At 42.2% G+C, this 72,089-nt stretch overlaps 1 protein-coding gene across 1 annotated transcript; it reads left to right on the top strand.

The window, feature by feature from the left end:
• Positions 1-28,990: 28,990 nt before the first annotated feature.
• Positions 28,991-53,842, top strand: LOC126278982 (uncharacterized). The gene is made up of 5 exons (XM_049979285.1): positions 28,991-29,105; positions 35,724-35,876; positions 40,458-40,589; positions 46,696-46,848; positions 53,297-53,842. The coding sequence occupies exons 1-5, from the start codon at positions 29,091-29,093 to the stop codon at positions 53,834-53,836; spliced, it is 993 nt and encodes a 330-aa protein (XP_049835242.1). The 5' UTR covers positions 28,991-29,090; the 3' UTR covers positions 53,837-53,842.
• The last annotated feature ends 18,247 nt before the right edge of the window (positions 53,843-72,089 follow it).

Raw genomic sequence — 72,089 nt, 5'->3', positions numbered from 1 at the left:
GGAGAAAGACTGAGTTATGCAATAAATTTTCTGCTAGTAATGCGAATATTGTCCTTTAGACTCATAACAGGAGGAGGTAAACTTGTAAAAGGCCAGGAGATACAAGAAGAAACCAGCTGGATTACATCATCGTCAGGCAGAGATTCTGGAATCAGATATTGGATTGTAAGACTTATCCAGGACAGATTTAGATTCAAATCGCAATTAAGTAATGATGGAGAGTTGGTTGAAGTATAAGAGACCATTCAAGAAGAACCAGTGCACCAGGTAGTGTGTTACGGAAGTATTAAGGAATGAAGAGATAGGCTTGATGTTCTCAGAGGCTGTAGATACTGCGATAATAAATTGTTCAGTAGGCAGTTCAGCTGAAGAGGAATGGACGTCTCTAAAAATGGAAATCTTAGGCGTTGGGAAGAAAAACATAGGTACAAGAAAGGTAACTGCCTGCGAAGAAACTATGGGTAACAGAAGAAATACTTCATCTGATCGACTAAGGAAGGAAGTTCAAAACTGTTCAGGCAAATTCAGGAATACAGAAAAACAACTCACTTAGGAACAAAATTAATAGAAAATGTGGGGAAGCAAAGGCGAAATGACTACATGAAAAATGTGAAGAAATCGGAAAAGAAATTATTGTTGAAACGGCTGACTCACCATATAGATAAGTAAAAACAGCCTTCCGTGAAATTCAAAGCAAGGGCGGTAACATTAAGAACGTAATGGAAATTCCAGTGCTAAGTGAAGGGGGGAGTTCGGATAGGTGGAAAGAGTACATTGAAGGCTTCTGTGAGGGGGGAGACTTGCGTCATGTCGTTATGGAGAAGAAAACTGGAGTCGACAGGGAAGGGGAGGTAAATCCAGTATTAGAGTCAGAATTTAAGAGCCTTGGATGATTTATGGTCACATAATTCAGAAGGGATAAATAACATCTCGCCAAACAAAACGACTAGTCACGCTGGTGTGTAGAATAAATGAGACTAGCGTTATGCAATGAGGCTTTCGGAAAAACATCATCCTCACAATTCTGAAGATGGCAAGAATCGACAAGAGTGAGAACTGTCACACAATCAGCTTAACAACTCATGCTTACAAGTCACTGACAAGCATATGGAAAGAAAAGTGGAAGGGAAAGTTAAGGATACGTTAGATGAGGAACAGTTTGGATTTTCGAAAAGTAAAGGTACCAGAGGGGCAGTTATGACATTGCGGTTGGTAATAGAAGCAAGGCTAAAGAAAAATCATGTCGACCAGGAAATGTAAAATGGCGCAAAATATTAGAAATTCCATCAAAAGTAGGGGTACGCTATAGGAAAAGTCGGATAATATACGTTATGGACAAGAACATGGAGAGAACAATAAGACTGTAAGATGAAGTAAATGTTCGGATTATATATGGTGTAAGACAGAGATGTAGTCTTTCGCTCCTAACTTTCAAACTATACATCGAAGAAGCAATGACGAAAATAGAGGAAAGTTTCAAGAGTGGGATTAAAATTCAAGGTGAAAAGATGCCAATGATAAGATTGGCTGGTAACATTGCTACCCTCAGTGAAAGTCAAGAAGAACAACAGGATGTGTCGAATAAATGAAATGCCTAATGAGTACAGAATAGTATTGTGAGTAAATTGAACAAAGACGGAAGCGATGAGAAGTAGCAGAAATGAGAACAGCGAGAAACTTAATATCAGAATTGTGGGAACACGATGTAAACTATGGAAAGTAATTCTGCGTACCTAGTACAGCAAGAAACTGAAGACATGAGTTGCAAGTGGACCCATATCCCCGAAAACATAGGGCTCTACTATAAACAAAGCCGACAGTACACAGTACACAGTTACCTTTGCAGTATGAACCGTTATCGGTCGATGCGTGAGCGGATTTTCTGTGGTGTATTCGGGGCGGCAACCCTGTATATTCGGTCACCACATTTATGTATATGCTTCGCGGTCCAGTTACGGTCCCTGCGTCACCTCGGAGGTTGGTTGTCAATTGAATAGTCATTGAGCTGCATACCGCCAAGCCTCCTGTAGCCGCCTCAGCATCAGAGGGCGTGCATGTCGCGGTATACGAGTACAGGCGCTGCAGTCGCAGGCAGCTGTTAACGTCTGCGCGGTCACGTGTTCACGTGACACCGCGCAAGTGGTCTTCTGCAGACGCATCGTGCATCATAGATAGCGCGACCGCCCTTAGAAAGTTGGTTACGCTCCGGGCTCCGACCGACCACCAGCCACCACGAGTCACCGTTTTCCACCCTATACGGGCCGCGGCTGCTGCCCATCGCACTGTCTCCGCTCACCCTCGCTGTGGTCTCCGTCAGCCAGTCCTGAGGGCACCGCATCGCAGGACCTACATGTGACTGCCCACGGGCACACCACCCAGTCCTAATGGAGCCATGTCGTCACAGCGCCTACCCTCGACCTCGCAGCCTCCTGACTGTGTCGTTCCTCCCTGTTTCTCGCCATTTCGCCCTCAGAAGCAGTACTTCGTCAATTTCATGTTACTAAACAAACTTGTTGTCGCAATGTGTGTATTTGGATGCTGTCAGTTACACTACACAGCTATGGCGCCTTTATTTCTCGTTGACCATACTATGCAGTTCTATGTATCGGTATCCATGAGCAAGCATAAAAACGAGATTTTCCGGTACTCATACCTCGGATTCTGTTGGTAATAGCGCAATGGACCATTCGTATGTCCAACTGAAGGATCGTCTTAGTGTCACTATGCTACAGTATACAGTCAAAGTATTTCCTCCCTCTTGGACAAATGGAGGAAATCGGTCGGTTCTTTTTGCATTTCCTGTGGTCTGCTTTGAGGTTGATGGTACTCATGGAGGCACATTGGTTTCCTTGGAAAAATAGCTTTTTATAATGTTTTCGCCCTCACCAGAGGACAAAAATGCAGCCGATGTTTCTGAGACGGCTTCGCACAGAAAATAGCTGTAAATTTACGGTGTATTCCTACGACCCCGGTTCTCGAAGAGGATTGAGAATTTATAATATCTTTATCCGTTTCGAAAATTCAGTCGTTCAAAATTACGCTACTTTTACATGTAAAATACTGAGTAATGGTACTGCGCAACGCTGGAGAAATTACGCCATATAAGTAAGGCGAAACCTCCTGGAAAACTGCTACAAATGGTGGTGCTACGCACGTCCCCACTTCGAAACTGCCGAAACGTTTAAGTTACGCCGACTCAAGTAGGAGATACTCGAGCATCCGATCTATAGTCCTGACTTCGTCCCACGCGATTACCAAGCCATCGCTCCATTAAAATAAGACCTTGAAAAGTCAACGATTTCTGTCGGACGGCGACGTGTAGCAGCTAGTTAAGGACATTTTCAAGCAACAGGACATGTTTTAGCTAACAATTGTCTTCAACTTGTTGCGTCGGTGTGACGATTTCCTCAATGCTCGCGGCGCCTTTGCTTGATCGGCATACCGATTCTGGACTGTACGGCCTTCGAATGATCGTCCTTTATAAAATTAGATAACAGACATGCATATTTCATTCAACTGAAGGCTACATTTTACATGATCACGATCTTCCTTTTTAGATACTGCCATCTACTTAGTGTTTGTTTAGGTTATCCATATTAAAAACCCACATTTTCTCCACCGCAAAGTTTCTACATCTCATATTACTCGCAGCATTAGGAAGAAGAACATGCAACAGACTGAATCATTAATTTATTGTGTGACAAATATTGCAGTGGACAGCTTTCATCTGGACTTGCGTGAGGCTTTAGTGTCCGCTAATGTCCCATAGAACGTGCTAAATAATACCAGTTTTTACGGGCTTCCTGCAATATACCAGGTAAGCAAACTTTGCGCAAAAATTATTCGAAACAGATGTGTGAAAAGGCTGTTGCTGGTATTAATATAGAAATTTGTGACCACTGTGTTTGGCTGTCAGTCGACGAGACTGCTGGCATCTAAGGCTGAATATTTTTGTAGAAAATTCTCAGCCCGTAAAAATATTTCAAGAGACATTAGAGAAAGTTTCATATTACGCAGCTTAGAAATGTAGTTCACAGTGACTGCAACATCAAAAGTGATATGATGGTAGTGTCAGGCACGGAGTATGGTCATATTCAGGTAGGCATCTCAAATGTGTGTTTTTATGTGAGTCTAGTATGGAAGGAAGATTTTCCGTAAAAGACGTCCCATTACGTTATTATGAAAGGAGAAAATACTTGTAGCGACGATAAACATTTCAACTGTTTGCGAAGTTTTGAAGTTTCGGTATAGGAAATAATAAGTTGTTCATTTTCCGCAAAGAACTAGAGTCACAGTGTCAAAAATATAATAAAAATTTTCTGTTTTATTATTGGAGTTCATTATGTTTGTCATTAAAGGACTCCAAAAAGGCTAAAATATTTTCCAGAGAGATAAAGTGCTAAAATAAATTTTACAATAACTTAGCAATGATCGCTGCTTAGCATCGGCCCCAAGCCAGGTTCACAACGAAAATATCACGCGACGTGACGCTACCGTTGCTTAGCAATAGTCTGCTTCAGGAGCTGAAGTTATACGGACGTGTATCGGCGTTCTTCGAAAGGAATATAGTGATAAAAAAGTTTGCTGCAGAGCTTTGCAAATAGGAGTGAAATAAGACTTTGAAAGAAGGTTCATTACTGAAGAAAAGCAGACTTGTGAGGTAGAAGACTTTAACGCGAATGGAGGTAAGTGGCCAATAGACACCCATACTCAGTCATCATTATACGTCCGCGCTGAAATCGTATACGGTGGGCAACAACTTCAAAAGCTGCTACTGTTGAATGCTGAATGTCCTAATCACAATACGATACAGCGTGAATCTGAGCAACACCAAAAACATTTCGAAGGTTTTTTTTACGGATATTTTCTGACTATTTTGGCGTGGGAGGCTCACGTGAATCCTGCATCACTCTGCGTCGACAGCTATGCTCCGCAAGCCACTTAAAGGTGTATGGCGGGGAATACTTCAGCATTGCCGCCTTTCCTCTTGTATACGCACATGGTCGTGGGAAGGCGTCCTGTAAACAAACCATCGCAACGACTCTAATTGTTCTGATTTACGAGTCATTAGCGTTGCGTGAGACCTCTATCGCAGCAAGCAACGTGTTGCCCGACTCTTCGGCACGTACGCTCTTGGAATTTCTACAGCAACCTCGAGATGATCCACAACGGCCTCTTGTGGCGTCTGCGACAGGATTGGGTATGTTGAACATACCCGTAACGTTCTCATGTCAACCCAACGATCCTTTGACGAAACGTACCGACATTCGTTGAAATTTTTCTGTCCCCTCTGTTACTCGAACGGACAAATTCCCCGGACTGATTAGCAGTCCTTAAGAATCTGTGGAACAAGCCACTTTTTTCGTGGATGAATTAGATTTCCGAAACTCTCATCCAGTGAATAACAGCCTGGCACCTGCTTTTCTTAGAATTTGTTGTACGAGATCAATTCGCTTTATACCGATTCTGACAATTAATCCTAGGTGTTTCAGGGATTTTTTCCCAATAGCCTAATCGAACAGTAATGGATTTCTTCGCATATTTTTACGCAGTGTGCTATAATTCACTTAGTTTTTAAGGTGGTGCGAGTCTCTGTACTACTAATCGACTCTCCCCAGATATTTCTGCGTTTCGCTCACTGTCTTTTGACGTTGCGTACGTACTACAGCCAGAAGGGTAATTTCTAAGAATGATTGCCTATCGAAGTCGCAAACGATGCAAATCGAACGTGCGATTGTAAATCGATCATGCGACTCTGGTGGCGGGCGTTATGAGTATGTTTACGGTGGACCCTACAGCAACGAAGAAGAACGTTACAAAAATACTTGTCATTACAAAGGAGACGACTTAGTTACTCGTCGTCGGTGTTGTCGTCATGTGAAAGTCCATGTGATGTGTACGCTACGGGAACAGTTCCCTTTTTGCCATAGCCTGGGTGAACTCTGTGCCAATATCAGGCAAGAATATGGGTAGACTGCAACTTGCAAAACTTTTCCCTGCAATCGCAACGCGTGGAAATAGAGGTACTGAAACAAGTATAGTTCTTCTCTTGGTCCTGGACGCCCTTCTCTTTTAATGAAAGACTTCACAGATGTCCATGGCCGCTCGATGTTCTTCGTGTGCACACTAGGGACATCCGAAGAAACGAACTTCACAGAGTGGATCAGGAACTCGTGGTCGAATCCTTCTGCTTTGAGCGTTTTGCAGGACTGAAACCCATATGTAATGACTTTACTCCCAGGCAGTAGAAGTGCTTTATCATACGCACTAAAGTGACCTTGTCTGTGGACAATACTGTGATAATGAAATACTTCTGGGACTCGTTCTATTCCTTAGAATACCCAAATATGATCGATTTCACTCTTTGAAGGTCATCCTCTCTGCTTCTTCCTTCTTGCTATGTGAGATTCGTCCACTGCAACAACTTTACTCGGTCCAGCAATAGGTACCCTGTCGTTCGTCACTACCACATAACACACTTCTCTGCAAAACTCGAAATAGTCGCACATGGTAGTAGCAGATGAGTCAATTTCCGATGCTGTTACTTCCAAGGTACAGTCTCGAATCCAGCAAGATAGAAGAATTACTTTGCTCTGAATGGATAATTTGGAAGAGTCGAACCATGTATTCTTCCTGGTCGTTTTCCGCACTGTCCACAATGAAATTGTAACGGTATTTTAGGATCGAAACTCTTCTTACAAAGTTTTACACACCACCACAGTCTAAGCGGTCTCTCCTTTCCTCGTCCTGTAGCACTCTATATTTGCGACAAAAGTGAAACAATTTTCTACCCTGGATAAGGGTGGAATTAGATTTTTCCATGTGAGAGCATCCGCCGAAGAAACGTCCAGAACACCGTACATCCCACTCACTACCGACATAAATCGTCTGGGTTTCCGTAGCGACTCACAAATAATTCGTGGAAGTATGTAACTTACAGCAACTAAGGGAACGACGAAAAACAGATAAAAATGACGATCACAAATAACTGATCATAACGCCCGACACCAGTCACATGATCGATTTACAATTGCACGTTCGATATGTATCGTTTGGACCCCGCGACTTCGATAGGCAATCATTCTTGGAAATTACCGCCAGAAAGTCTCGTATGCATGTAGGATTACTGAGCTTCTGATGTTATCCATCTTTGTTTGTAGAAGACTCTTCTGTAATTTTTTAATCCTAAAACGTAGTAATGTGTGAGCTTAAAACACGTTCCACAGTTCGGGTCTAGTGAAGCATGGGATACAACCCGTCAGCTTTGAACAATGACGTCATACATTACTCACAGATAATGTCTTCACTGTGAGCCATAGATAATAAAACAGTTCTGTGTTCCGGATAAACGCTGTCATTGTACATTAAAGTAACTGAATGTCATTTTAAAAGAGATTGCAACATATTGCTCAAAATATTCTTCTTGTGTATTTGTGTAACTAACTGGTTGTTTGCAATCCATTCGGTATTTAATTTCACGCTTAGTTATATTGAGGTAATTTGGACTATTAGTTTGTTATTTTAGGACAATTTTTAGTATCTCATTTTAATTTGTAGGTATGGATTTATCTGTTCCGATGAACCTGGATGATTTGAGAGAGGCTATGGGAGTAGACATGTTGGCCACGATTTCTTTTTTACATGGTCTCGTTGCCGAGTATGTTCGATGTCGTGAGTGCGGCGAACATATGCGCCTCACAAGTTTATCTCGACTTACTCGTATGGCGCTGCAGCAAAGATCGGTTGTGGCGGTCCATTAGACGAGGGACGTAGTTCGAAAAATCTGAGCTCGCCTCGAGAGATATTATGAAAATCACGTACAGTTGGTGTTTGAGATCCTATGTGGCTGTGTGTCCGTGAGTGTCGTGTGGGTAAAAAATGGTTCAAATGGCTCTGAGCACTATGCGACTTAACTTCTGAGGTCATCAGTCGCCTAGAACTTAGAACTAATTAAACCTAACTAACCTAAGGACATCACACACATCCATGCCCGAGGCAGGATTCGAACCTGCGACCGTAGCGGTCACTCGCTTCCAGACTCCAGCACCTAGAACCGCACGGCTACTCCGGCCGGCTCGTGTGAGTAAGAGTACAGTTGTGGATTGGTAGTCTTTTTGTAGGGAAGTTTGTGGGGAATACATGAAATATAGGGGGCCGTTAGGGGGGGGGGGGGCTGTAGTTTCAGGTCAAGAGTGTGACGATGTAGTGTTTAAAGTAGTACCCAATCGAGGGAACGAAGTTTTGGTCAGCTTAATTGAAATCACGTTGCAGAGGGTTCCATTGTAGTTGAAGATGGTTTTTCTTCATATAGGGATTTAGGGGAAAGGGGTTATCAGCATCTCGTAGTTTATCACAATACTGAGTTCAGATCATTATTCGCAGGATCTTGCACAAATAGCATAGCGGGTTATTGGTCAGCTGTGAAATCTCTTATAGAAAAGGGGAAACGCCGGATTTCCACACTTCAAAGTCACTTAGACGAATATTCTTCGAGGTGTAGTATTCCCCAAACATATTGCCCGTTTAAATGTTTTGTCAAACGTGTTGGGTAAATGTACCGTCCGAAATATGTTAGCTAATTTCACATTAGGGAGGGGGTGAATGTGAGTCTGTGTCTGTGCGTGTGCGTGCGCGCGCTAGCGCGTATATATATATATATATATATATATATATATATATATATATATATATATATATATATATATATGTGTGTGTGTGTGTGTGTGTGTGTTTGTGAGTGTGTGAGTGAGTGTTTTCGTAATGTTTTGTTTCTTGTGTATGTGGTTTTTGTTGACGTCTTTCTAGGCGAGCTTCGGTTCTTTCAAGAAGTTCCCGTGTGGTAAGTTCAGATTTTCATTTTTTCCTTTACTGCATTTATTTCATTGTTGTATTACGCCATTACATATTTTTTTGGGTGCTCCAGTACGTAATAGAAATTTCGCAGCTGTCGTTCTTCTTTAGTTTCCCAGCACTAGTACCAGTACGATTTATTCGAATCTGTACTAGCAATATTAAAGGCGAAACGCCCACCGCAACTAAAATTTGTATCCCGTCCTTCAGTTGTCCTTTACACTGGCACTACCTATTCGAGAAGAACGACATATGTAACATTGATGAGACTTACCTATATATGTCAACTGGAGAGTGGGATACAAATGTTGGGCATAGCTATGTAGCTCAACTAAAACATGGGCTACTATTGTCACTGCTGTGATCAGAAACATAACTTTCAGTCGATACTATTAGCATCGAAGGCGAAAAAAAAACTGTACCCCATAGTGAAGTACGGGATACAAATTGTATATGTGTCGTCTTATTGCCTCTTCGCGTAGTTCAGCTGAGGTATAAGTTGCAAATGTAACGTACGTCCATTTGCACGTTTTCGTTAGCCGTGTACATATAAATAGGTCAACGGAAATATGGGATACAAATATTATGTACGTAGCTCCTTCTGCTATCGGTACTACTACTATCTACGTAAGAACAGACTTTTAGTGGTAGCGGAGGCGAAAGAGACACATGTAAAATTTGTATCCCGTACTTCAGTTGACCTACACTCCTGGAAATGGAAAAAAGAACACATTGACACCGGTGTGTCAGACCCACCATACTTGCTCCGGACACTGCTAGAGGGCTGTACAAGCAATGATCACACGCACGGCACAGCGGACACATCAGGAACCGCAGTGTTGGCCGTCGAATGGCGCTAGCTGCGCAGCATTTGTGCACCGTCGCCGTCAGTGTCAGCCAGTTTGCCGTGGCATACGGAGCTCCATCGCAGTCTTTAACACTGGTAGCATGCCGCGACAGCGTGGACGTGAACCGTATGTGCAGTTGACGGACTTTGAGCGAAGGCGTATAGTGGGCATGCGGGAGGCCGGATGGACGTACCGCCGAATTGCTCAACACGTGGGGCGTGAGGTCTCCACAGTACATCGATGTTGTCGCCAGTGGTCGGCGGAAGGTACACGTGCCCGTCGACCTGGGACCGGACCGCAGCGACGCACGGATGCACGCCAAGACCGTAGGATCCTATGCAGTGCCGTAGGGGACCGCACCGCCACTTCCCAGCAAATTAGGGACACTGTTGCTCCTGGGGTATCGGCGAGGACCATTCGCAACCGTCTCCATGAAGCCGGGCTGCGGTCCCGCACACCGTTAGGCCGTCTTCCGCTCACGCCCCAACATCGTGCAGCCCGCCTCCAGTGGTGTCGCGACAGGCGTGAATGGAGGGACGAATGGAGACGTGTCGTCTTCAGCGATGAGAGTCGCTTCTGCCTTGGTGCCAATGATGGTCGTATGCGTGTTTGGCGCCGTGCAGGTGAGCGCCACAATCAGGACTGCATACGACCGAGGCACACAGGGCCAACACCCGGCATCATGGTGTGGGGAGCGATCTCCTACACTGGCCGTACACCTCTGGTGATCGTCTAGGGGACACTGAATAGTGCACGGTACATCCAAACCGTCATCGAACCCATCGTTCTACCATTCCTAGACCGGCAAGGGAACTTGCTGTTCCAACAGGACAATGCACGTCCGCATGTATCCCGTGCCACCCAACGTGCTCTAGAAGTTGTAAGTCAACTACCCTGGCCAGCAAGATCTCCGGATCTGTCCCCCATTGAGCATGTTTGGGACTGGATGAAGCGTCGTCTCACGCGGTCTGCACGTCCAGCAAGAAACGCTGGTCCAACTGAGGCGCCAGGTGGAAATGGCATGGCAAGCCGTTCCACAGGACTACATCCAGCATCTCTACGATCGTCTCCATGGGAGAATAGCAGCCTGCATTGCTGCGAAAGGTGGATATACACTGTACTAGTGCCGACATTGTGCATGCTCTGTTGCCTGTGTCTATGTGCCTGTGGTTCTGACAGTGTGATCATGTGATGTATCTGACCCCAGGAATGTGTCAATAAAATTTCCCCTTCCTGGGACAATGGATTCACGGTGTTCTTATTTCAATTTCCAGGAGTGTATATAGTGCAACTGAACAATAGGGTACTAATGCTGACGAAAACGAAGAAATCGACGTACGTTAAACTTATATCTCGTACTGCAGTTAATCAATACAGTTCGAATGAGATTCGAGACACAACTAATATATACGTGACGTGAGGTATTCTATGCTGCCAATATTTCCATCCATTTTTTCACCTTCATTTTTCACAGAAATAATACGATACAAACACGCGATATCCTTAACGTGAAAATACTACTTGCCTTGATATATGTCAACTATATTTTTCCGCTGCGGTCGCAGGTTAGAATCCTGCCTCAAGCATGGATGTGTGTGATGTCCGCAGGTTAGTTAGGTTTAAGTAGTTCTAAGTTCTAGGGGACTGATGACCACAGCAGTTAAGTCCCATAGTGCTCAGAGCCACTTGAAACTATATTTTTCGTCTCTCGTATTCATTTGTTTCTGAACAGTATTGTCAGCTCTTTCATCTGTGTAATAAATGCTCCCTGGCCAATTCTGACGTCATTGGCCAAAGCCGACGGGTTGTATCGCCTGCTTCACTAGACCCCAAAGTTCTACAACAGACTGACGTCAGTAATACAGGTGTATAATTATGTTCATCTATCTAACGACCCCTCTTGAATACGGGAATGACCTGCGCTTCTTTTCCAATCGTTTGATACCCTCAATTGCTCAAGCGACGTTCGATAAACTGGCACTTGAAGGGGTGTGAGTAATCTGCGTAGAATGTCGCACTATCAGCCACGATGTGTTTCCTCTGATGAGCGATTTCAGTTGATTATATACTTCGTGATCACTTGTCTCAAAACTGGATTTTCGATATTTGTGCAATGACTGAAAGGAGCAAGAGTTATACGAAATTTCGTGGTGAAACTTTTTCGGAAAAAGCAGGTAGAGCAATACCGTCTTATCGTTATCGTCTTCGATTTCTGGGCCAGTGCGGCTAACGCAGCGACTGATTAGAAGATTACTATTATTTGAAGGAATTTGCAATGAACTCACACATCTTCACTGGAGTAACACTTACGGTGGTCTCAGCATGAGTCTTTTGAGTTCCACCAAACTGACAAAACGAGCATAGGATAACGCTGCGCTGTGGAACTAGTTTCACCAGTCCACAGTGCAGATGCAGTAATCCTGGAACGTACGCCGTTAAATTTTAACTCCATTCAAGTTGTGTGCATGTTTCTCCAAACAGCAGTAAATATACATCCGGAGGAAATAGGTCTGTTAAATGGTTCATTCGTTACTCTCCGACCTACCGCCTTTGTGGATAAATCATTATCCATGTGTGCTACGGAAACATTATATCCATTGTCAACAAAGTTAATTGTTTTGAGAATGTTACATATGTTTTTAGGGCGTTAGAAGCTCAAGATTCTGCCCCGTACATGTCCAAACTGTGTCGTCGTCGGCTGTACGTTATAATCATCCGCCCTATCGTAGCATTTTGTATCCAAGTACGAGAAATAAGATGACAATTTATATTTTAAAAATTTCTTTCCGTGTTCCTGAAACCACGATCTTGAGTGTTCTTATCTGGACACACATCAGTCACAGAAAAATATGTAATGTGAATATAATTAAATGTTCTTAAGTCCGATGTGCATATAAATTGCAAGATCTACTCTTAAAGTTCACAGAATTTCCTCATTCTGCCGTGGCTGATAACTATTTATAGTAAACGCAATTAGCAGTTATTTTGCGAATCTCAAATGTTTGATCACGATCTGTTTAACGTTGGATTATTTAAGACTAATTTATTGAAGGACACTGTTTAGTGTTGTTCATCATAGGATTCGTTCATTACTTCAGGGAGACAACCTAAACACAGAAAGACGGATGGATTTGGATGCTAACCGTGGCCGATTTATTCTATGAGGCATTGCTAATACTCTCCACACTTCATCTCTAAATAAAATAATGTATGATTTTAGTAAGCCCCAGGAAGGAGGTAAGATGATGCAAATCTAATCACTAGGAAGCAAACTATCGATTAAAGATCCAAAAATCTACCACCTGATTAAAAGAATTTCTAGAGCTTTGTTGGAGCTTCAGCCAACGCCATAAAGTTTTCAGGTTAACCATTTCGACATTTGCTTTAAGTGGCATCACTGAATGGCGATGTGAGTAGCTTTAGACGTATGAAACTCTAGCACGCTAACCACTCCACCAACACTTCTTGCTCTTCCTTCTCCTAGTGTCCATAACACTAACCCAGCCATTGCTCGTTAAGAAAACGGATCTGGCCTGCTGGGCATTAGATACATTTGCCACACCTCTTATCTTTTTCCTTTGAGGCCGTTAATCTGACGAAAATGCTGTTTGTGCTCTTGTGCCGGGTGATTCAAAAAGGAAAAAAAATACAAATTTAAGTTGTTTGTTACACATTGCGCATGTCACTGGACAGAGGAAGGCTCAAAGTTTTGAGACAGCTGAGCTATTTGGTTTCAGCAACATGACGACTGCACCACCAGAGAAATCATTTTGTGTTGTGGAATTTGTGAGAAGTCAGTCCATCGTTCGCGTGCAACCTGCCTTTCGCCGCTCATACAGCAAGAAGCCGCCTCGGCTCATGGATATTTATGACTGGCATACAGAATTCTTGGAAGTTGATTGGTTATGCACAGGGAAGAGTACTGGTTAGCTACGTACTTTTGATAAAAAGGACGAGCGTACCCGAGATGCGTTCACACGGAGCTCTCGGTAGTCCACAGGCCGGCCAGGACAGGAACTTAAACTTCTTCAAACAACGGTGTGGCGCCTTCTTAAAGGATATCTCATATAATGCCTTGAAAGTTGCAATTACTGCAGCAACTGCGTCCCGTCTACGTAACGGAAGGTACATATTTTACGTTTCATTTCTCCAGTATATAGCAGTGGGCACTTTTTCCGAGTGACTCAGCTCTTCAGAAGAATAGCCATAATATAAGAATTTGGCGTCACAAAATCCTGTCGGCGTCGTCGAACACCGAAATTGAATGTGTTTTGTGCCTTTTCTGTTCAAAGTGTTTATGGACCTTTTCTTAATGCGGAGGAAGCTGTGACAGAAATGGCATAACTGAACATGATGTGAAACTGATGGTTTCTTCGACTTCATGAAGATTCCAATGACTGTTTTTATGCATGGGGCGGCCAACTTTAATTTGACCTTTAGGTTCAGCGTTATTTTAACGACACCGTCCCAAAATGGTTCAAATGACTCTGAGCCCTATGGGACTTAACTTCTGAGGTCATCAGTCCCCTAGACTTAGAACTACTTAAACCTAACTAACCTAAGGACATCACACACCCATGCCCGAGGCAGGGTTCGAAGCTGCGACAGTAGCGGTCACGTGGTTCCAGATTGTAGCGCCTAGAACCGCTCTGTCACCCTGGCCGGCGACACCGTCCCACAACGCTGGATTGGAAGAGGTGGACAATAGGATCTTGTTCATTGTTCTTGGTCTCCCAGGTCTCTGGGGATGCATAAAAAATAATCTTTGTCCCAGCTATGGAAGCTACTCTTCAGTATCTGATAAATTGTTGAAGCTCTCGCTTCAATAAACAGGAATCCGTTGATTCGCGTGTGGTAAGAAATGGGCTACCTTTCGATGTTCCGCGTGCTCACGTTGAGTGTATGGCATAGCGCCTGTGCGAACGTAGAACTTTCACCATTCCTCTATCAATTGACATGTGTTAGGTGTACTATCTTTCATAGTTTGTCTGTAATAAACAACTGAAATGTGTATGTTCAGCTGTCAAATCGAGTTTAATAAGTGCAGAGTAGGCAAAGTGTAACGTGAAGAAGGCAGTAGAAGCACAGGCAACATGGACATTGGGCTTTTATTTTGTTGCACTGTTAGTGGTATTATTGTAATTTAGCTTGGGTTTATTTAGCCATACTGCAAACAGCTTGGCACAAATATAAACTCATATATGCAGAAAAAAACAGAGGATAAATAGTGCGTACAGCGGATTTAAATTATTTAACTGTTACACGTAGATGGAATACATATAGATAAGGAATTTTCACATATCGACTATAGACAGAATATAAAACAGCTTTGTTGAGCCTCCTCGATTCAGAGCTTAGATTTGGGAATGAAAATAATGTTGATCAATGATTTGTTCTGGGATCAAACAAGACTGAAACACTAAATTATAAAAAGTCCCTATGAATCAACTTGGTGTCCTTTACTGGGTCTGCATCTTAAATCAACCTCATTTTTCATTCTAGTAATGACGTTCTTTCACGGGTTACTTTGACGGATTTTATTTGTAAACTGACAACTGAAATACATAAATATATTTACGTAAGTACTATAAAATGTTAGTCAGTTATTATACCTGAAAATAATGTCAGAAAACTGTTTATTACAAGTACTTCAAAAAGTAAGTTACACATTATTATGGCAGGGCAAGTGACTTTTATAATGCGGCCTTACAGTTCCAACTGACACAAGCAAGTGATACTATTTTACAATATAGCCATCAAAACTCTGTGAACAACCCTCGGGACGTTTTACCAGTCGCTCAGTTCCGACTATCGAAATCAGCCCCTTAGTCACGGAGCCATTTCAGAACCGCTATGTAAATTGCTTCATCGTCGCACAATCTTTGATCGTTTTGAATCATTTCCTCGACTGCCTTCACACTGTCGTCTGTGGTCGACTTGGAGGTCGATGGCCCTCCTTGCCGATCAGCATCAGCATCGGCCACATCCGTGTGGCACCACCTCCCTGTGGCTGGACGCGACATTGCCTTTGGCCCACATCCAACCAGAATTCACAGTTAATCTGTGTGCAAATTAGTCGTTTAGCTCACCAGAATCGTACTGCCCTGAGTAATTCACCTTTGGACTTCGTTTCCAGTTGCTGCGCCATTTCACTCTCGCACTGTGAGGCACCCATTATCTGTACCACAGTGCACTGTGTCTTGCAGGACACCCAGAGAGTGTACTGTCCTCTGACAACGCATCATTCTTCTTGCACAATGGTCTTAGCGTGGGTGTGGCCGACCGGTTCTAGGCGCTTCAGTCCGGAACCGCGCTGTTCCTACGGTCTGAGGTTCGAATCCTGCCTCGGGCATGGGTGTGTGTGATGTCCTTATGTTAGTTAGGTTTAAGAGTTCTAAGTCTAGGGGACTGATGACTTCAGATGTTAAGTCCCATAGTGCTTAGAGCCATTTGAACCATCCTTAGGGTGGAACGATATGTGCCTTTCATAGCTCATTCTGCTATTACTTATGGAATTGCAAAAAAAAGTTCATTTTATCTCTGCATCGAAAACATATTTTGTTTTTGTATAGTTAAGGACAACCGACCATTGACCTTCTTCTGTGCTGGATGCACACACATTGCCTGAACTCTTAGGGGACTCGGTAGGATTGTCTGCCGCGAGTAAAGAGTATAATGGGCAGGGGCGCTACGAATGTAGTGTGTCGACATTAAGTTGGGAATGTGGGTCTCACGGGGAGTGTGCAAGGGATAAATCCCTGCAGTCGCACTATCCTCTGTGCCCTCAGTGGCTCAGATGGAAGCCGGCACGATAGCTCAGCGTGTTCGGTCAGAGGGCTGCTCGCCCTCTGTAATAAAAAAGTGAGTAAAGGAATCAGCGATCAACTTGAACGGATGTTTTGTGACGTCCATCCAGACCAAACACAACGAACAATACGGGACAAAATAAAATAAAAGGTGGATAGAGCGTCTGCCATGTAAGTAGGAGATCCCCGGTTCAAGTCCCTGTTGATGTATATCAACCCCTGTCGACAGGTTAGGGTCTTGATTCAATTATAATTTTATTTTGCATTTTGTACACTACACAAATGTGAAATCCATACAACCGAGCAACGTACATCAGAGAAGACTTTCATTTAGTATTTAGCTGCCACACCTCTCGCGTTTTAGTCTGTGTTCTTAAACGGGAGCGAATTATTTAGTCTCACCTGTGTGCTTTAGTAGTTTAGTTTTTGAATCTCTGCTTGTTAATTTAGTTTATTAGACAAAGCTCTTCTGTTTAGGTCAGTGTCTATAGTAGAGTTTTGTAGCGCGTGTTAATAGTCGTTGTTTTGTCCATGCGGTGTAGTTTTCTGCCGTCTTTAGTATGGATAGGGCCTCCGATTTACTGTATGTGAGCGGGTGCTAGCTGAGTTAGCGACACATCGCTTTCAGCTACAGGCTGTGCTGGCTTTGATTGCACAACTTTAAGCTGCAGTGGATGGGCATCAATGTTGTTGATGGGCTGTGTGGATCCAACAGGCGTCCAGAAAGTCTAACGCGTCCTCCGATTAGTTCGCACCAGTGGCCAGACCAATTACTGCTCGTACTGAGGTTGAGCACTCACCCGTAGTGTACTGGAAGATCCTTTCGCAGTGTGACAGGCTGCGAAAGCCTTCCCAGGACCGGCTTATCTGACAAACAGGTTCCAGGTGTTACCTGATGCTGACAATGTCTCTCGGCCAGATGCATTCGTTTGTCCGGCCGGAGACAAACTCAGTCGAAATTTTTGCGAAGAACCCGACGGCGTTCAGAAAGGACGAGCTAAATACAGGGCTATTACGAATGATTGAAGCGATTTCGCAGCTCTACAATAACTTTATTATTTGAGATGTTTTCACAATGCTTTGCACACACATACAAAAACTCAAAAAGTTTTTTTAGGCATTCACAAATGTTTGATATGTGCCCCTTTAGTGATTCAGCAGACATCAAGCCGATAATCAAGTTCCTCCCACACTTGGCGCAGCATGTCTCCATCAATGAGTTCGAAAGCATAGTTGATGCGAGCTCACAGTTCTGGCACGTTTCTTGGTAGAGGAGGTTTAAACACTGAATCTTTCACATAACCCCACAGAAAGAAATCGCTTGGGGTTAAGTCAGGAGAGTGTGGGGGCCATGACATGAAATGCTGATCATGATCTCCACCACGACCGATCCATCGGTTTTCCAATCTCCTGTTTAAGAAATGCCGAACATCATGATGGAAGTGCGGTGGAGCACCATCCTGTTAAAGATGAAGTCGGCGCTGTCGGTCTCCAGTTGTGGCATGAGCCAATTTTCCAGCATGTCCAGATACACGTGTCCTGTAACGTTTTTCCGCAGAAGAAAAAGGGGCCGTAAACTTTAAAGTGTGAGATTGCACAAAACACCTTAACTTTTGGTGAATTGCGAATTTGCTGCATGAATGCGTAAGGATTCTCTACCACCCAGATTAGCACATTGTGTCTGTTCACTTCACCATTAAGAAAAAATTTTGCTTCATCACTTAAAACAAGTTTCGCACTGAACGCATCCTCTTCCATGAGCTGTTGCAACCGCACCGAAAATTCAAAGCGTTCGGGTGTCAGGGCTTGTAGCAATTGTAAACGGCAAGGCTTCTGCTTTAGCCTTTTCCGTAAGATTTTCCAAACCGTCAGCTGTGGTACGTTAAGCTCCCTGCTTGCTTTATTCGTCGACTTCCGCGGGCTACGCGTGAAACTTGCCCGCACGCGTTCAACCGTTTCTTTGCTCACTGCAGGCTGACCCATTGATTTCCCCTTACAGAGGCATCCAGAAGCTTAAAACTGCGCATACCATCGCCGAATGGAGTTAGCAGTTGGTGGATCTTTATTGAACTTCGTCCTGAAGTGTCGTTGCACTGTTATGACTGACTGATGTGAGTGCATTTCAAGCACGACATACGCTTTCTCGACTCCTCTCGCCATTTTGTCTCACTGCGCTCTCGAGCGCTCTGGCGGCAGAATCCTGAAGTGCGGCTTCAGCCGAACAAAACTTTATGAGTTTTTCTACGTATCTTTAGTGTGTCGTGACCATATGTCAATGAATGGAGCTACAGTGAATTTATGAAATCGCTTCAATCATTTGTAATAGCCCTGTACAGTTGGCGATGGCATGTTTATTACTGTTAGAATTAGTTTATCTTGTACCTAAATTGAAATAGATAGTTCTTATGAGTTAGTATGAGTAGCTGTCATTGCTGGAAACCGGAATTGGATCCTTCTACCGTCCTCTCAACTGAGAGAATACAATTCCTAAAAAGTTCAAAAACGTACCCGACTCATACGATTATAGTTGGTGGTGACTTCAATTTACCCTCGTTACGTTGGTTAAAATACGTGTTTTAATCCGGAGGTACGCATAAAAACACCATCCGAAATTGTGCTAAACCCATTCTCTGAAAATCATTTCTAGCAAGTAGTTGATGAGCCCACTCGAATAGTAAATGGCTGTGAAAACACCCTTGACCTCTTTGCAACAAATAATCGTGGGCTAATAACGAGAATCGAAACGGTTACAGGGATCAGTAAACACAGGGTTGTCATAGCGACGCTAAATACCGTAACTCCCAAATCCACTAAAAATAAAAGAAAAATTATATACATTTAAAAAAGCAGATAAAAAGTTCACTTGTCGCCTTCCGGAAAGACAATTTCCATTCCCTCCTAACTGACAATGTAAGTGTAGAACACATGTCGCTTGAATTCAGACAAATAGTATCGGCAGCAGTTTAAAGATTCATACCAAGCAAAATTAACAAACGTCGGAGCTAATCCCCCATGGTGCACAAAACAGGTCAGAATAGTGTTGCATAACTAACGAATGCAAAATCCCCATGATTGGTGATCTTTTACAAAAGTTCGAAATTTAGTGTGGCTTGTAATAGTTTCCTCAACGAAACTTTGCCCCGAAACCTGCTAGAAAATCCAAGGAGATTCTGTTCGTATATAAAGTGCGCTAGCGTCAAGACACAATCGATGCCTTCTCTGCGCGGTAATAGTTGAAATACTATCAACAAGAGTGCTGCTAAATTAGAGTTACTAAACACAGCCTTCCGAAATTCATCCACCAAAGAAGACGAAGTAAATATTCCAGCACTCGAATCAAGAACAGCTACCAATATGAGTAACTTAGCAGTAAATATCCTCAGAGTAGTGAAGAAACATAAATCACTTAATAAAATCAAGTCTTCCAGTCCAAATTATTTACCAATTAGGTTCCTTTCAGAGTATGCTGATGCAATAGCACCACTCTTAACAGTCAAATACAACCGCTATCTCGACGAGAGATCCGTGCCAGAGACTGATAAGTTGCAGAGGTCACACCAATATTCAAGAAAGGCAGCAGGAGTAATCCACTAAATTACAGGCCTATATCATTTGCGTCGACATGCATCACGATTTTGGAACATATACAGGGTTCGAAAATTATGAATTACCTCGAAGAGAACGGTCTGTTGACAAACAATTAACACAGTGTTAGAAAACGTCGTTCTTGTGAAACACAACTAACTCTGTATCAAGTGCTGAGCACTATTGAGAAAGGATTTCAAATTGATTCCGTATTTCTAGATTTCCAGAAGGCTTTTGTCACCGTACTCCTCAAGCAGCTCGTAATAAAATAGCGTGCTTGTAGAATATTGTCTCTCTTATGCGATTGGGTTCATGATTTCCTGTCAGAGGAATCACAGTTCGTAGTAACTGACGGAAGTGTCCTCTTGCGTTTCCCAAGTTAGTGTTATAGGACCTCTGTCGTTCCTTATCTACATTCATGATTTAGGAGAAAATCTGAGAATCCGTCTTAGGTTACTTGCAGAAGATGCTGTCGTTCATCGTCTTGTAAAGTCACCAGAAGGTCAAAACCAATTGCAAAACGATTTAGATAAGATAGTTGTATGAAGGGGAAACGGGCAATTGACCCTAAATAATGAAACATGTGAGGTCATCCACATGAGTGCTAAAAGAAATCCATTAAACTTCGACTACACAATAAATCAATCAATTCTATAGGCCGCAAATTCAACTAAATACCTAGGAACTACAATTAAGAACATTTTAAGTTGGAAAGAACACACAAATAATGTTGTGGGGAAGGCAAACCAAAGAGAGGGTTTTATTGGCGGAACAGTTAGATGATGTAACAGATCTACTAAAGAAACTTCCTACACAACGTTTTTCCGTCTTCTTCTGGAGTAATGCTGCGCGGTGTGCAATCCTTACGAGAGTGGGTTAACGGTGTATGTCGAGAAATTTAAAAAAAATGCAGGGCAGCATGTTTTGTATTGCATAGAAATAGGGGAGAGAGTGTCACGGACATGGTACAGGATATGGGGCGACATCATTAAATCAAAGGCGTTTCTCGTTGCTGTGCGTTTTTTCACGAAATTTCAATCACCAGCGTTTTCCTCCGAATGGGAAAACATCTTTCTGACACCGGCTTACATAGTGAGAAAACATCATCATAAATAAGGGAGATCAGAGCTCGCACAGAATAACGCAGGTGTTCGTTTTCGCCGCGGGCTGCTCGGGAGTGGAATAAAAGAGAATTATTTTGAAGGTGGCCCCTCTGCCAGACACTTAAAGTGTGATTTGTAGAGTGTCCATGTAGATGTAGACGTAAATATAGATCTCAGGTAGATGCATTGCGTGGAACATCCTTGCTGTTGGCGTTGAGGCCGTCTTTGGTGTTATGGAGCGTTTCCTCAGTCGAAATGCATCACCTTTGCCATCATTTCCGCATGTTCTTCTTCGCTCTCTTCTACGTTTTGTATTCTCTATCGGGAATGTAAAAATATGGATTGTTGCCGAATGTAGACTCAGTGCTGCACAATGAAATGTATCGCTGCAATGTTTTGGGAAAATAAATAATTCTTTTCTCTATAGCGTACGGTATATTAGCATTTTAAAGTATGTTCTAAACACATTCTCGTTCAAAATTAATAAAAATAATCTAAATTTGTCCGCAGCTCGTGGTCTCGCGGTAGCGTTCTCGCTTCCCGAGCACGGGGTCCCGGGTTCGATTCCCGGCGGGGTCAGGGATTTTTCACCTGCCTCGTGATGACTGGGTGTTTGTGTCGTCTTCATCATCATCATCAATCATCCCCATTACGGTCGGAGGAAGGCAATGGCAAACCACCTCCACTAGGACCTTGCCTAGTATGGCGGCGCGGGTCTCCCGCGTCGCTCCCCTACGCTCGGTAAACGGAGTATGGGACTCATCATCATCATCATCATCAATCTAAATTTACCTCTATTTCTCAAAACAGTGTTAACACTGCGATAAATATGGTTCTTTAATCAGATGTTGAAACATACTGGGGCTTGCACAAGCCAAATCAAGTGATGAACAGAAAGCATATGGTGTAAAGCACAAGCCACAATCAGGACGGCAAGTTCAGTTAATTTCCTGAGTAGACAAAATTTTCTTTTTGGGATAGCAGACATTCTTCATGAGTACTGAGGAAGATATTTGAGGACCCCTATAAGACGAAACGGGAGCACTTGAGGGAATGGGAACTTTCAATTTCACAAGGTTTTGTAGTAAGGAGTTTTCTGTGTTTCGTAGTAATAGTGAGAAAGCATCAAGTTGTTAACATATCCTTCTACTATCTTCTAACAGTCGCAGAAATAGTTATTCTTGATACCTACCTAATGTTAATGGGTAGGGTGGACTATGGTTAATACGAATTCGTACCGAGGTCGTTATCAGCTTCCTGCTCGTCTGAAATTTTCGGGGCCAGGGAGACTATCTAATTACTGGCTGAATCGTAGTGTCGCACTGGTTTTACGATCACTTGAAATCGGGGGATGGCAGATTGACGTTGAGTACCAAGGAAGATCCACTAGCACTCTTCCCCACCTGTTCGACTTTGTTTTGTAAGCCTATCGTAAATGAGCTGGCCCCACAGAAAGGAGAGTCTCTTACCTCTTCTACATCTACATAAATAATCCGTAAGCCCCCGGACGGCGTGTGGCAGAGGGTACCCTATACTACTACTTGTCATGTTCTTTCCTGTTCCACTCGCAAATAAATCGAGGGAAAAACGACGTTCTGTATGATTCCATATGAACTCTAATTCCTCGTATCTTATCTCTTTGGTCCTTCCACGCAATGTATGTTGACGGCAGTAGAGTCGGTCGGCAGTCAGCTTCAAATGCACGTTCTTTAAACTTTCTCAATAGCGTTTCTTGGAAAGAACGTCACCTCCCCTCTAGGGATTCCCATTTGAGTTCCCGAAGCATCTCTGTAACACCTACGTGTTCTTCGAACCTACACGTAACAAATCTAGCATCCCATCTCTGAATCGCTTCGATATTTTCCTTCAATCAGATCCGGTGCGGATCCCAAACACTCAAGCAGTACTCAAGAATAGGTCGCACCAGCGTCCTACAGGCAGTCTCCTTCAGAGGTGATCCACTCTTTCCTAAAATTCTCCCAATAAACCGAAGTCGACCATTCGCCTTCCTTACCACAATTCTCACATGCTCGTTCCACCTCATATAGCTTCGCAACGTCATGCCCAGATATTTAAACGACTTGACTGTGTCAAGCGGTACACAACTAATGCTGTATCCGAACATTACAAGTTTGATCTTCTTAGTCATCCGCGTTAACTTACATTTCTCCACAATTAGAGCCAGCTGCCATTCATAACACCAACTGGAAATTATGTCTAAGTCGTCTTGTATCTTCCTACAGTCACTCGAACTTGACATCTCACCATACACCACGACATCACAGCGAACAACCACAGACTGCTGCCCACACTGTCAGCCAAATCATTTATGTACGTAACCAACAACGGCGGTCCTATCAAAGTTCCCTGGGGCACTCCTGACGATACCCTTGTCTCTGATGAACATTCGCTGTCGAGGACAAAATAGTGGGTTCTATTACTTAAGAAGTCTTCGAACCACTCACTTATCTATGAACGTATTCCATTTGCCCGTACCTTCATTAACAGCATGCAATGGGGTTCAAATGGCTCTGAACACTACGGGACTTAACATCTATGGTCATCAGTCCCCTAGAACTTAGAACTACTTAAACGTAACTAACCTAAGGACATCACACACATCCATGCCCGTGGCAGGATTCGAACCTGCGACCGTAGCGGTCACGCGCAGTTCCAGACTGAAGCGCCTAGAACCGCACGGCCACACTGGCCGGCAATGCAATGGGGCACCATGTCAAATGCTTTTCGGAAATCTAGAAATATGGAACCTGCCTTTTGTCCTTCATCCATAGTTCTCTGGTGAAAAAAGGGAAAGCTGTGTTTCGCGATGCTTTCTAAAACCATGCTGATTCGTGCACATAAGCTTCTCAGAAAATTTACTTTATTCTAACTGAGAATATGTTCAAGGATTCTGCAGCAAACAGAAGTTGGGGTATTGTACTGTAATTTTGCGGGTCCGTTCTTTTACCTTTCTTATATACTGGAGTCACCTCCTCTTTTTCCCAGTCACTTGGTACTTTGCACTGGGCGAGAGATTCGTGATGAATACAGGCTATGTGATGGGGCAGCGCCGTAGAGTACGTTTGGTAAAATCGAACTGGGATTCCTTCCGGAGCTGCAGATGTATCTGCTTTCAAATCCAGTTAGTTTCTCTACGCCAGGGATACTATGTCGTCCATACGGGAATCTGTCCGATGGTCAAATGACGATATGTTTGTACGAGTGTCCTGTGTGAACGATTTCTTGAACGTGAAATTTAGAACTTCAAATTTCTTTATGCTGTATTCATCTGCCATACCGGACTGGTCAACAAGGTACTGAGTGGAAGCCTTATACCCGCTTAGCGATTTTACATACGGCCAGAATTTTCTCTAGTTCTCTGGCAAATCTTTCGCGCGTAGATCTTTTCACATAAGCACGAATCCCTACTAACCTTTACTTGTCGTCATTTATGGGTTCCCTGTTGAACAGAGAGAGCAACAGTCTGTGCCTACTCCGCATCCGCCGAATTTCGTTATTAAAACATGGTGGGTTTTTCCATTCTTTATCCACTTACTAGACACATAACTCTCCAGAGCACGATTTACAATCTGCTTAAACTTTGCTCATTATTCCTCTACGTCGATTTTGCTGGAACTAAGTGATGCCAATTCACTGTCTAAGAGAGATGTTAATAACTGCTTATCTGCTCTATCTAGCAGAAACACTCTCCTAGCCTTCTTAAGTGATTTATTAACTTTCGTAATCATATATGTTATAATGACACCATGATTGCTAATGCCCCGTTTCTATACTGACACTGTTGATAAGGCCCGGCCTGTTTGTAGCTACAAGGTTTAACAAGTTTAACTGCGTGAGGACTGTCGAGCTAGCTGCTCCAGACAATTTTCAGAAAAGGTATTCAAAAGTATTGCCGTGACTGTCGGTCTGTACAGTCGCAATGAATATGCCTATATTGCAGTCATTCTCGTAAAATTTCCAGTGTTTGAACATTTTACTATTCTATTTAAGATTTTGAATATACTGTAAAAGGCGTTTTGAGTCCGACACTGCAGCAGGTTCTGGAGAGACGCATGAACACCAAATGTGAGAGTCTCGCATATCGTTACCACTTCCGCGGTAAAAAATGAATAACGTGGGGGAGGACGAACTTGGTTGGAATATTTCACCTGCGGGACAAGAACTACACATTGTACGACTGAAGTCTCTCGAAATCGGAAGCTATCTGTATAAGCCTGAACGACGTGCGTCAACAAAGTTTAATGTGAATACTGAAACATGAATTTATTGTGCCAAAACAATTTTTCATGAAACTCTAATAGTGGATGTGGAGGTTTCCCAGCTGATGAGTATAATGGTTCCACTAGTAGAAGGCGAATGCTTCTCATTTCCGATGCAGACCTTAGGTGCGGAAAACTGCCACTCTAGTAGGAGGATGATTAATTTACCATCGGGATGCCGTCTCTTTTGATGAATAAAGTTTCTCTACAAGAAATGATGTCGAAAATACAGTAAAGATTCAACAGGTTCCACTAGTAAGGCATTCGTCAAAGTCGATGGCATTCCTCCCAGGCAACCAGTCGAGGTTTAGCAGCGTTGTGACATAGGAAGCATCCATAACCTATGACTGGGCGGACGAAAAGAATATTTGGATGCTGGGAGTTGAGTACTGAGGCAGACCTCTTGAGGTTCTATGAGTAATTTGTTCTGGGACGTTACACACATAGCATCGTACCTTAGAAAAGTTAGAGCGCCAAACACAAAATCTTTTGCCTGTTGTTGAATGCACAAAAAAGTTCAGAGTGCTAAATGGGAAGACTGTCTAGTGTTCCTTCACCCTTAGCAAATCCAAACTGGGTATCTAAAAGTAACTTCTCGAATTCATAGCAACACTCTAAGCGAGGCTTAATAAAGCTTTCAAGTGCTCTTCTGGCACACAGCGACAACGAGATGTGGATGAAGGACCGTTAGACTTCCAGGAAGTGCTTTAGGTTAGGGTGCTGGAACCATTGTTTGAATTGTTCAGTGAGCAAGCAGAATCTAATCCAGGTGTTGATAAAGGTTCTTGTAAATATCGTCAGTACACGATTTGGCAGTACAAATAACAGAGGATAGTGTATATAATCCATTCCAAGGACTGAGTTCATCGAGGACTTCAGCATTTAATGTTAGGAAACGGAGATCTCGGGAAATGGTCATATATTTGACTACTGGGGAAATGGGGACATAGCGGGACTGCAGGCTAAAAAGAAGCTTAGTTGTCAAGCACAACTTCTAACAAGCTGTCATCCATTTCTCTCTGGTCCGTGTTCCAGTTACGGTTTCTGACCTTCCTTATTGCACTTTACATATCAGATATCTTGATATCACTGATCATCTGTTCACAATCAATTATCCAGTTAAGATATTTTTTTTAAAAAAAAACATTATATTTTGTAACTATCTTCCAGTAGTGCAGGTAAATTCCCGAAGTGTGCATACCATATCCCACCCTACGACGGAGTTTCTAATCCGTCACGAAGCGGCACGTCGCTTTTGATAATAGAAATCTTCTTGACCGTGCGTCCAGTCCACACCGCGTACCTAATAATCCCGCGGCGGTCGTACTATTCTGTTCCACACTGCTGCTGGCTTGCCTGAAATTATCTATCGAATATGCAAGTAGGTTTAGGGGAGCCACTCAGCGTTAAAATACAACACTGTCCGACTATGCACTGTTTACACTCTAAGTCGTAAATGTTTATCCCAATTAACAATCTTGATGATTATCTGTCCACAATATCACTTGGACGAGCGTAACCGACACAACGCGGGTGATTGTTGATGATGCGGAAGCCGAATGATCGCACGAAAGTTCTTACGCTCGTCACGCATACACAGATATTTGGTACCAATCCTCCTTGACACTAGTAATATATTTTAACACTGTTCACAAAGTTAAATTTTCAGTTCGCAGTTCTCAGTTGTACGAGCGCGCGCGTAACCGTCGCGGCGCGGCTGATTGTTGATGATGCGGAAACGCGATGACCGAACGCACGTTCTCACGCTCGCTGCAAGACACTGGCACTTGTTTGCACTCTTTTATGGTAACTAATTTTTGCTGATTCACATTAGTTCATTGTGAGAGACCGAACACGGCTCGGATGATTGATACTGTACGGTACGACACGCAACGAGAGAATACACAAATACGTTATCAGCAGCACTGCTCATTTTTAAATTACTTCTTGACGCACTTGCCTCTGAATCACTGGCATATTTTATCACTTTACTGTAATAACACTTGTAGCAACACTTCACTTCCATGCTAACAATGCCTCTCACATGCAGAGCTACACAATATACAACATAACAGATCCGTGTCCCGCGTTCGACTCTACAGACGCGGCAGCCTGCAAAGATACTCCACAACTAAGCCAGCGATATGACAATACGCTTACAAAATGTAGTAAGATGGGTGCACTGAGCCGGTTTCTGGTAGGCCTATTTCAGCAACCGTATTCTGCATTACCTTTTTGAAAGAGTGCCAATTTGCATCGTTGATGTTCCAGTGATTACTAGAAAAGTATCCCACGTCTCTTGTTGCCGTTTCCATCGTCAGGATAGTAGTGGCATTACCTGATCCTAATTTTTCATGGAATATCGACCGTGTAGAAATATTGGCAGTTTTTGGAGAGCATAATATAAGATTCACAACGAAGCAGTTTTTGTGGCAAACAGACACTTTGATAGGAGAAATGTCGTTGAGACTATGATGTCACTACTTCCATTAAATTAACTAAGCTTTGCCCTGGACCTTCTGTACACTAATTTCCCCAACTACCGCTGTGAGCGCTTCAAATTGGGGCAACAGTCCGTTCCATTCTGCTACACGTATCTCACTTGTGGGGGAGCAACAGCCCACAAACACGAATAACATAGAAAGCAATTTTATTCGTGCTACCGTTATCCGCAGCCCAGTGGTACAGGAGCTGATGTGTACTTCCGAACAGTTAACTTCTTTCCGCAGGACAGCGACACCACCTTTACAGTCTGGTCTGACTGACCTGATAACGAAGAACCCTTTACAATTTATATGCCTGTCTAGTTTGTACCACGTTTCGGAAATGTAAGCGACAGATATTTCTTGCAGGTGAAGTTCTCTTAACGGGCTCTATCTATCGTCTATGGCTGACCGAACGTTCCACTGAAGGTTCCTGAAAACATTGATAGGAAATAATGCTTACAAAATTCATTTCTTTAGTCTCCCTTTTGTAACTCTGCTTTTATAGGGCGCTGTACGTCAGTTGTTAATATGAGACTGCAGATATTCTCTTTGAGTCGGTTGCATCTGCCATTCGTCGTGAACGTCGTAAACACTCCTAGCGTGATTTATTCGCTGTCTCTGTCGTATGACCTGGCAAGATGGACATCCAGTTCACCGGGGATAAATGAAGCAGGAGGATGGCGTGTGAGCCATTGTGTCTCATCGCGCTTCATGTGACGTAACACAGTATTAATTCGAAAACGTCTGCGTATCGGCACTGGTCGACTTTGTACTTCACCATTGTTACAGTGAACGCGGAGAATTGATCGAGGTTTACAACGCGTTACTTTCTTTATGTTTGGAGAAAAATCGTGTAGTACCGCAGATGGTACAGTGTCAAGAGACTTTTCCAACAAATCAAGGTAGGGTCAAGTCCTTGTGGAGAGCTAGTCCAAACAGAATGTCGTCATTGCTGGCTTAATGTATAAGCTCTGGATCAGGCATGTTGTGATTTTGTTTTCTCTAACAGGTGCTACGCAGCATCTTGTGCTGCCTTTGTCTTCCCTGCAGGAAGACACCTACGAAACCAACACCTTATATCGTACGCTTCTCAAGTAAAAATGAGTGTAAGAATCGCCCTGATTCCGGAATAATGGACCTGAACAAGGTAAGCAACGTCAAGGTGTATCAAAAACGCCACAGTGTTGTTAACTAACAGCTATATCCAATTCTATAAGATCATTGCCATAATACCATACTGCGTATCACTGTATGTACTTCTGGGATTAGGAAAAGTGTTTTAACTACTCGTGGTTAAAAGCAATCGTCATGAAAGACGGAGATAATGACCTCCAGCCGCACAAGGCATTGCAGCAGTGCAATGGCGAGAGTCGAAAATTTGTGCCAGTCCGGGAGTCGAACGCAGCTGCTCCGCTTCTATATAATGGTTGCCTTAACCGCCTCGGCCATCCAGACACGGAGATGGCCGACTAAACAGATATCACTCATATCTATGACGCAAGCAGGAAGTTGGGAATTTGGGTCTGATGGAAAGCGTGTCTGGATGGCCGAGGCGTTTGAGCCAACTGACAGAGAATTGAAACAGCTGAGTTCGAATCCCTGTCCAGCACAGATCTTCAACCCTCGCCGTCGCATTGCCGCGGCGTCCTTTTTGTCTGGAAGTCATTATTTCCTTCATATCTCTTTCTCATTGCACCTCCTTTTTATCCCTTTCATACCAATTTTTCATATATCTGTTCCGGCTGCTTCAGCGCGAATAGTGTCTGTTTTGTCAGACATGTCTAACAGAACAAACACCACTCGTATCTATAATTCTATGGGCACGACAGCTGTTTGATGAAAAAGTTTCAGTGTGGATGCACAACCAACGTCCGAAGTCCTACGGGTATCAGAAATCTGCGAGTAGGGATTTGTGGGTGGGCAAGTTTGCTATGCGGCGAGCGGTAGGTTGGGAATTTGGGTCTGACGGAAATTATTTCCGGATGGCCGAGGCGTTTAAAGCAGGCGTTATAGAGAAGCAGAGCTCCGGATTCAAGTCACAGGTCCAGCACAATTTTTCAGCTCTCGCCGTTGCATTGCCGCAATGCCGTGTGTGTCGCTGCAAGTCATTATCTCCTTCCATACTGTTCCCCATCACGTTTCATTTCCATTCATTCCACCTCAGTAATTCACGTAGTAGTACACGATCTTCTATTCAATCTTACACTAAATAAAGACTTCACTGGAGACAAACAAAAATTTCATGGGGAAACAATATGTTGATATGTCAAGATCCATACAGATTATAAAAATAGATGACGTATGTTTGTATGTGTACAGGTATATAATGCACATTTCCTCCTAAACCAATGGACCGGTATCCACTACCTGTGGAAAGAATTACTGTGGGGGGAAAGAACCACCTATCAAATGGGTGGAGGTGGGTACGGAAAAGCGGTGCTGCCTATGGCTCGCGAATACCAGTAATTTGTTCAACCAGTATTTTAAATGAAAGCACTTAGTGATTTACAAAAAACTTTGCACACAATTTCAAACTCTTAGGAAACTTTTTCTCGCTAACAACCCCACCAAACGAAGAAAGGGAAATAGTTTATCGTCACTACAGTTGAGCTATTCATGCAGCATTACGTTTTGATTTATTGCTTCTTTACTACTACTCTATTCCCGATAGATTTTACTGACAGTAATCATATATACCATTGAATGTACCATTAAATACCATTGAATGTACCAGAAAAATTGTATCATTGTACAAAACGTTGTTCAGGAGGTATAACGTCATAAGCTGTTTGATGTAAGAGTAACTGCCACGTCATTTGTGACGTTTAAATTCAATACTTTTTTGCTACTAACTCAGCAACACATTCCGCAGCAGTGTCCACATGTGTCCTCGAATGTATCTCCAAAAATATATGATTGCACGAGACAAAGTTCAGGAGATGTGAAGTCATGACTGAGAAGCTTGGAATATTGTCGCATCGTGCATGACTTTTTAATTTATTACTTCTATGTTCCTAAATCTATTCGCAACACTTTCCGCAAACGGTAACCACATATGCAACCGAATGTACCTAGAAAAAAATGTCACTGTACGTCATATAGTTCACGAGATGCGACGTCTTAAACATTATACTGTGTGAAAATACACATATCAAAAAAAGTTTTGCATACCTCGGTTCCAAGAACCTGTGCAGAAAATTGGAATGGAGATCAACCTAAACATCATTTCCGCCCTATTTATTGCTCATGGAAACCACACATTGCCTGTTCTACCACCATACAGTTAGACCTTCAGTGGTGGTAGTCCAGATTGCAGTACACACCGGTACCTCTAATGCCCAGCAGAAAGTCCTCTTGCATTGATGCATGCCTGTATTCGTCGTGGCATACTATCCACAAGCTCATCAAGGCACTGTTGGTCCAGATTGTCCCACTCCTCAACGGCAATTCGATGTAGATCCCTCAGAGTGGTTGGTGGGTCACCCCGTCCATAAACAGGCCTTTTTAATCTATCCCAGGCATGTTCGATGGGGTTCATGTCTGGAGAATATGCTGGCTATTCTAGTCGAGCGATATCGTTATCCTGAAGGAAGTCATTCACAAGGTGTGCACGATGGGGGCGCGAATTGTCGTCCATGAAGCGAATGTCTCGCCAATATGCTGCCGATATGGTTTCACTATCGGTCGGAGGATGGCATTCATGTATCTTACAACCGTTACGACGCCTTCCATGATCACCAGCGGCGTACGTCGGCCCCACTCCAAAACAGCAGGGAACCTCCACCTTGCTGTACTCGCTGGACAGTGTGTCTAAGGCTTTTAGCCTGACCGCGTTGCGTCCAAACACGTCTTCCACGATTGTCTGGTTGAAGGCATATGCGACATTCATCGGTGAAGAGAATGTGATGCAAATCCTAAGCGGTCCATTCCGCATGTTGTTGGGCCCATCTGTACCGCGCTGCAGGGTGTCGTGGTTACAAAGATGGGTCTCGCCATGGACGTCGGGAGTGAAGTTGTGCATCATGTAGCCTATTGCACACAATTTGAGTCGTTACACGCCGTCCTGTGCATGCACGAAAAGCATTATTGAACACGGTGACGTTGCTGTCAGTGTTCCTCCGAGCCATAATTCGTAGGTAGCGGACATCCACTGTAGTAGTTGCCCTTGGGCGGCCTGAGCGAGACATGTCATCGACAGTTCCTGCCTCTCTCTGTATCTCCTCCATGTCCGAACAACATCGCTTTGCACCGCGGTATTGACCATCTAGCCATGGTTGAACTACAGACAACACGAGCCGTGAGTCTCCTTTCTGGTGGAATGACTGCAACTCATCGGCTGTTGGACCCCCTCCGTCTAATAGGCGCTACTCATTCATGGTTGTTTACATCTTTGGGCGGGTTTAGTGACGTCTCTGAACAGTCAAAGGGACTTTGTCTGTGATGTAATATCCACAGTCAACATCTATCTTCGGGAGTTCTGGGAACCAGGGTGACGCAAAACTTTTTTCGATCTGTGTAAAACATCAGCGTGAAATTTGCTAGAGATACAAGTGAAGTACGAGTAAAAATACCTGTAATTGTGTTAAATATACGTGAAACACGTTTGTCATGGGCGTATGCGGGCAAATCTGCTGTAAAAAATCTCATCCTATACCACTGGAACGTTTTCCGTCAAGTTTGGTACACGTATTAGTTACAATTTACAATCTGGATAGAAACACTGTGGGGTTGGAATTACAAGCCTTCTATTCGGGGGGGGGGGGGGGGGTGATAATGTGGAGAGAGAAGGGAGAGAAGGAAATGGACATACAAAGTGGAGGAAGGGCGAGTTGGACACAGATTGCAGAGTAGAGGAGATGGACGCAAGTAGTGGGAGGAGAAACTGGACAGAGAGATGGGAGAAGAGGAGATGTACAGCGAAAGGAAAGAGCATGAGATGAGTAGCGACAGGAGGGAAGAAGAGAGGGGTGGAGAAAGCAGGAGGAGGAAATGGTAAGAGAGAAAGGGAGGAGGAAATGGGCATAAAAATGGAAGAGGAGGAAATAGAGAGGAAGAAGGAGAGGAGGACATGGATGGAGAAAGGAAAGATGAGGAGATGGACGGAGATAGGAGGACAGCGCAGATGAACAGCGATAGAAGAAGGAGGAAACGGACAGGGAGAGATGGGAGAGGAGATGCACAGACAGAGCGGTGAGGAGGCGATGGATACGAGAGGAGGAGGCGGAGATAGAATGAGAGAGATTGGAGGAGGAAATAGAATTAGAAAGGAGAGAGTAGATGGACAATGTGTGAAGTTGATCAGTAGAGTGGTGACAAGCAGGTGGACAGAGAGAGAGAGAGAGAGAGAGAGAGAGAGAGAGAGAGAGAGAGAAGGAGCAATTGGACGGAGAGGGGTGAGGAGTAGATGGACGGAGAGAGGGATAGGAGAAGATGGAAAGAAAGAGAGGCCCAGAGTGAGGAGTACACAGACCCTAACGAATAATGCGTACAAGAAGATGAGGTCGCAACGAACTTATATCGTAGAAACAAGAAGAGTGCATCTTGCGATTCCGTGTGGTAGGTAACAAGTATGCTACATTATTCCACTCGAAACAGTTATGGAGGGTAATTCTGATAACTGTTACAATAAAAGGCCACGTGACCAGTTGAAACAAGTGTAATCACGTGAATAGATTATTTATATACATGGTTTATATCAACAAGTATAAGAGCTAATGCTAGCGTACGGGAACTGTGTGGGATAAATCGAGAGTAATGTTGCTGCACTTCATTCGAGCGAACTAAAAGTTGTCCACGAGTTTTTGTACAGATTCTGGTCGACATAATGCATGGGTCAAACGCCATTCTACGCCTGGTGTATGTCACTGAAAACACCAAGATTACTGAATTTAACTAAAAGGACCATAATATGAAGACGTCAGTTTCGGATAGCAAACTGTAACCATAAATATGGAATTTGGTTTCTCTGTTCACGACAGCAGTAAGCTGCCTTCGAGGTTGAATTTTTTAATGGACGACTGGAGCAGTGGGTGAATTACCTTCTGGCTCAGGTTGAGCAGAATCTCCGAGATGACCCTGAAATCTCCTGACGGCATTGCTTGCAGCACCAGCTATTTTGAAATTACTCGAGCTGAACTGAACGATAGAATGATGACACAAGGACAGACAAATATCACACAGCGAGTCGCAAATCTCAAGCCCCGAAGTCCGAAGGTAGCGAACCAGCGAAATATAATATTTATAGGCTTATTTCTCTGATGACTGCCTTAGCTATGTCTCAAGGAAGCATTCTGTGTTACCAAAATTCATCATAAGAACTGTAAATACTGCGAATGTGTCAGTAAGCAATAATGATCATGCGAACAATTTCCGTTTTGTCATGATCTATCTAAAGGCGATAGACAGATTATTATATCACAAAAAGGAGACTGTTTCAGGCAACACGTGTCCCCATATCGACTCTGTTATTTGTCTATAACGACATCGTCAACTGGCCAACATACTTAAGGAGATACAGGACGAGTAAAAGCTCAGAGTATAACCATAGACATTACCTTTCGTGCATGGTAGAACACCGATAATTCGAAATCCTATGGAAATCGAAAGTATCACGTAATGACGCTCTCTGGGACCGATCTATTTCCTAATCGTTCCTGGAATATCTATTAGAATGTTCCTTTGGTTCATCAGTAGGGATTATTTGATTGAAAGTATTATCACTTATGAATAGTACTTATAACAGCTGAAACACGGCCACATTATTCGATGGGCAAATATAGCCTTTGTTCCAATGCAGCGGAGGTGTTGAAAATATTAATTCGCAAGAACAATCAACAATGAAAAACAGAGGTTATTAAAAAATTGAAAACCAATTATCCGACTAAAATCTATTCTGTGACTGGCAGATAAATTAACCTTCCTTAGGGAGGCAAGTAGGCGAAAGAATCGCCACGTAACAGAACAAATACTAATAGGAATAACAATGTGCATAGGGAGAAATGGCTCATACACTATAGATGTGAATTTAAAAGAAAGGCAAGAATTAACAACTTTAGAGCAACTACACAATTTCAGAAACTAATGGAGGACAGCATGTGATGAGTATGAACGTATTATATGCGGCTAAATGTATTACAACAAATAATTTATCGTAACACCTGACATATAAATTAACAGTTACATATTACGTATGTTAACTGAATTTGACAGATTATTTACCGTAATTTGGTCAACATAAGTTTATATTTTCGATAGCAAGTATTCATGTTTATAATCGCCTACATAGTTGAATATGTGCTTCCTGTAGATCTCTATGCACATATGTATACTGTTGAAAAGAGCAAACAAAAACTTATCAGAATAGTTATATACAAATCCGGTCATAGATAATGCATTATGATTTTAGAACATAATACTCTTGGCTGGTTTCATTCTTCTCCGTGGGCTAACGTTTGGACCAATACGTTTACCACACACTGCATCAGCAATAAACTGCTTAATATATTCTAACCTCTGCAAGTACACACAATTTTTCCTTTCAAGTGTCATTCCGCTGAGCGTGTTCCATTAAAATCTTACCCCATCTTCTCACTCTTGTACATCTTATTTTTCCACCTTATTTATAACAGTCATCACGTAGCTTATGTGTACTACTTACGTTATGTAAAATCTGTTCAAGCATGATAAGTCATATGTCTACGGTATTCCTATATATATATATGCCATCTTACCTGTGTCAGTAATGGTAAAAACGTATCACCCACAGTTTATGGAGTATGGTCGCTTCAAGGAGGGGAAGGAGCCTGAGTATCCTTCTATCTTTGAGATCTTTCCGTGCCAACCGATTCCAGATCCTGCTACTCGCATCAAGAAGGAAAAGCAGAAAATGGAAGATATGTGGAAGGACGTCTGTGCAGAGGTAAGCTAACATCAGTACTGCCATGTAGAGCAAGCATGAAGAAACGGCAAGACAGGGAGAGAGGGAAGAGAGATCAGTTGCATCTCTTACTGTATGCACTGCAGAGCTATCCACACTCCCAGAAAGCTCTCTTATTTTTACATGTAGGACCAAGTAAGGAACCCAATTTATTGTAATCCATTAATACTAATTAGCACTGGTTACAAAGTCCCAAAGTAAATGTATAAGGGAAAGTGATGATATTATTGTGAAAAGTAAGCTTCCTTTGTAAAATTATCAGGAATTCGGAATATACCACTCGTTTGACACACAAGTTAAAAACGCACGTTAACAGTTGGTTCAGTCTTCCATGATTTCCAGTGGGCATTCGACATGCTGCCCCATGTGTCCAGTACACGATGTACGACCACACGGAGTGTCAGTTTGAATGTTTGCATAAAACTAAGCACTGTTATAAACTTCCGTGTGCATACGCCGTTAGAAATACAAAAGACGAAAGCAGACATCAATTTCTGTGCAGCAGTTTGAGGAGAAAAGTGCACGATGCTAGTGCGACGATATGTAGGTCACAGTTCCAGTATTTGTGACCTTTATTAAGACCGCATGGAGAAGAAGGTTTAGAAATCTAAGGAATCTATACATATAATAAAATTGTAACTAGCTGACGGCCGTACATAGGAGATATTTGAGAAAGCTTAGTATGAAGGGTCTTTATAGCAGCAATAGAATCCAAAACAGTTACTTTTCGAATTTTTGTCTCTCTTTCTGTCCGCGTGTTTGTACGCGCATCACAGAAAAATTACTGCGCGAAATTGGATGCGGTTTTGACAGTTATGTTGTTGAAGTCTTACTTAAAGTAAGGTGTACGTTTTATCTTGATACGCTGCATGCAAGCCTAGTTATATATATATATATATATATATATAGTTTCTTTAACTGGGTCAGTACTGACCGGGAAATCGGAAATGAATAAATTTGTCATTTTTTATGTGGATTGACTGAGTTTCATGTAAAGATCATTTCATTACATTGGAAGAAAATGTCGTGGGAGGAGATCTTTTATAAAACTAAACTAGGATAGAAATTGTATAAAACATAAAAGTAGTATTTTCGACCGTTTTAACATAATAATAATAATAATGTCACAGTTTAACCCCGTTATCCATAGACATTATTGAATTCATTCTTGGAGCGCTGTAACTATGATCGTTATTAAGTTTGTGGAGTAGGCACTAATCATTATCGTGGATAAATTTGTCGAGTTGACACTAAAAATAACTTTCAGACATTTCTTCCGAGGTTTCCATCGTGTCTTACCAATATAAGTGAAGTGATGCAGTTGTTGTGATTTCGTATTAGTGTCATCATTCATTTAACTTCTTTCACTCGTAGTAATTTTGCCAGATAGCCTTTGTCTAATTGTTCCTTCATTCGTTTCCTTTATGGAGATGTATCCCAAATAACACGTCACGAGAATTGCTGTCTTTGTGAACGAACAATTCTAAAGTCTAAAAATGATTAAGTGGCTGCTGTAAAGCAAAGCATATTGGGGGAAAAAATGATGGGTGGTATTTCGGTCCAGAAATACGGTTCTGGACAGGACCGATACTATCACTTGTCAGAGAGAGTTTCTTAACTCAGTTTCTGCGTTCGGACTCCCCGTCTATAACACCGCTCTGAAAGTTGGTATTCCGATAATGCTGCTTCGGAACTTAACCCCTTCGAACCTATGTAATGGAATTCGTCTTAAAGTGGAGTCAATTCGTAGCAGTATTACAGAATCTGAAATTGTTACGGGCTGTGCAGCTGGTGAAACCACACACACTTTCATTCTCCAAAATCTCCATTCCCAGTTCAAACGCTTGCGGTTTCCCGTGTGCATATGCTCTGCCATGACCGCCAACAAGTCGCAGGAACGGGAGGTTCGAGCCGTCGGCGTCGATCTCAGGATAAACTGTTTCTCACATGGACAGCTCTTCGTAGCTTGCTCGGATAATTTGTTTGTAATGCCTCCTATTGGCAAAACGTCAAATGTTGTATATAAAGAAGCTCTTTAATTTGCATAATTTATTTAAATACGGCACTATGTTGTTCCCCTATCCAGGCCTATTGGTACTTCATGCTTCAAATATCTTTTCTTATAGACACCTCAATTCTTTACCGTTGCACCGTTTTGACAGCTTCACCTTCAGCTTTTTACATCGTTTTTCTCACTGACAATAAGCTTCAGTATATTTCAAAATTCATGTGGGTCCGAGATCCACGCGGTCGAAGCCGCGGGTAAAAACTAGTAGTTGGTAGTAGCCGGAACAGAACACGCGAAGATACGACAGAGATTTGTAGGGTGTGGAGACTCTTAAACAAAAAGTGACGATGTTGACGTAGATTCTCTTTGCTTAGTCTTCCACAATCGGAATTCGATGTAGATTGGGTGGCATCAAGGAGCTTTACACGTATATTCACTTGACAATTGGGAGCATCAAGTGAGAGAAATTGGGAAGGAAACAGAGGTATTACAGATATAAATGTAGCATCTCGTTAGCAAATTCTCTTGTTTGCAATTGCCTGAATATTTTCCTATGTTGTTGCTGTACGTATATGTATGCTGTACTGTCGCAATTAGAAAACACAGAAGCATCACAAACGTTACATACGAAACGGATCACAGACAATGCAATATGTTGTTCGAGTCATAAGTCTATTGACTGTTTTCATGTTTCTTCATGTGTTAATCATTTTACATCTTCCTGTGTAATACAAACCGCAAGGGCAATAAACTGCTTTTTAAATACTTCCTTTTCATGCCTTCACATTTTTCCCTTTGAAGTGCGTGGTTCACTATTCCTGGGTACCTTAGCAATAGTCATGTCATCCTAAAACTTATTGTTTTAAGTGTGCCACATAAAAGTATTCAGTAATTTCCAAGAACGATTGCCCATCCAAGTTGGAGGGCTCCAAACGATACATATCGAAATTGCGATAGTAAATCGATTATGGAAGTCTCGTGGCTCGCATTACGAGGATGTTTCAAGTTGTCACTATAGCAACGCCAAAAGAAGAGCGTTAGAGAAACACTTGTAAATTGAAAGGAGACGACTTACCTTACTCATCATCGGTGTTATCGTCTTGTGACAGTCCGCGTGATGTATAAGCTGCAGGGACATTTCCTTTTTTCCTGTACCCAGGGTAAACTCTGCCAATATCGAGCAGGAATATCGGCAGAGTGTCGCGTGCGTCGACTTTCCCCTGCAAACGCAAGTTGTGAAGGTATATAGGTACTTGAACATATAAAGTTCTTCCCTCTGTCCTGGACGCCCTTCTCTTTCTTTGGTAGACTTGACAGACTTCCACAGCCGCTCTATATTCTGGGTATGGACACTGGCGTCATCTGAACAGACAAACTCCACAGAGTGGTTCACGAATTCGTGCTCGAACCCTTTAGCTTTGAGAGTGTGGTACGACTGAAACCCGTCTGTGATGACTTTTGTTCCAGGCAGTATGAAATGTTTTATGAGACCCATTAAAGTCACCTTGTCTCAGGACAATACCCTCACAGCGAAACATTTGCGTGACTCCATTTCTATCCCACCAAAAACCCAAATATGATCCACTTCACTTTTAGAAGGTCGTCTCCTCCGATTCTTTCGTCTAGGAATATGAGACTCATCTACTTCTGCTGTTTTATTCGGTCCACCAATTGGCACACTGTCATTTGTCACTATCACGTAGCACATTTCTCAGCAAAATCCGAAGTAGTCACATACGGTATTTGCCAATAACTCAGTTTCTGATGCTGTGGCTTGCAACGTGTACTCTCGAATCCAGCACGACACAAGAATTATGCTCGTCTTAATTGATAATTTGGAGGACTCGAACCACGTATTTTTCCTGAAGGTGGTTCGCTTTCCGCAAAGTCCGAAATGAAATTGCAACGAAATCGCAGTGTTCACACTCCTCTTATGGAGTTTCACAGACTTCGCAGCACCACAGTCAACACAGTCTCTTCTTTCCTTGTCCGGCAGAAGTCCAGATTTCCGGCAAAAAGTCAAACATTTGTCTATGCTGGATATTCATGGAATTAGAGTTTTCCATGTGAGGCAATCCGCAGAACAAACTTGAGAAGCAGCTCACATTACACTCGCTTTGAACAGAAACTGTGTCGATTTCTCAATGGAATCACAAGCAATTTCGGCGGGAATGTAAGTACTGAAGAAACAACGCAAAACTGTTAAAAATAGCGATCGCAAATAATTTATCGTAACGCGCGCCATGAGATTTCCGTAATTGATTTACTATCGCAACTTCGATATGTATCGTTTGGAGCCCTCCAACTTCGATAGGCAATCATTCTCGGAAATTACCAAGTATTCTCTCGGCTTTTCACTCGTGTGCCTCTCAATTCATATTTTTAATAGACGTCTATAGCACCGGATTTAACATTATTTAATAGCCACAATTATGGACTGGTTAATTAATACACAGTATGTTTAACAAATCTAAGTCCGTTGTCTAAGGTTTTCTATCTGTTAGATACACGCCAGCCTAGCTGAATAATTGATGGTGAAATCAAACCATCCACAGGGCCATGTTGCTGGACGTATCAGTGAGAGAAATGTGTCCGAAGAAACACCACCGACTGAGGTCCACGACAGAAAGCTGACTGTAAAGCGTCGCAATCTCCGCAAGCGGAAAGTGCACGAGTGCCCCGCTGAGGTAAGTCAGTGTCATTACTTCCCCGAAGAGCAAGCTTGGCGTAACGGCCACAGAGGGTGAGAGGGAAGAAAGAGCAACTATTTCTCGAACTATACCCATTGCATATTCAGCCAGTTGCCTATAGAGACTATGTCTATGTCTATAGAGAATTTCTGACACTCCAGACATGCCTCCACAACTCTAAATTCAGTCGTATCACATGTTTATAATAAGGACAATTTCATGGAATCACTTTATTACAATTAAATAATACATTGGTTACAAGAGCATGACATAAATCTTGGGAAATACAGTTTTTTTATTGCTGTGGGATAGTAAGGTCGGATATAAAATAGCCATGTGTTGGGAATATAGCACTTGTATGACACAGTGCAGCCTCAAACAACTTGATATACACAAATTATAGACCTACTTCTGTGCGAATCACAACTGACCAACGACTCCTGCCGGCTGGAGACACATACGCCCAAGACAATTCCAAATTCGAGGGAAGGGTGTAAGATTAGCAAATGACTTCCAGTTTCGATGAAATCATGATCGATGTAGCACGTGTTCGAAGTGTGGAGCGATGGGGAATGAAACTGTCTGACACGTTTTAGACGCAAGTATGACAATAACGGTTTTAAGCGATCTCAATGCGATAGGTCGACGTGAATTTAACAGAGCACGTACTGATTTCGAATAGTTTTCCATACCATTCGCCACTTCGCCTGGCTACAGTTTCTTGTGAAAATACCACCTTTGTTCAGCTTGTCTACACGCAGAGACGAAAAATGTATTGAAGCATCAGACTGCGCGAGAGCTGAACTGCTCAGCAAAGGGTGAGTTTAAGTACCTGTAGTTCCAATGGTGTTACATCTTTATCTATTTCCTAGGAATAAAAGGGAAAGTTAGCTACATGTTAACCATAGACCGAAGTATCATAGACTCGTCGAGTCAGTCCCAAACTGAACAGAAGTATTATTGCGAAGACCTACAAATTACGTTAAATACACGTATATGCAATATTAGCCCAAACTATTAGCGGAACTGTACACTTAAGTAGGTTACACACATACTCCACGACTGCTAGCAATGGACATATTATGAGGTGGTAGGGAATGGATAAAGCAGTCGGAAACAGTTACAACTATCCTAGGATTTATGCCTACAACAAAGTAGCGTCTCATATAATGTAAATGGTAGAAACGGAATGACTATCGTAACATGTCAGAACGTTTGGTAGCGAAATGGGCAAAGTGAGTCTAACCTCATAAACATTCCATCCGTATTAATGATAACAACTGTGACCGAGACAAGGGGCCCACCGAGGAAAAACTTCTGGTTTCTTAAAACAGACCTGATGGAGTAAGAGCATCAGTTATACTCCCATGAGGTCTTTTCTAGTATATTACAATTTCGTTCACAATTCTTCGCGTGACGGGATAAGCGTAACTTTGCAACTAGATAATTTATCGTGACTGTTTGTGTGAATTAGTATTAACAGAAGTCGGTAGATCACACACGATATCAAAGGCACGAGTCGTGAAAAGCGTTACTGCCTCTCACTGAGCGAATCAGGGATGGACTAGGAGCCCTGGTGCAGTGTCTGATAGGCTCACTGCGAAAACCTAACCGGTTATTATCCCAACTGTACATCCAGTTCAGCCTCGATCAGCATCAATACCAAAGTCTTAGAACCTAAAAATAAGAACGAAGAAGAAGAGTATACATAGGCTTAAAAGAGTGTAATATAAATGGCGTGAATGGATCAAAAAGTACTGTGTTAATAACCTCAGAGCAATTATAGAATCTCTCATATTATACTAGAACACAGTGAAACAAGGCAAATGTTGCACTGATTGACTGTTCCGTCGATTTTGGTAGAATATTTTATAGGTTATGAATGACACACACGCGACAGTTGTGTAATATTCTATAATATACTGTAGGATATTCCACCAGTGTTGTGTGTGTTTCGCTCATAATGTAAGTGTAATATTATATGTCAATAAATATTTCCACTGTAAAGAGTAACATATTATTAGGGCAAGTGCCATAAAGATAGTTAATAACGCCACAGGCTCTATCTGTAATTGGACGTCATATATAGCTTTGACTCAAGATTCAGCTTAGTAGTATAAAAATCAATTTACGTTTTCTGTAGCAGGCTCCCTTCATGAGTTTACAACAAAGCCACTGACTACCGTTGAGGATGTCAGAAAGATCTAAACTGGGTGACCTTGCCGATAAACAGATCGCTTCGTATAGGATCATATGTTTTAAATAAAACATTTTGAGCAACGGATAACTTAATGAATTGAGTTTATAAAAATAGTTTGACCCTAGTACATGTGAATCATGGATGTTGTAACTCATATGAACATAACACGATTGGGTACAGACTTGAAGTTACATACTGGTGCACAAAGACAGGAAACTGTTATGTCCGTTATTAACTTAGGTTATAGTGAAATTGAAATATCAGTACCTTGGCAAAGACTGTGTGATGAGGCTGAAATGAATACGGTAGTAGCATAGTGATCACCGAACATTAATCAGATATGAGGAAAAGAACTACAGAAATAATCATGTGTGCACCGAATATCTTGATCGAATACTTGTTACAGTCGCAGATTCAAATCCTGCCTCGGGCATGGATGTGTGTGATGTCCTTAGGCTAGTTAAGTTTAAGTAGTTCTAAGTTCTAGGGGACTGATGACCTCAGAAGTTAAGTCCCATAGTGCTCAGAGCCATTTGAACCATTCGAATGCTTGTTGATACCGTGATTACTAGTAAACACACTTGAATTAAAAATATGGAGGTCCTAATGCCAATCCGAAACCTTTGCATACATCCCATAACTCGATTAGTGTACTCTGCAGTTGCTCACCATACTTAGCGTGACCGACGCCCGAGAGTGGCTATAGTAGTGGAAGCGGCATTCTCCGACATCTGAGGCTGCTCTCTCTCAGAGCGCAGAATCAGAGTGCCTTTACCAACTAATGTGTCCGCTGGCGATTCTCGGATGGAAGTGGTTCTAGGGCGCTCCCAGCATGAAGCAGAAATTTTCTCCATCTTTTTGAGTGTGACGCCTTGTGCATAATTTTGATCACCTTTGACTCTGATGCTTATGAGTGCCAATCAATCAGATCGTTTGTAATAGTGCAACAGTCTCTTTTCTATAGTCAGTTTTAACATAATTAATCAGCAGTGAGAGTCATTATGCTGGAGCTCAGAAACAGGTAGCTTCTGACTCCCACCATCTGTACTGTTTCCCAGTTCAGCCAACCAGGCCTCCTCCATGTACACACGTAAGCGGGTTCTCATCTCCCACTCCATAATATACCTGTATTATCCTACGGGAGCCGCTGGTATTGTTTTTTAGCAGCGTCAACAAAAGTCCACTTAGCTTCGCACCAGCCTCACAATTGCGGGTGCCGTGATCTCAAATACAAAAGATCCAAATGGCCTCTCCTCCCACTTCACGTCAGAGATTTTTAATTTTACGCCTTTACGGGCCTAGCAGTTCCCAGAACGTGGGCTTCCGCAGGGCGCGAGGAGTTGCGATACCATACACCCTGTAGCTGCTAGATAACGAACTGTCTCCAACGTCTCAGTGGACACACCTGGTTAAAACAGCACACACTAGCTTCCCATCGTTTCGGATGCAAATACGGAGAGTGCCTCTCCCGTGGAGCTTAGCTCGCATGTACATTACTGGCCATTAAAATTGCTACACCAAGAAGAATTGCAGGTGGTAAACGGGTATTCTTTGCACAAATATATTATACTATAACTGACATGAGATTACATTTTCACGCAATTTGAGTGCATAGATCCTGAGAAATCAGTACCCAGAATAACCACCTCTGGCCGTAATAACGGCCTTGATATGCCGGGGCATTGAGTCAAACAGAGCTTGGATGGCGTGTACAGGTACAGCTGCCCATGCAGCTTCAACACGATACTACAGTTCATCAAGAGTAGTGACTGGAGTTTTATGACGAGCCAGTTGCTCAGCCACCATTGACCAGACTTTTCAATTGGTGAGATATCTGGAGAATGTGCAGGCCAGGGCAAGAGTCGAACATTTTCTGTGTCCAGAAAGGCCCATACAGGACCTGCAACACGTGGTCGTGCATTATCCTGCTGAAATGTAGGGTTTCATAGGGATCGAATGAAAGAGCCACGGGTCGTAACACAAATGAAATGTAACGTCCACTGTTGAAAGTGCCGTCCATGCGAACAAGAGGTGACCGAGACCTGCAACCAGTGGCACCCCATACCATCACGCTGGGTGATATGACAGTATGACGATGACGAATACAAGCTTTCAATGTGCGTTCTCCGAGATGTTCCCAAACACGGATGCGACCATAATGATGCTGTAAACAGAACCTGGATTCATCCGAAAAAATGACGTTTTGCCATTCGTGCACCCAGGATCGTCGTTGAGTACACCATCGCAGGCGCTCCTGTCTGTGATGCACCGTCAAGGGTAAATGGTCGAGCTGATAGTCCATGCTGCTGCAAACGTCGTCGAACTGTTCGTGCAGATGGTTATTATCTTGCAAACGTCCCCATCTGTTGGCTCAGGGATCGAGACGTGTCTGCACCATCCATTACAGCCATGCGGAGAAGATGCCTGTCATCTCGACTACCAGTGATATGAGGCCGTTGGGGTCGAGCACGGCGTTCCGTATTACCCTCCTGAACCCACCGTTTCCATATTCTGCTAACAGTCATTGGATCACGACCAACGCGAGCAGCAATGTCGCGATACGATAAACCGCAGTCGCTATAGGCTACAATCCGACCTTTGTCAAAGTCGGAAACGTGATGGTACGCATTTCTCGTTCTTACACGGGGCATCACAACAACGTTTCACCAGGCAACGCCGGTCAACTGCTGTTTGTGCATGAGAAATCGGTTGGAAACCTTCGTCATGTCAGCACTTTTTAGATGTCGCCACCAGCGCCAATCTTGTGTGAATGCTCTGAAAACATAATCATTTGCATATCACAGCATCTTCTTCCTGTCGGTTAAATTTCGCGTCTATAGCACGCCATCTTCGTAGTGTAGCAATTTTAATGGCCAATAGTGTAATACACAGGGCCCACTTTTTACCTGGCTACTCTCTCCTCTACTCTAGTGGCGATGTCTGTCCGCTGAAGAGAGCTGCGGCCCTGTTATTGACCTGACAGCACCCACACACCCCTATTCTGCTGACATGTGTTCACCATTTAGTCAATACGATCCCCAACTAAGCATTTAAACAAATTTCCAATTAAGAAAACAATATGGAAATTTAGCAGTTAGATATGACCGCTACTGTCGCAGGTTCGAATTCTACCTCGGGTATGGATGTGTGTGATGCCCTTAGGTTAGTTAGGTTTAAGTAGTTCTAAGTTCTATGGGTCTGATGACCTCAGATGTTAAGTCCCATAGCGCTCAGAGCCATTTGTACCATAATTATGACTATCACTGGCGTTAATTTCAACAATTTCAGACACTCGTTTCCAGATGGTAATTGATTTAAATTGGCTGGGTTTATGAATATAACGGAGTTTGACTATGGCACAAGACAGTGCTTGCACAAAAGTTCACATAACAAATTGTTTTCAGTTTCATGCTAACTTTACTATGTATTTGGTGTACATACGTATGTGTTGAATTATTGTAAGTGGTAATCAAAAATCCTCACAAAAATGAAATACAGAACAGACTACGAAAAATGTCTCTGGTGTTTAAATTTATCAATCTTATGGCTGATTTCATTCTTCTGCATGAGCTAATCTTTTTATATCAACGTAGACGTTATGCATTGCTTCCGCAGTAAATTTCTTCTATACTCCAATTTCGCACATCGCTTGCATAACTGTTCATAGATGCCTTGGAAACAGTCTTGTCAACTTACCACTAATATTCGCCTTTTCATTCTTGTATCCCTCATTTTTAATTGATCTCTACAGTACCGTGTTACACTTTCTTTCCTACAATTAAGGGTTTGCTATCTGATATATAGTCCGTTTAACAATTGTAAGTGGAGTGTCTAAAGTTTTTTGTATGACATTTATATGCTATCCTACCTGAGTAAGCAATGATAAATTCCCACCAACCACAGGTCCTCGTTATTGGGCGCTTCAAGGTGAATAAGGTCGAAGAAGAAAATCCACCGTTTAAGTTTCAAGACAGCGATCTGACTACACAAAGTGAGATTTGCTCCAAGGAACGAGGGATGATACTGGTCCATGCGCCGCAAGAAGGGTTCGCCGAGGTAAGTCAGTATCTTTACCACTATGAAGAGTAAGCAGGAGGATAGGGGCTGATAGTGTGAGAGCGAAGAAAGACCAGTTCCATCTCAGACAGTACACACTGCAGTATTAGCCACTTAACCAGTTGATATTTATCGAGAATTTCTCACGATCCGCACATATCTCCATGCATGTAAAACGCAGTCGACCCTCATTTTACATGAGAAACTAAGAAAGTGATCCACTTTATTACAATCCAATAATACTAACGTTCGTTCGTTAGAAGACCCCGAAGCAAGATCGAATGTTCAAGTTTTCCTGAGGGAATGCAAGGTTCCATTGCGAAATTTTCACACGTCCGGATTATTTCAGGCGTGTGATGCACGCCGGCCTAAAACGAAACCAAATAAACCAATTACACGACTCCATCCTGGCGAGTCACAACTAATGGAAGGCTACTGCCATCGGAGACACATCTGCCTATCAGTATTATAGGTACGAGGCAATAGTGAATCTAAGTTTGGAGAAAAGTCGTTACTGACTTCGCAGTTTTGCAGTTATCTCTGGAATACCATCTTGGTTTGGCTTGTCTCTTACAGAGACTCACAGTTTAGCTGAATCACACGATCTCGACATGGTTCACAATTCACTGTTCACTGGTTATGTTGTGGTTGGCAGAAGAGCCAACACCGTGCTACTAGAGGAGGACGAAAGGCACGCGTTTTAGCTCACGCAGGCTGGTGTGAGGTCTGGAGCAGGACAAGGAAATTAGAATTTAGAAAAACGGACGTAGCTGGTGGAATACTTAACTTTAATCCATTAATGATGAACGTCGGTCTTGACGGTGCGTGATTCACAATATCAATAGTAACTGATAATGGCGCCTTGCTAGGTCGTAGCAAATGACGTAGCTGAAGGCTATGCTAAACTATCGTCTCGGCAAATGAGAAGGTAAGTAGGAAGTGAACCATCGCTAGAAAGTCGGCTGTACAACTGGGGCGAGTGCTAGGAAGTCTCTCTAGACCTGCCGTGTGGCGGCGCTCGGTCTGCAATCACAGATAGTGGCGACACGCGGGTCCGACATATACTACCGGACCGCGGCCGATTTAAAGGCTACCACCTAGCAAGTGTGGTGTCTGGCGGTAACACCACAGGTTGTAAGCGATTTTAACTATATGTTACTTCACTGAGATTGTATCATTAACTACTTTCTTCCAAGAAGAGTGGAGGTTTAGTAGACGCTGGTCTGTAACGTAAGCATAGACCGCAGAAGCATAGACTCGTGTCTGGTCGATCACACACTGAACAGTGATATTAGTGCGAAGCAGTATCACTATCAAAGGAAAAAAATTGCTAGCTTTTAACTATATATGAGAGATTAGCGAAACAAGTTAGCAGGACTGAATACTTGATTAGTATACGCGTGGTTGAATGGATAAGAAATAGAAACTGGACATAAATGACCCTATGTATACCACCAACGAACATGTTACGAAGCAGCAGAGGACGGACAAAGCACTCAGAATCAATTACAACACTGTAACGATTGATCTCATCAAACAAAGACGACTGATATGCAATGAGTGCTACATCTATTCAGTACGCTTGGCATCGAGTACAATTGTTTTGTTCCTTGAAACAACTGACCAGGATAAATAAACATTCCAACGGTATTAATGTATTATCCCGCAACACAAACGAAGACTTTCTTCGTCTTTCTTCCAACACAGCTCACGCACTGAGAGCTTCTGTTGCACTACCGTGGGGTCTGTTTTACTCTGTGACGACCTTGACAAAGATTCTTGGAATGTTGACACAAACGTACGTAATCTTGAAAGTGGGTTCTCAGTCCAGACTATTTGTATGAGTGGATGCTAGAGCCCAAATGAAATTAGTGACTCAAGTTATGGCGAAGTGAAGGTTTCCTCTCATTGGCGTGAATCAGAGGTCGCCTAAGTGTCTCGATATAGTTTTTACTAGCGACACTGCGAGGACCATGCTGGAAGTCATCTCACCTGTGCGTCCACGTCAGTCTCCATCACAATTAATACCGAAGTTTTTGAACCTAAAGACAACGAACATAATATTACGATATACTTAATGGATATCAGTCTATAATGTGGAATTACTTTATTTTCTACAAAGTGAAGTACGTTGATTTCGAGTTTTTAGTTTGCAACAAGTTTGCCCCAAACTTGTTGCACGGCCTGGAAAGGAGTAAAATCCACACTATTGATCCAGACGAAATGCCTACTCCTCCCTACATTTCTGCGGGACTTATCTGATCTCGCCCGATGTTCTCCGAGCTACTAGTACCTTCAGTAATTTGTGTTAGAGAGTATTTATTCTGTCTTGCATGCCTTATGTATCACTTGCACAACATTTTTCATATTTCCCCCTGTGATCTCAAGAGCTTTGAAGAAATTTTGTCTACTCCAGGTGCCTTTTTTCGACTTGGGCTTTTCATTGCTCTGTGAAACATTTTTCAATGTATCGTATCCCACTTCCAATCATCGCTGACAGAACGTAACATTATTTTCACAACATTATTTTCAAGTTGGCTTTCTTTGTAGGACCCATCCATACATTATATGCAGCTTTCATACTTGCATCCTTCGCTTTGTACTGGCTTGCCATCTGAGCTCTTCATATTCATGTACCTGAATGTCTTTCCTCTAAAGGTTTCTTTAATTTTCCCATATGTGGTCCATATATTTCTCACTGTTACGCATGCTTGTGTAGTTTCACATTTCTTCTGCATTCAGTCTACTTCCGTTTTCAACTTTTTGATAAATGTAGTTTTAGATGCGTGCATGAACGTTTGACGCCTTCGTTTGCTGTTTTCCAATTTTTTTCTTTCCGTGATTTAGTTCAATACTTGGCGAGATAACCAAGAATACTACTGGAATTTTTTTTTGCCCATTTCATCCTTTACTGCCCTCTCTATTTCAGATCTCCAAGCTACTCATTCGTCTTCTAATCCAATGCTTTATTCTTCCTCAGTCAGTCGTTTCCTAATACTCGTAACGAAACTACCGACAACCGGTAGGTTTTTTTCACTTATTTGTGTTCCATTTTCCAGATTTCCTACCTTTTTGCAGTTTCTTCAGTTTCAATAACCCACAAATGCGCGGCAAATTATGGGCGGAATCCACAATCGCTCCTAAAAACATTGACCAGTTTAAAATCTGGGTCTCAAATCTGTGTCTTGTTAATACAAAATCTGCCTGAAACCTTCTCATTTTTCGAACTTTCTAACACGTATACAGCCACTAGTTATAGACGAAAGTCACGCCAATGTGGCAAGGTCATATACAGGGTGGTCCATTGATCGTGACGGAGCCAAATATCTCACTAAATTAGCGTCAAACGAGAAACCTCCAAGGAACGAAACTTGTATAACTTGAAGGGGGAAAACAGATGGCTCTATGGGTGGCCCGCTAGATGGCACTGCCATAGGTCAAACGGATATCAACTGCGTTTTTAAAAATAGGAACCCCCATTTTTTATTATATATTCGTGTAGTACGTAAGGAAATATGAATGTTTTTGGATAACTTTTTTCGCTTTGTGATAGATGGCGCTGTAATAGTCACAAGCATATGGCTCACAATTTTAGACGAGCAGTTGGTAACAGGTAGGTTTTTTAAATTAAAATACAGAACGTAGATACGTTTGAACATTTTATTTCGGTTGTTCCAATGTGATACATGAACCTTTGTGGACTATCATTTCTGAGAACGCATGCTGTTACAGCGTGATTACCTGTAAACACCACATTAATGCAATAAATGTTCAAAATGATCTCCGTCAATCTCAATGCATTTGGCAATACGTGTAATGTCATTCCTCTCAACAGCGAGTAGTCCGCCTTCCTTAATGTTCGCACATGCATTGACAATCCGCTGACGCATGTTGTCAGGCGTTGTCGGTGGATCACGATAGCAAATATCCTTCAACTTTCCCCACAGAAAGAAATCCGGGGACGTCAGATCTGGTGAACGTGCGGGCCATGGTATGGTGCTTCGATGACCAACCCACCTGTCATGAAATATGCTGTTCAATACCACTTCAACCGCATGCGAGCTACATGTCGGACATCCATCATGTTGGAAGTACATCGCCATTCTGTCATGCAGTGAAACATCTTGTAGTAAAATCGGTAGAACATTACGCAGGAAATCAGTATACATAGCGCTATTTAGATTGCCATCGATAAAATGGGGGCCAATTATCCTTCCTCCCATAATGCCGCGCCATGCATTTAACCCGCCAAGATTGCTGATGTTCCACTTGTCGCAGCCATCGTGGATTTTCCGTTGCCCAATAGTGCATATTATGCCGGTTTACATTACCGCTGTTTGTGAATGACGCTTCGTCACTAAAGGGAACGAGTGCAAAAAATCTGTCATCATCCCGTAATTTTTCTTGTGCCTAGTGGCACCATGCAATTCCTGGTGCATAGAAGTATGATATGGGTGCAATCGATTTTGATGTAGCATTCTCAACATCGACGTTTTTGAGATTCCCGATCCTCGCGTAATTTTTTCTGCTACTGATGTGCGGATTAGGCGCGACAGCAGCTAAAACACCTACTTGGGGATCATCATTTGTTGCAGGTCCTGGTTGACGTTTCACATGTGTCTGAACACTTCCTGTTTCCTTAAATAACTTAACTATCCGGCAAACGGTCCGGACACTTGGATAATATCGTCCAGGATACCGAGCAGCATACATAGCACACGTCCGTTGGGCATTTTGATCACAATAACCATACATCAATACGATATCTACCTTTTCCGCAATTGGTAAACGGTCCATTTTAACTTGGGTAATGTATCACGAAGCAAATACCGTCAGCACTGGCGGAATGTTACTGGATACCACGTACTTATACGTTTGTGACTATTACAGCGCCATCTACCACAAAGCGGAAGAAGTGGTCCAACTAAAACATTCATATTTCTTTACGTACTACATGAACAAGTAATAAAAATGGGGGTTCCTATTTAAAAAAACGCAGTTGATATCCATTTGACCTACGGCAGCGCTATCTAGCGGGCCAACTATAGCGCCATCTGGTTTCCCCCTTCAAGCTAGACGAGTTTCGTTCTTCGTAGTTTTTTTGTTTGATGCTTATTTCGTGAGATATTTGGCCCAGTCACTATCAGTGGACCACCCTGTATAACTTACAGAACCATAAAAAGTAGTTCATACTATATGGGTGTAAGAGCACATGATTATTGTGCTTTACCAGTATAAAAAAGGGAAAGAGAATTTTAAAGAAATATCGAAAGTGGATATGATAGAAAATACGAAAAAAGTACATAAAAATCTGTAGAAAAATTCATACTGGTCTCTGAAAGAGGAAATGTTAGATCGCCAAGCCGACGCTACTGACTAAATAGGTCGAATTTTGTCATTTAAGACACCATGTGTCATTACATAGAAGTGAGCCCAGGTCACAGCCAACTTATTGACTGCCCCCTCGTCAGGAAACGGAGCACTCTTCCAAAATGTAGCGTACAGTGGTGACAGGTGACGCTAGCTACAGAATCCATACGTCAGGAAGCAATCACATACAGACCCTCTTGATTCTTTGTCTTACCTCACTGTCTGGATTGTGACACACCACAACTTTACCAGCCACGCCCAACTGGCCCCTCCTAGAGGCACATGGCGCTGTGCGTCACAAGCGACGCTGCTGCATACAGTGAGACTGTGCAGTGGCAGTGGCTGCCACATCACTAATTTCACTGCACCAAATTCCCACATACTACGATACCCAGATTAATACCATCCCCATCTCTATATGTTTAAAGTTAAGATGGCTGTCCCGAGAGGACTGGGCTCGCTGTGTGCCAAATGTGAGGCACTGTAAATTCAGGGAATAGGACCAAGTGAGGAATTCTATAGACTTGTGTATCCCCAAACCACATAACACTTATAATTGACACAGTTTTCTTCAGGTGATAGGGTACAAAAGAGTCAGGTAACCCCCAGTGAGAAGACTCTTATTTCAACATCAACATCAGGAGAGAGAATTCCTTAACACTATCCATAGACACATCCAAACCATTTACAACGAAGGTATTAAGTTCTAGATTCAGTTTAATTGATAACTTACTAGGGATTAGAGAAACTTTTACTTTACGGCTCTATTGCCAATATGAGATCCTCAACCCTATCTTGTAGAACAAAAGATATACTAAGATCAAACCATATACTGATATCAGAATCTTTAAAGTTTCTACTTGGTATTAATAGTTCTGCATCTCATTTATTAGCTGCCAACCATTACCAGTGCTGTTCAGATTTTGATTTTCTTACTGCTTTTGTATCAGTCGAAAAATAACAATGCTCGATATCAGCTTTTATTTCATCATAATTTCTGAATTTTATAATGTATATTCTAGGTAAGTAATTTTGTTTGTAGTATAATAATGCAGCTAAATCTATTGTGGTTTCCTAGGTGGATGGTACCAAGATTGAACAAGTCCGTGAAGAGTTGGAGGAAGGTGCAGTCGAGAGTCTCGTGGACGCTGTCAAAGTGGACCAAGCCAGTGAAGAGTTAGAGGAGGGTGCAGCTGGCAGTGCCATGGATGCTCCCAAGATGTACCGAAGAAGTGAGGATGTGAAGGAGGAAGCAGCTGAGAGTCTCGTCGGTGCTGCTAAGATGGACCAAGCCTCTGAAGATTTGGGAGATGGTGCAGCTCACAGTCTCATAGATGATGACAGGATGGACCATGGCCATGAAGATGTGGAGGAGGAAGCAGATGAGAGTCTCATTTGTGCTGCCAAGATGGAACAAGTGTGTGAAGATTTGGAAGAGGGTGTAGCTGACTGTGTCACAGGTGATGACAGGATGGACCAAACCCATGAAGAATTAGAGGAGGGGGCAACCGAGAGTCAAATGGATGCTGCCAAGATGCAGTTAGCCCATGAAGAAGTGGAAGAGGAGGTAGCTGAGAGTCTCAGCAGCGATCCTTCACGTGCGATGTTCACGCACTGAAAAAAAAGTTTCTTTATTCCTCAAAGTTATTATTTGTTTTCAGTTTCTGTTCTGTTTAAGTTACTGTTTTCGTTATATGTTCAGCCTTTTGGTTTTTTATTGCGTTCATATTAATTTTGTTTCTGTTTCTTCATTTTTTGATTTTGTTAGCAAACTTTGATTTATTTGAAACAAAACAAAAAAATTATGTTTTTCACCAACTGTTCTCTCGTTTTTTTTATCGTGCACCTGCAACGATAGTAGTTGCCCAATCGAAAGTACATATCATTTTCAGTTAATTCTATAACTGACTGTCTGTTCTATCGTTACCATCAATCAACAACATACACCACAAAACCCTAAGAGCAGTCTAAGGTATTTGGGAAGATCTTTTCAGTGGCTGTGATGTAGACGAGCACAGTCAGCAGTAAGTGCTACATTCACTTCTAGATTGCACACTTTGCTTAGTCCCAAGGGACTCAATCTGATTTTGTAGTTGTTAGAGAGGGTTAGATAATCAACCACCATATTTCTAATCGTTCTGGATGATATAATGGCCTGGACAATTGTCACCACTTGTGACCAATCTGTGTGAGGACATTTAATGGTCACGAAACGTACAGGAGAGCGTTGGATTAAAGACGTTGATAGAGCATTGCGAAGACTGCTATAATCTGTCCTCTCCTATGTAGCTTATTTCTTTATAGTAGAAGAATACATTCTTATCTCTGAGAGTTGATAGTTTTTTAACATATTGTTTGTGATTCTCCCTGCTTCTCCATTGAGCATTTATTTAGATTATTTGAGAATACTGTCATGAAATACTAAAAATTGCTAACGGAAATCAAGCTGCCATGTAATGATTTGTCTTCCGCTATTTGCTGATATGAATAGCTATGTGATTCTGTGCGAATAATATGCATTAGGTTGGGGTGTATCAGTTTTCCTCTCGCTGCTTTTAGGAAAAATCCCTAGAGAGGAGAAATATGGTAGGAACGTTGCTGGTATTAATCTCGCAATGGGGAGAACCTGTCTTTAGAGGTCCACATTTGAGCACGTATCCTTCTCTGACCAGGTTCTGATCAAAATCAAACAGTAACATGACCCGCTCTAACGTTACAACATCTAGCAAATTAGGAGCGAAGATATGTTAACGTAAGTGTAATGTTAATTTATTGCACTGGATATGGGCGGGAAATGCCCTCGATAACTAACTGGGAGAGTTGATGGCTTGGTCATAATACACCCACTCCCAAGCTCTCAGAAACCAATTGGGACACCATACATCTATCAGCCGTTGTCGGCAAGCAGAACAGAGACTGAACATTTACAAACGGTACATACAGAGAGCACAGCTGCGTACTGGTTGCAGAAGTTAGGTGAGTGGGCATAACAACAAAAAGAAGGTGAACTGGTTGGTATTTCAGCCTTATAGAATGCACACCATGAGACAGGCCAAAAATTGAGGAACCTCTTTGTCTATGCCGTTGTGATCACAAACTAGCATCGTAAAGAAATGACATATGTTACCCACAAAGAAATCGTCCTTGTGTCGACTACAACCCACACAAAGGCATTCTCATCAAATTCACATTAACACACGCACCCAGCCTAATCTGAAAGCTATTTAAGAACGGCGGAAGCCCATTGCCTATGTAGTCACATCCACGTCGCTTTTGGAAGAGAACGGTATATATTACTCAGCATTTCATAGTTCTCTGTTCTGATAAAATTCACACGCAAATATATTCTCTCAGTTTACATTAGCACGCACATATTGTCTAATATGAAAGTCATTCATCAATGATGAGAGCTCATTGCTAGCCATGGCCACGTCGGACATGGAAAACAGTGCTAAACAGATTATTGACCGTGAAATCATTCTTCATTGCAAGAAAATTCACACGATAGTATTTTTGTGGAGCACAAACGAATTATTCGCTATGAAACGGCCAAGGAAGGATGACAGCTTAATGTCAGTGCACCCATGAATGATGACCCACGGAAGGTAATGACTGGCACATTACTAAAAAGAAATTATCAGCCGACCTTTACAAAATTAGTGCAAAAATAAGAACAATACACCTGTAACCAAATAAAGATAACATCAGCAGTCCTCAGGCTTCAGGCTTGGACGAATATTCATGCTTCTTGATGATTCAAGGCCTGAACAAAGGAGTTCCCATCAGAATATGCTCTCTCTCTCTCTCTCTCTATTGATTTTTCCAGAAATAAAAAAATTAGTGGTCATTGCAACTCTTCCCTACTCTTAACAGATCTGAAAGAAAGCGGACTAATCGGTTTCATGACTGAATAATTCATACCATAAACTGCAACCTGTACGAGACGCTCTGACGGAGCGACCGTTCACTTACAAGACAAAGACATAATGCCTATCATGGCGGACACACTGAGGCAGCATCCACCTTCTGTTCCATGGTGGGGCAATATGAATCACTTATGTGACCAACTATGGCACGACATGTTTCAGGCTCTTCTATGTCGCAGACATACCTGCTTTCCTTACAGTTTTCCCTATGAACCTAGGTTGCTAACAACCTGTAGCTATATGTGCATTTATGGATGTCCTATGCAAGGGCGCATTTTGTGACTCACTCCATTCCATCTACACGTTAATATATTGAGAATACATAAAGGTAAAACGAAAAGACATGCACTATTTAATAACTGAACCAATTATTCCCATTCTACCTCAAGAGACAATTGGTATGATGGATAGATAAATGTAATAAAAAGAAAGTAGTAGTATCATCATGCAATTAATATCAAAAGCCACAGTAATGAAACAGTATCTGAGGTCGCCTTTCACCATTAATGTAATATTGGAATAATTATTTTATACAGGGTGTTACGAAAAGGTACGGCCAAACTTTCAGGAAACATCCCTCACACACAAAGAAAGAAAATACACTCCTGGAAATGGAAAAAAGAACACATTGGCACCGGTGTGTCAGACCCACCATACTTGCTCCGGACACTGCGAGAGGGCTGTACAAGCAATGATCACACGCACGGCACAGCGGACACACCAGGAACCGCGGTGTTGGCCGTCGAATGGCGCTAGCTGCGCAGCATTTGTGCACCGCCGCCGTCAGTGTCAGCCAGTTTGCCGTGGCATACGGAGCTCCATCGCAGTCTTTAACACTGGTAGCATGCCGCGACAGCGTGGACGTGAACCGTATGTGCAGTTGACGGACTTTGAGCGAGGGCGTATAGTGGGCATGCGGGAGGCCGGGTGGACGTACCGCCGAATTGCTCAACACGTAGGGCGTGAGGTCTCCACTGTACATCGATGTTGTCGCCAGTGGTCGGCGGAAGGTGCACGTGCCCGTCGACCTGGGACCGGACCGCAGCGACGCACGGATGCACGCCAAGACCGTAGGATCCTACACAGTGCCGTAGGGGACCGCACCGCCACTTCCCAGCAAATTAGGGACACTGTTGCTCCTGGGGTATCGGCGAGGACCATTTGCAACCGTCTCCCTGAATCTGGGCTACGGTCCCGCACACCGTTAGGCCGTCTTCCGCTCACGCCCCAACATCGTGCAGCCCGCCTCCAGTGGTGTCGCGACAGGCGTGAATGGAGGGACGAATGGAGACGTGTCGTCTTCAGCGATGAGAGTCGCTTCTGCCTTGGTGCCAATGATGGTTGTACGCGTGTTTGGCGCCGTGCAGGTGAGTTCCACAATCAGGACTGCATACGACCGAGGCACACAGGGCCAACACCCGGCATCATGGTGTGGGGAGCGATCTCCTACACTGACCGTACACCTCTGGTGATCGTCGAGGGGACACTGAATAGTGCACGGTACATTCCAACCGTCATCGAACCCATCGTTCTACCATTCCTAGACCGGCAAGGGAACTTGCTGTTCCAACAGGACTATGCACGTCCGCATGTATCCCGTGCCACCAAACGTGCTCTAGAAGGTGTAAGTCAACTACCCTGGCCAGCAAGATCTCCGGATCTGTCCCCCATTGAGCATGTTTGGGACTGGATGAAGCGTCGTCTCACGCGGTCTGCACGTCCAGCACAAACGCTGGTCCAACTGAGGCGCCAGGTGGAAATGGCATGGCAAGCCGTTCCACAGGACTACATCCAGCATCTCTACGGTCGTCTCCATGGGAGAATAGCAGCCTGCATTGCTGCGAAAGGTGGATATACACTGTACTAGTGCCGACATTGTGCATGCTCTGTTGCGTGTGTCTATGTGCTTGTGGTTCTGTCAGTGTGGTCATGTGATGTATCTGACCCCAGGAATGTGTCAATAAAGTTTCCCCTTCCTGGGACAATGAATTCACGGTGTTCTTATTTCAATTTCCAGGAGTGCATGTTATGTGGACATGTGTACGGAAACGCTTACTTTCCATGTTAGAGCTCATTTTATTACTTCTCTTCAAATCACATTAATCATGGAATGGAAACACACAGCAACAGAATGTACCAGCATGACTTCAAACACTTTGTTACTGGAAATGTTCAAAATGTCCTCCGTTAGCGAGGATACATGCATCCACCCTCCGTCGCATGGAATCCCTGATGCTGATTGTGAAAATTTTACAATTTGATCATGTTGTCCGTAAAGAGAACATTTGCATTGAAATGAGGATTGACACATTGTTGGATGAACCATTCACAGAAGTGCACCTGTGGAGGCCAATCAGCTGCTGATAGTGCCTGCACACGCTGTACATGGTACAGAAACAACTGGTTCTCCCGTAGCACTCTCCATACAGTGACGTGGTCAACGTTACCTTATACAGCAGCAACTTCTCTGACGCTGACATTAGGGTTATCATCAACTGCACGAAGAATTGCCTCGTCCATTGCAGATGTCCTCGTCGTTCTAGGTCTTCGCCAGTCACGAGTCATAGGCTGGAATGTTCCGTGCTCCCTAAGACGCCGATCAATTGCTTCGAACGTCTTCCTGTCGCGACACCTTCATTCTGGAAATCTGTCTCCATACAAATGTACCGCGCCACGGATATTGCCCCGTGCTAATCCATACATCAAATGGGCATCTGCCAACTCCGCATTTGTAAACATTGCACTGACTGCAAAACCACGTTCGTGATGAACACTAACCTGTTGATGCTGCGTACTGATGTGCTTGATGCTAGTACTGTAGAGCAATGAGTTGCATATCAACACAAGCACCAAAGTCAACATCACCTTCCTTGAATTGGGCCAACTGGCGGTGAATCGAGGAAGTACAGTAGATAATGAGCTCTAACATGGAAATTAAGCGTTTCCGGACACATGTCCACATAACATCTTTTCTTTATTTGTGTGTGAGGAATGTTTCCTGAAAGTTTGGCCGTACCTTTTTGTAACACCCTGTATAATGTATACTTAAAATGTTTAGGTTTTCTAATGTTTTGATTAAATTAACCACTTCCTTCCATGATCAGGCCCAAATGGTGATTTTATGCAATGTGTGCAACCTGTCACCAAGATACAGAATTGAGTGAAAGGTTGATAGAGACTGATATATTGACGTAGGTTCTCTCTCTGCTAGTTCTTAATTATCCGTGTTGTATGCCAGCTGTACTGATCCTATCTCACTAATCATTTAAGATTGGAGTGAGGCTGTCTGCGTATGCTTATCCTCAGATCTTTATCAGTAGTGACGCAATGTGGTTCCTGGATCAAATATGCACACCATTCCTTCCTCAGAGGTTACTAGGTAAGGACTCCGTGGGTGGTAGGAGGTCACGCCTCCTTGCCTAAGCCACATCTATTTCTGTGATGTTATACTGTGCCACTCCTCCAGTATTTTACCAGGCAATAAAATGAAACAACCAGTCACAGTACAATATTTTACAGGCCATTAAAGTATAATTTTATTTAAGTTTATTGAATTATTTATCACACCATGTAAAGATATTGACAACGTTGGTGTAATTTTCAGGATTTAAATGTCTAAAATATCTGTATTATTTATCAAAATACTCATAACACTGCCACTGATCGAACTCCCAAGTTAAGCAGCACTTGTGAACAAGCGTATATTGATTATTGTACACTTTTCTGTCTCTGAAGTACCTATAGTAATTAACGAAATGTGTAATGATATTGGCATCTCGATTTTAGGCCTACTTCAGGCAAAGTAATCCCTGACTTGTTGAGATTTTTAGTAATGCTTTACCTCAACAGTCACCGATGTAGGGAGTAGACGATAATGCATCACATTATTCACTAGAAAAATAATAGGCAATGTTACTAAACGCTAATACTATCTTCATGTTTCATTAGATCTTTAGGTTACGTGTGGTAATGTGTTTAACCATCAATGTTATATTTTGGTGACACTTAAGCATGTCAAACTATACTAAAAATGATTCTTTATGACGAGATGTCTAATGTTTTGTATCACTTGCACTACATGTTATCATAATACGCGAGGAAAGCCTTATAATGTTCCCACTACAAGATGAAAACACACAACACATCAAAAGAAAAAGATCATATAACTTACACTTGACGCCTAAAACCATGAATGTGCACTCTCAAATTAATTGAAGCAATGATAATACATTGAAAAGCCAAAGAAACTGGTAGAATACGGTGCTGTGGTCGGCAACGCCTATGTTAGACAAGATATGTCTGGCACAGTTGTTAGATCGGTTACTGTTGCTGCAGTGGCAGGTTATCAAGACTTTGAGTTTGAACGTAGTGTTATAGTCGGCGCATGAACGATGGGACCCAGCATCTCTGAGGTGGCGATAAGTTGGGGTTTTTCCCATACGACCATTTCAGGAGTGTGCCGTGAATATCAGGAATCCAGTAAAACATCAAATCTCCGACATCACTGTGGCTGGAAGAAGAACGCCACCAATGACGACTGAAAAGAATTGTTGAACTTGACAGAAGTGCAAGCCTTCCACATACTCGTGGGGGCCATACACGCTATTAGGCAGATGTTTTAGTTTCTTTGGCTCTCGACTGGAGCTGGTGCAGTGGTGATAGGTGAGAAAGAGTTCAAAGTTTGAGAATGAGTGGTTAGTTCATGGAGAGCTCGACGTATGATCACAGCTGGGGCCACCTGTGTTGCAGGGAGGCTGTGGAAGTGTGGGCTGTCCAGAAGCACAGTGTGGGAAATGATGTTGAATGTGGAATGGATGTATGAATGTTCACTGTTCATAGTCACTCCACTCAAAACAGTGTGCGGATAAGGTGAATGTCATGGCACAAAACAGTGCTAAGTGGGACGGAGGTGGAGGTGAGGCACAAATAGCAAGTTATTGTTCCTGTTGCAGGCCAAGGTATCAAAGTAGGAAGGCATGTGCTGATGCTGAACCGAGGCAAGTGCGGGTGGGGTTGGATGCTGAGGAGGTAGACCTGTAATGTGGCAGGTATACACGTGGTACTGCATGGATTGCGGCGTGGCAAATCGTTGTCCTGGTGGAAGTAGGTTGTCCGATGAAGCATTTGCAGAAATTGACATTGGTCCTGCACTGCACAGAGATCTGTAAGGGATAACTGCACAGTCAATGAGGGAAGGCACACGTGGTGGGAACAAAGGCGCTTGATTGCTGGAGTTATGCGCAGTCCTAACCTCACTTATTGTTGCAGGCTTGAAAATGTTCGGCGGAATCATCGAGTGAGAGGCATCGTGTTGCAGTCCTCGTGGGTGTACATCGCCCGCAACACGATGCATGTCGATCACAAAGGTGCTGGTCCGAAGTCATTGTTCGAATGCTGTGTCAATGTAATACACGCGAAAATAACCGACACAGAGGTCGTGGACACAGTAAAACGGTGAAAACGGAAGATGTTATAAATCAGGGTCACCAGTGAGGGAGAAGTTCGGGTTGGTTACACCAAACAACACCCATTTAGCAGTAGTTCATTTATTCACCTAAACACATGCATGGCTCATAAAGAATTGAACATGGCAGAACTGCCCAGAAACAATGCTCAGAGTCCAAAGACGAATGCATATCGATGCTGGTGTCGACCTCATCGGTGCCACATTGTCAAATGTTTGTATTGCAAGATAATGTTGACACCATGTCATGTCAGTTTAGACAAGTAATAGAGACAGTTCAAAAGTAGGAATAATACTGAACAGTTCTAGTAGACGAGTGCACTTTAAAAGTAACTTAGGTCTGCAGCTGTGCCATATGTGTTTACAATGCTATAGAACAATTTTTACATACTTTAGTAAATACACTCATCAAAAAAAGTTTTGTATCACTTATTTTCCGAGATCTCTTGAACCAGTACAGAAAATTGGAATAGAAGTCAAAATAAACATCATTTCTGCCGTTTTTATTTCTCATAAAAACCACACATTGCGTGTTGTACTACCATACAGCGAGACCTTCAGATGTGGTGGTCTGCTTGCATATCACTATTTTTCTAACTGGTAGTGACCTCGCAATGTACAAGGCCAATGTATGGAATTCATTTTGGTTTTGGCATTAAATGATTGTACTTTATCGGCGTTTTCAGTTGTGCAATTTAATACATAAGTTACAATGAGTAAGGTTCAGTTTTCCCTTGTGTTGTTATTGAAATTACAGTGTTGACAGGGGCAATCTTGGAGGTTATCCTGCAGAGTTTCCTGTAGCAGAAGCAGGAGTACAAGGCATTGCTGGAGAGAACATTGACCAGCTGGTAAAATGGCCTCAATATTCGCCAGCCCACCCTGCCCCATCTGCAACAAGTCTGCCGAGGACTGAGAGTTGTATGAGGAACACCTGTGACAACACTTTGTGGCCTTTAAAGTAACAGATGCTGCCTACATTAAAGCTCTTTTTATGCCCTTGGTCTCTCACCAAATGTACCACTTGTTTTAGAAGTTAGTCCTCCTTCAGGATCAAGCATCTCCGTCATGTGTCATTTACTGACTTCATATTACCACAAACATAGCCATGTGATTTCTATCATGGCAGAAAGCAACCCCATCAATCATATCAAATTTAGATGATGGAAGCTGCAGTGGTTAACTCACAAGTGTCATCTTGTTCTACTCAGGCCAAGGAATCATATGCAGACTCCATGGTTCGCGATGCTACTATCCAGTCTAGTCTTGATAAGGAGTTCCACCAAAGGGCATTGCAGTCTGAAGACTCCTCCTTAGAAAAATGCTTACAATATTGCAAGCATTTGAAGGTTTGCATGCCACAGGGCATCATTTATATTGTTTGGCTGTCATACCCACTGCTGATCCTGTTCACTCTGACAGAAACAGGCACACTCGATTGAATATGCCTTTGGAAGGGAACATTGTGGTAGTGCAGTATGGCTGGCCAACATGTTCCTCACAAACATGGCCTCAGTGGTAGAGTTCCCACATGCGCCTACCCTCGTGGCCTGCTTGTTTTGTTCAACATGACTGCCTGGCTTGTCCACAACATTGGGTGCCGTGCCATCTATTTCATAACAAAAGGTCTCATTGTATCTGTATGCAGTGACTGGTAAGTTTTAACTGTGCCTTCCACATCTCAAATTATTTGTCATTAATGTTCTTAGTCACACGTGTGAAGCTATTGCAACTGTTTGTAACAAATTTTTCACCAATGTGTGTGTATTGATGGGATCCCCCATACATCTCCAAATGGATATGGGTGCAACAACCTCACTTCTGAATTCAGACACTTATCTGCATCTTGGTTCACCTTCACTGTCAGTTGGTTCATGCTGTCTTGTCAGTTACAACAGACAGCAGGTTCCTGTTGTGAGTGAGTTTATGGCAGCAACAAGGTTCAAGACTGTTGTTTGTTCCTAACATTTCTTGTAGTGAACAGTGCATTTATGTAACATTTATTTGCCTTGGACACTTTCTGGGCTTGTGGATTTACAGTCTTTTATTCTGTTCACGTAGTGTCAGATCTTATGCCTTGTGTATAGTATATAGAGGAATTGTGCAATAAATAAATATTCTGCTTTTTTTTCCCCAGGGGCAGCACGGCTACTGATTCCTTAGCGCATATCACTCTCAGTTCTATGGTGCGACCCTGCTTTTTCCATGCCATCCTGTTCTAATGACATATCAGGTTCAAGTGAAGAAAGAATTAGAGAGATGAACGGCATTAGGTCTCATGGAACCTTTTTGTCTAATCAGTGGCCTACTCCATTAGCCATTATCAAGAAGACAACACACAAACTCTGTCTTTGTGGTGACTTCCAGGTGACAGTTAATTCACAGTCTATGGTTGATATGTACCCCATTCCTCACCTTGATGAACTTATGACAAAACTCATGGGCAACCAATATTTGTCAAAACTTGATTTGTCAGAAGCTTATTTACAGGTGCTGCTTGATGAAGAATTGCATCAGGTTCTTGTTGTTAATATGCTGTATGGCCCCTGTAGGTACAACTGATTGGTTTTTGGCATTGCAATCACGAATGCCATTAGAAACATCAAGGAGGTGTGTATACAAGTCCAAACAAATGCTCCATAAATTGTGACTATGTGGAGTCAATCAAGTGTTGGTGAAAATGTGCTAAAAGGTGTTAGATGAACCTCAGAAGTGCACAGGTGGTATCATTCACAGTGTTTAGCCCAGGTGGTCTCAAAAAGGAATGTGTGTAATTGTCAGCATTATTGTAATGATTGGACCCAAAGAAAACATGTTGAAAGTACTGGAACAGGACATTGCAGCAGTAAGGGCATAATTCAGCATCTTGGAACACATGGTACAGTGTTTATCAGAACATGCTTCAGACTCAAAAAGTACGGACAATTACCAGCGCTTAGGGCAGAAAAAAACATTCTCGCTGTAATCTTTCAGCGAATCAGTGCTTGCTAACCTGTAGAAATAGATACAGGTGCCTGAGTGTAGGCAGTGAATCTACAGATGTTGTACATCAGGATGCATTAAAAATGATATTTTAAGTGATCACTTACATGCCATAAACTGTAATCCCATGTCAAACTACAAGCAGGAACAATGCTATGGCAATGCAAGCAAAATTTATATTCAAACCACTGTGCCAGAAAAAAATACCATAAACAAAACAAAGTATGCAGCCATAAATAATAAAGAAATAGAAATTGTGTTATATGCAGACAGCCATGTCAGAGGAATTACCGAAACTTTGCACTACCAGTATGGACTGAGAGATACAGGTTTCATGAAATCAGGCATTTGTATGCGAGAAATCGTAAAAAGTTCTAGGCCTATAAATGAAAATAGCAAGACATAGAACCAATACATGGTAATCCATGGTGGTGCCAATGATGTCTTTAGAAATAAATTAAAGGAAGCAACTCGCAATTTGAGTCTTCTTCTAAATCAAATACAGAATTAATCTAATGTTGTTATTGATATTCCACACATGCACAACCTAATTGCTTCAGCCTATGTAAACAAAGAAATTCAGAAAGCAAGCAGGATAAACAAAAAATTTGCAAATCAACCACAAATGCTTTATTTTTTGCCACAGATGACTTCGAAAGAGCTCACTTCACAAAATGTGGGCTGCACCTAAACAAAAAGGGCAACATATATTTGGCCCAAAAAGTCAAGGATTCTCTGAAAGCTGCATTAAGTAGTTGGACTGTGGGATCAATTCCTCTACTACCAGAAGGATCACACTCACTCAGAACCTGCAGCAGCAGAAACTGGATTACAAATCTATACAGTTGCTACAATAGCAGCAGCAGCAGAAGAAACAAAAGCAGCGGCTGAAAAAGTTATAACAGTAGCAGTATCTTCACCAACATTAACAGGAACAACAGCATCAACAACAGTAGAGGCACCTACATAAATAGCAATATCACAAATGGATACCAGCCCATCACAGTGGAGACCACAGCTTCAGACAACAACAAGACAAGGATGAAAAATATCAAGAAGATGCAGACCTCCACCTCACAGCGAGGACTTTCTGTGGGGGGACGAAATAAAAACTCGCAGATAAAATCCAAAGTATGAACCTGGTTCTTTTTCATCAAAATGTGCAATCAGTAACCAGTAAAATAAGTGAAATCCAAATCCTTTTAGAAAACAAATTAAAAAGTATCTTAACTGTTGTGTCTGCAGAACATGGGCTTCATGAGGACAAGTTACATATTGTATCCCTACCTAACTTTGTGCTAGGTGGATGTTTCTGTAGAAAAATCTTAAACATGGTGGCAGTTGTATATTCATAAGAAACAATATAAAATTTGTAAATATAAAATTTCCTGTTGAAATAATGAAGGAGAAAGATACAGAGCTATGAAGAGATGAGATAGTAAACACTAAACTAGCCATTATTTGTTTATAAAGAGCTCAAACTGGTGACAAATACTTTTCTAAAAAGTTTGGAATATTCACTTAACAGACTAACACAAAGAAACAGAAGAGTTATTCTATGTGGCGGTTTTAATATTGACTTTGAAAAGGACACCAAAGAAAATAATGTATTACTGGGTCTCTTGCAAACTTTTAACATGAAATCTACGCTGGCCAGAGTGGACGAGCGGTTCTAGGTGTTACGGTCTGGAACTGCGCAACCACTACGGTTGCAGGTTCGAATCCTGCCTCGGGCATGGATGTGGGTGATGCCCTTCAAGTTAGTTAGGTTTAAGTAGTTCTAAGTTCTAGGGCACTGATGACCTCAGTAGTTAAGTCCCATACTGCTCAGAGCCATTTGAACCATTTTTTTGAAATCTACATAGAAACAGCAACTCATATCACAAAGACTCCATCTGCCACCATTGATCAGATATTTGTAAATGTAGAAATGAACTATAAAACAGGAATACTAAACACAGGCTTTGTGAATTACACATCTAAAAACCTCTATTTGAGTATGGAAACTGAGCTGCAATTTAAACACTGCCTAACAAAAAATTGCCAATAAAGTTATGAAATTTTCAATCTGTTTGTTTCCAGTTTTTTCCCCCTCATGTAATGGAGAAAGTGATTTATATTTTCATTACTGTAGTTTCTACTGGTGGTTGTTAGGCAGTGTTATAATTTTCTCAGTCACTTTTTTGTTTCTCCTACTGCTGTTGCTATTGTAGCTGTTCTCCCAGTTGACCCTGTGATATGGCATAATCTTTTGGGGAAGTGCGCCTGGTAGCAAAAGTTGTTTTATATGCCAAAAGATAGTTGTAAGAACCATAGAAAATGCTGCCCCAAGAAGCTCATGCAGGCTCTTATTTAAGAAACTTCACATCCCTCCACTACATGTCTAAATATATTACAATCAATAAAATTTGTTAGGAAAACATTAGAAAATACCAACAATCTTGTATCAACTAACCAGAGCATCCAGAGCAACTTATTCAATGCATTCCTTGTTGTGTCAACTACCTTGATGACACAGTCATTATCAGTTCCACCACTGAGGACCATCTTCATGATCTTCATCCTTTGTTTCAGACTTTGTGTGTTGCAGGTCTTAAATACAGTTTGCAAAAGTTAGAGTTCTTCCAGCCCTCTACAGAATAGTTGGGCATGTTATTTGTCTTTGGGGGATTCAGGCAACCAGCACTCTCATGATAGCTATTGCAGCCCTTCCACACCTTACAAATGTGAAGAACATCCAAATATTCTTGGGCAAAGTCAAATATTACCACAAGTTTCTTCCACAGACCATACCCGTGCATCAGGAGCAGTGCACACAGCTGCTGTCCAGCACTACTGTGAGGGAATGTCTAACACTTTTCTATTCAACCCCAGAGTGGAGTGGTCTCACTCTTGTTTTGTGATGTTCCATGTGCTAATTAACATGACTCTGCCCATAGATCATTGTTTATCTAACTGGTAATGAACAAAGATGATGGATTGAATGTATTTTTGGATTCAGCATTAAAGTGAGTGTATTTTGATTGACATTTTCATTTGCCATAAGTTACTAAAACTTCAAAATTATATACAGTAAATTGGGAGAATAGAAGTTCATCATCTTTGAGTCACTACTCAGGGAGACTACATTGGTGAGCTGGGTCAAATAGTGAATTTTAAATTCTAATCATTTATTTCTTATTGGATGAATGTTTTAATAAAAAGTAAACAAAAAATGGGACTGAAATTGCTGTTCCCAAACTACTTGTCCTGTGGGGTTTCTTGTCCTTTTGACACTGACTAAAAAATTATTGAGGCAAAGAGGTAGCACTGTTTTTCTTCCACTTCTTTTGCTTTCTTTTGGTTCCTCTGCTGTTGATGTTCACAATGATGATCTTACTGAACTTGGTAACAATGATGGTTCCACTAATGTGTTCTGCTGATGGGGGCGATCTGTGAATGATGTCTGTAGTTGCTGCTATTCATTTTGTTACTGTTTGACATTCAGATGCTGCTGCTGCTGAAAACTTGTCATGCAATGTTTCCTCAGTTGATGATTCTTCTAACATAACTATTGGTATGTCTTGTTCTGTTTTCATTACAAGTGGAATGATGGCTGTCTTACCTGTATTCTCAGCCTTAAGTTTTTCTCAAATTCCCATACTCATTGGTCACTTCACTTTGGTGTTTCTTTAGAGATCATGCTTTTCTGTTTTGTTCACTAATGACACCATACTACTTACCTCCATGAATGTTGCATTTCCACTACTTCGACATGTGTTTTTGAATTTCCTGTTTGTGGTAGTCAGCTGAATGTTGACACACAATGTTTCAATTATTACATGACTCTGAGGCAGGCTGACTGCATAAAACTACACTATAGGTAATTTCTCAATTGTATCCTTCATCATTCTCATAGTACGCTGAGCCTGATTATAGTCATCATCATAGATGCCACAAATTACAATTACTGTGTGACATCAATTTTAGAGCTCCTGGTTTAATTAGTCCACTTATTTCAAAGTTACACAGTTCATTTCTTCAGTTTTGATGATTTCCCTCCCATGATTATGTACAATACTAAGCACTTTTTCTTTTCTGCTTCATATGTATCTGTTAATGATTTGTTTATAATCTGAAATTGAGTTTTTTCTTCTATTAACTGAGTAGTTCACTCACAGTTTACACACATAGTGTCATAATTCTGTCTACACATATTGTCCACACATACTGTTGCATACTGAAACATATCAGACAAAATATGAACATAAGTTCACAGAGGTAGTCCTGTCACTATACAAATTCCTCCTAAATTCTAACAGTTCTAGAATTTTAAGTTTCACATATATAAGCTCCTTTTTTCTTATATGCCATTACAAATAACACATTTTGTAGGCAGAATACTATATCTGCTCTTAAAGACAAGAAAGAATAATTTCACTGAAACAAGAAAATAAATAAAAAGTATTGTTTTGTGTCTATACCACCGAGACCACCATTGTGCAGAACAGAATAGCCAGCACTATGCTTCATCATTGCTGAGTGTGTGTTCAGTTCACCAAACATCAGTGATGACACAAAGTACATCATACCCATCAGTAATCTCACACAACATACCAACTTAATCAGGGGCATCATAATCTCACCACCTTCCAGAAATAAATACAACACAGCTAAGACAGTGCTGTTTCAAAGACTGTCGAAAACATCAGAGCAACAATTATGATCCTGGTGTGGTGAATATTGTGGTGTCCCATTGTATCTTCTCTAAAACTTAGAACTGCGCTCATTGGACTATCAGTGTGAACTTACTTGAATGCCGGATACAGGCTCAGCTTCCCCACAGCTCCGGCGTCTTCTGCTTGCGTCAAACTCTTCTCTGAAGATTCTGTATTTTGAAGGAGGTAAAAATTCATGTACTATTCCAAAATCCTATTGTCTAGTCCAAATAAAGACTCTCTCAAAATTCAGTTGCTATTAACATATTCTCTATGCAAAATTCAATACATCATTTCACTGCCACATTAAACAGTAAGCCCACACTTTCTTAGGGCATTCGCACACGACTGAATTTAACCAAATTAAACAACTTTTTTTTTTTCTCAATGATACAATACTAATATACACGTTCGTCTGCTTGAGACCAAGTCACTATTAATAATAATCTTTTTTTTTTCTTCCGTTGTCTCTACACAACACACAACAACCACCAAAGTTTTTCGTGCATGAAATTCATCCATGGAATTCTGAGCCAGAAGTTTTTCTTTTTTCTTTGCTGCAACCGAGCGCGTCACTTGTTGGCCAGGTTTTGCTCTTCTTTCTCGGTTAGGCTGCACAAATAACGTTCTGCAGCAGTGTTTTCATGCTACAACCCACTACAAAATAATGTGTGTTTCAAGCGGCTGGAACACAAATTTCTCCACACTTTCGTAAAATTCTGGGGGCACTACATATCACTCCCCTTAGGTCAAACACTCGTTGTTTTAGATACAATGTATATATCTTTTGAACTTATTATTCACACAAAACTTTTAGCAGAGAATTAAAAAATACATTTGTCTCATTGCTAACATTGCCTCAGATGGTCAGTCATTTTACAAATAGATGTAATAGTACAAGCAATTTAAGCTACAACAAATCTTGACCAGTTAATCAAATATAAGTCTTCCTTCAAGGCTATTTTAGGATTATACAATATAAATTCCTCCCCTTAGCCAGTCACAAATTTCAGGTTTTGTTCTCATCAAATAACTCTTTCCTTCTTTACTCTACGGTTGCAACAGTAGCCACCTGTTCTTTCAGAATGAATCGTATCTAGATAAGGAAAAAGGAATTCAAAATTACCAGGGGAAACTTTTCCACAATAAATCAGAATTATGATACCTCCCATTTCCTGCGGGTACAGTATCATCAGTGACATAAGGTATGATCCTATGAACATAATTTTCTTCCTCACATACAGGTAGGTATGCCCCTTCCACTTATTTAAAACTATGGTACAGGTCAATCCCCTTCTGGTGCCCCTGCCGGCACAGTGTAGGTCAGCCTTCTCTGGGTCTGCCTACCTGTCACTTTCTCTCATTTCAACAATATCAGGTGCACCCTCCTTATCTTCTCTCAACAGTGTACATAGTCACTCCTCTGGCATATACCTCTTATACAATTCTCTTTAAAATTACCTTGTCAAATATACATGTCCTCCTTGATTCTTTTTTCTTACAGATTGCTTCCATAGCTTTAACACTTAATTATCCTCCAACTATTTTTTATTAATCTATTGTTTCTTATCATGCTATTCAGGATGCACAATCCTCTTCTTATCCTCAGAAACTTATGAACTCCTTCTGTTGATACAGGTTCTGGTAGTGTTTTTCTTCTCTGGCTTAACTTTTATCTTCCCTTAGCTCTACTTATGCTACAAGGTACTACCACATCTAGGAACAGTTTATCTTAATTTACTCTAAACACATCATAGGAACAGTTTATTTTAACTTACTCTAAATGCATCATTCCTTCTGAGAAGTGCAACCGTCATCCTCATAACCAAGTGCTCTAGTCCTTGAGTTAACAACCTTGCTTTTCTTTCCTGTTATTCCAATGATATCTACTCCTGTTACAGGTAATACTAGTAAATTATTCTTAGTCTTTAACATATCAAAATATTCTTTAGAAATAAGAGACACTTCACTACCAGAATCGATAAATATTTCTACTTTGTGTTTCTCTATTTCTCCTTCTATTATAGGGTGCGGTGTTGTAGCTATTTCGTTTGTTTCCTCCTGCAGCAGCCACTCTTTTGTAGGTACTTTGTGCATAAAGGATACCTGTAACCTCCTGTTTAGGCCTCTCGATGAATTTCGACGATTTTGGCCCCCGGCCCTGGTTCGAGATAGCTCTATGTTTTCCTCACGGGTAGCATTTCCAAAGGTCGGTACAGCATTACCCACTGTTCCACAGCTGTTGTTGGGCACAAATTCCTGCATGGTTACTGGACCGAGGTTAGACAAGAATTGTGCTCTCGAGCCACCCCCTCTATTACCATATCTCCCCAGTTGGTGAACTTGAGCAAGGTTAATTTCATATCGTTTTGATTGATTATTATTATTCATGTTACCCCTCCTAAAATTCTGATTTTCTTGTGCTTGTAAGTTCTCATTTCTGTCCTTATTAATGGCATCTAATGTGTCTACAAAAGATAGCTGCTCCTCTACTGTCTTCCATCCACTACATAAGATATCTTTCCGTGCATAAGTAGGTAAACGACTTATTAAAATTCTTACTAAACCTTCCTCTTCCATTGGTTTGTCTAAATACTTGGCCCTCATCAAATGCCAGTCAAAATACTTACGCATCGAACCCAGGCATAGCTGTAGTATTTCGGGTCCCACAAATTTGAAATTAACTTCTCTTGTGCACTGGAAGACCAATATCTTTCTTTAAATTTTCTTTGAATGTCTTCCCAGGACATGAAGTTCTCTTATGCCCCATTCTGAAGCTTCACCCTCCAAATAACCTATCAC

Source organism: Schistocerca gregaria, chromosome 6, assembly GCF_023897955.1.
Source record: "Schistocerca gregaria isolate iqSchGreg1 chromosome 6, iqSchGreg1.2, whole genome shotgun sequence".
Taxonomy (NCBI): Eukaryota; Metazoa; Arthropoda; class Insecta; order Orthoptera; family Acrididae; genus Schistocerca; species Schistocerca gregaria.
The sequence above is the reverse complement of the archived record's forward strand: the minus strand, read 5'-3'. Positions and strand labels throughout refer to the sequence as shown.

Bases quoted from the DNA above. Each gene is read 5' to 3' on its own strand.
- LOC126278982 (XM_049979285.1), top strand. The intron at 35,877-40,457 runs GTAAGCTAACAT...AACCATCCACAG, and splicing joins GGAAGGACGTCTGTGCAGAG to GGCCATGTTGCTGGACGTAT. The intron at 46,849-53,296 runs GTAAGTCAGTAT...GTGGTTTCCTAG, and splicing joins CGCAAGAAGGGTTCGCCGAG to GTGGATGGTACCAAGATTGA.